The sequence below is a fragment of the Phallusia mammillata genome, chromosome 7 (genome assembly GCF_965637545.1).
Source record: "Phallusia mammillata chromosome 7, kaPhaMamm4.hap1.1, whole genome shotgun sequence".
NCBI lineage: Eukaryota > Metazoa > Chordata > Ascidiacea > Phlebobranchia > Ascidiidae > Phallusia > Phallusia mammillata.
Window position 1 is genome coordinate 4230720 of NC_137258.1, and position 66070 is coordinate 4296789.

A 66070-nucleotide genomic window follows, 5' to 3' on the forward strand; every position below is an offset into this window, starting at 1 on the left:
TGCCAAAACATAAAACTCCAAACATTGTTCCAAACAAATCTTTGTACATGTAAAACTACTTAAACAAAACTGCCAATGAACTTGTGTTCAGTAAATACAGTTTATTGTATACGTTAAAACATTTAATAGTCTGCAAAAAATGCATTCACCACATACGGATTACACAAATTTCGTAAACAAACTATAGTCCAATGTGAGTTATATCCATACTGATATATTAAATTCTTATGTATTCGATTTGCAGCTGATTTGCCATTTAACTTGGCCCGTTACTTGAGGGGCTTAAAGCGTTGGGTATTTTTTCGTTTCTTACATATGTCAGTCTAACAATACTACCAAAAATGCAAACGATTGAACAATGCAAAAATCTTATTTCGAAACTAAAGGACTAGTTTGTGTTTCCTTTTAAAATAACACTAAATTTTGCAGCCATGATTCCAACTAACGTCCAGAATTTGACTCTACTAGTCTACAATGTTAGTCAACTGCGCCTAGAACCTGTCAGCGAGCTACATGCTAGAGTACTTGGAAAACGATGCAGTTACGCCCACCATCAGACTATTTGCACCTTGATTTTATGACCTCTACGTTATTTGTCTTGGAAGCAACGACGACCACCTTTTGTTGGCGGCTCAAATATTCAGTGATTTAGATGACTCGAAGGTTTGAGAAGGTAGCTACTGTTTCACAGCTTATGAATGCGACAATACTGGCCTTACTTAATGAAATGCTTGTTTGAAACAAAGCCTTGGACACAGCTTCAGGCCTGCCTTTGCACTCTGTGTCATTATTTCTATATATTTTTTAATACATTTAAGTAGCTAGTTGTTGGTTCTGACCTAATGTCAAACAGCCCGAAACCGCTTTGTTCAAGACCAATTGTCTATTACTGAACGGCCTTCTCAAAAACTATTCGGGTTCGGGCCGGGATTCGGGCTTGTACTTTCGGGTTTGTGCTTCAATTTCAGGCCCGTTTACAACTCTGCTCCGACATGCAAACAATCGATTTCACGGAAATTGGCAAACTCTTACAAAATAGTGTTGGGTGTTTGTGTATTTATAAAAGCTTCAAACAATAATAATAACTAACCAACAAGGCATGCTATTAACGGATATTGATTTGCTTTGGTTTTATTTTCTAAAGAATGCGATTTGAGAACAGTGGTTATAGTTTCATTTTGTATCTAAAACCCGCGTTGCAAGACGGGTCAAGCTTTTCGGGTCGGTTTTCGAATTATAAGTAAATTTTCGGCATAAGTACATGTACACTGTTCAGAAACAAGTAATCTGATTCAGACCTCTGTACTTCAATTTTTTACACAAAGTTTAAACCACCAAAATTACTTCCAGTAAATGTTACCTCGTGTTTTTCCTGTTATTCAACCAAACACCAGTAATTGACAAAAAACAAAAAAGTCAAAAATTGCTCGATTATTTTAAGACCAGTAATGCAATGCCCTCATTTCTACCGTATCCTGCTTGTCAATAAGATCGAGTGCACACGTTAACTTTGCATCAACCCTTCCCGTTTAAGATACGGTTTCGAAAAGGCTGTTTTGCGGTACGACGACGTGCACGAGTTGCATTGTCTTGGCCGATATAACTCGTGACTCTATTGAACACAATGGATTTTTGCTGATCTTCAAAAACGGATTTCTCGGTCTGGCAGCCGCAGTAACTTACTCAATTGCTTCTATGGCCTTCAGATGGTTAACTTTTAAAGTTTTCCATTTAAAAAAAAGTGATATTACACATGCTCTTTTATTTAATTCTTAACCCCTTAACGCCGTATGTGACGAATTCGTCACACTGTGCCTTACACCAATTTTTACAGTGCGTTTGGTGTTTTTTGGGCGGAAAACGGTTGTCTCGAATTTGTCTCGTCCAACTTATTCATAAAACATCACATTTGACCACCTAGCCAGAAAAACTAAAATTTTATGTATTTCCGGATTTTGGTTTCCAACATTAGCAGAAAAATTTTTTTTTCATGAAACTCGCTGTCAAACTTTTTTAATTTTTATCAGTTATCTGAGAAGAAAAAATCGTGTGTACATACAAGATGAATGCCTATTCTACTGCGCAATTTTTTTCAAAAAATTTCAAAAGGTGTACAAAATATGGGGGGTGAATGTCGTGTACCGAATTCGTCCCATTCGTCATTTGCGTCACGAAAGTGCACGTAAATGGTCACGTGATCGCTAAAACATAAACACAATATTCTGGTCCTATACCAGTATTTATCAACTACATATTGTCATTTTGCACAATAATAAATAGTGGCATTGCAATGACAGCCAGTTACGTGTCAACCAATTACGTCATAACGGAAAATCTTCTGTATGACGTCATACTACCAAAACCCTAAAACATCGTAAAATCAAGTTTTTACGTTGTTTACCGAGAAATAATACACATTTTTGGTAGCAAAACATAGTTTAGATTGAGGCAAACACAAGCGGTTGATGTGGTTTCATTCTTACGTTGTTTACGTGCAAGTTTTTGCAACCGGTTGCGTAATACTTGGCCATTGAATGAATTATTTTTTTAATTTTATTTGCTGGCATCACCTCTTTAACGTCATAACCATCGTGCTTTGTCCTAAACCCGAGTGTTAATAACTGTGTTTTCACGAACAATTACACAGAGGTCTCCAACACAAGGTTTACCACCACGCGTTGTGTGGCTCGACTATCGAAACTTGTTACATTTAGTACACCTGTTCTAGAACAAATGTATTTACTTTGCATTTTTCGTAAAATTGCATATTCCAAAATATCAAAATTTCTGGCGTCTGGGACGTTTCGTTTCGCTTTCACTAGAGACGCACAAAAAGTAGGTTACGAGTATTGACAAGGCAATCTCAAAGTGGTTTTAAACGAAACAAAATTGACAAAAAACAACGGCATTTGAATTTTTTTATGACGTCATAGAAGTATATGACGTCATAAACCGATTTCGATATCGTCTTTGTCGATATAATTACGTAATAACACAAAACTTTTCATTGAAACCTAATAGTGTACGAATAACTACGAGATACATACGCGGAAATGTTTGCATTAGTTTAGTCTTAATGGACGAATGTGCCGAATTCGGTACAGCGGGCTAGCACCCCCCAAAATGCGATAAAAAAAATTTGGGGGTGCAAATATTTTTTCTTCTGCCCAAATGCTTTACAATACGCGTAACAAAGATTTTTTTCCCAAACTGATTTATATCGCCGTCGTTAAGGGGTTAAGCACAGTACAAGTGCCCAATTTGTCATTGAACGATTTCAATTATATTCAACTTAAACACCTTGATAAGATTTGTGATAATATATGTCGATTTACTATGGATTTAGTTTTTTGATTTAACAACTCACATATGCAACGACATTTATTTGATGTCTGGCATTATAACACCGCACGGCTCTTTTCATTGCACCCCTTACTGTTTTGTGCAAAACCAACTTATCGAAACCAACACTTCCTTCTATTCTATCTTTCGTACTCAAATAGTAGTAAGGCTGTCAACGCGTTTTATGCGACTCATCTTAAGATCCATCCTTACAACTTTGTTACATTACCGGAAAGGTAGGCCACTGTTTAAGTTTGACGCGTTCTGTTTTGTGCAAAATCTTTTTTCAAAACGTGTTACTAGCATGTAGTATAAAATAATACAGTACGACGACGAAAACATATATTTTTAACTTACATTGACAAAAAGTCCATCTAAGCTAATATGAAAATACTCTAATCAAGCAAGTAATGCTACCGCGGGAAAACGCACCACTTGAATCACCTCAATCGACATTTCAAAGTTCAAAGTTGACAAATCGACAAAGTTGATTAAGCCTGGTCCATTATATCGAGTGTTTGACCATATGTAACCGTCCCAGCCTGTAGGCATTACACTGACTTTAACACATCCTAAAGATCCTATTAAATGTTAAACACCAACCCTGACTGGGCCTACTTTTAGGTTAACTGTTTTACATTCACTTCTTGCTAAAAATCAATCGAAATTGCCTACACCATTTTCCGCTACAGTAACTTTATGGACCCCTATACCGTCCATTCGCGGCCTTCGCTCATTTCAACTCGGTGCGTTTTCACTCAGTGACGTCAAAAAGTCGATGTGCTCGACTGGTGGCGGGCAGATAACTAATCCCAAGCGACAGCATGATGAATCGCGTTTTAAGTCAAAAAGTGCCTTACTGACCTCAGTTACTCAACTTCGATTACCTTAGCGGGAACATTAGATCTGTTCTTTAAAATCGATTCTGCTCTGGGTTGAAACATTTTTAGGAGTGCGACTTTCATTTGCGGACCGCAAGATTTCTTTTCTCCTTTTTACGTACGTTCCCACCGCACCACCGTTGAGGGATCTTTGTTTTGCATATGTGCTTATTACAGATGTACTATCATCTATTTACTGTATTAACCAGGCAATTTTTCTGCAGTGAATGTGCGCTGTTGTAAACTAATAAGAAACAGCGATTTTTTTAAATATCGTTGTTTTTGGGTAGTTTTTATTAGCTACAAAACAAATAAAACTACACACCCCAAAAATAATATGAATTTTTTACGAAGAAATTTGCCTACAACCAGAAGCATGGTGCGAATGCTTAAAGATGTTACAGTACAGCACAGCACAGCACAGCACAGTACAATGTATCAACAAATGATACAAAAAAATGCAAAAGCAGTTATGGTTTTACTATAGATAACAAACATAACAGCACAAATGCCCAAATCTTGTTTTCAAACCTCGTTTCTGGTTTACTTAAACCTTACCGAAGGTCAGCATCTGATGACATTGCCCTACAAGGTTTCATGTTGGCCGTTCAAGGCACCATCCACCTTTTGACGTCATCAGGACTGCTGGATGATTTATGGTGTTTGCTCTTTCCGCAGTAATGGCTATTTAGTGATTTCGGGTAGATAGGTTTCCGAATGTAAAATATGACTGTTATTTACTAACTCCTAATGATCAACTCAATTAAAATCGTAACTGCAAGAGAATATGCATAAATTAAATACATCCTAGTCCAGACCTTACAACAATCGCTTTTGGCATCATTCATGTTTAGAGTTCCTAAGCGTAACGAACAACGTTTTTATAAAACATTTTGGGTTTGCTTCGTTTGGTGAAAGCAGTCTTGGCGACCCAGTTGCACTGCATCAATCATAAATCCTAAAATAATACTGCAACGTTGTCCACCGTGACCTTGTTGTACCAGTATTTAAGCTTAGGCTTACCGGCTAAAATAACAAAAAAGTGTTTTCGCGGGGTTCGAACCCAAGACGCTTCCGAGGCCGAATTCCGACCAGATTTTTTTAATGTCCATATATGGGTCAGCCGCCCTGGACCAAGTTCCGGACAATGTTAATGTGTTTTTTTCCCGCGTGTACAAAACCAGTGTGTCGATAGCGCTACCTAGCGACGCGAAATTCAAATCTATCGGTTCAGAAATCGATGTTTTTAATGCAAAACTTTTCCGAAAGTGTATTAATGCTGCAACTTATTATTCGCTGGAAATAAGTGTTTCTTAACATTTTGACTTCCTGAACCAATTTTATGCCGACTTTCGTTTCCATGGAAGCATCGTACACTCAAGTCGAGTGCTTCACGGTGGGCGATTAAACACAGTGACGATGAGTTGATCACTTGAAACGCTTTTCCATCGAAAGTGTCCACTTCACGCTTTGTTTTCTCGTTGTCACGAAAAAAACTTTCACGAGTCATTTGCTGGAAGCTGGGCCCGCCTAATGTCATTGTGTCTGCCTTATGATCAAGAAAATTCGGAAAGTTTTCTTGTAAGTTTATTTTTTATTATTGTTTTATGTTGATTTTTTTAGTAGCGGCAGTAAATAAGATCTAAGATCTTGGGAGAAAATTCATTGAAATTTAGTATGCGGTACGAATTAGATCCGCCTAGTAAAAATAATAGATTAGAGTTATGAGGAGCGGAAATAATCAGTTTCGTTTTAAATGGGCGTACAAAATAGCATTGGGTTTTAGAATACAACTAGCGGTGTTATTGTAATTAGCAAAGCATAGTACTATGGATATTACATGTGAATATTGCAATCACAATACCAATCTTGTCAGCTAAATTGCTTTTGTTCGTTTTTTTGACACAGATATTAAAGAGGATCAACGTTATTTCGCCACCCAAAATATGGACGGGTAAGCCCATACTATTTGCCACATTATGATGTAATGCATATGTTTGTAAAAGAAACTTGGTTAAAAAGGAGTTATTGGTTACCAATACATCCGTATGTGCACCCAGAGGCGTCTACTTGTTTAACCTATATGCACTAAATTGCGGCATTCATTGCAAATTATTCGTCTTGTGAAACTTAGCCTCCAAATGGCAGACACAAATTACCATTTAAAAAAATTATGGGTACTTTGTATTAAGGCAAGGGCCTAACATAAAGTCAAGTCGGAACCTCAAGGACAAACAGTTCACATTGGCCAAGCTCTTTAAACTCGAAAGTAAATACATACGGACCGCCCCACTCAAAAATCCAACGCCCCTCGCTTTTCAAGTGACGCGAGAAAAAGCGCCGACTCATAAAATCGAACGCTGAGCGGCGCACGTGTATTGTGACGTAACAAAGCGGTACGATTGTTACGTTTTCCCGCCTTGCCTGGCTTATGTTACCTTGTCAACCATACACAACAATGTTTCGAGTCAGTAGCTTCGTCAGGCTGTTGTGTGATTGCTGCCTTTTGTCAGGTTGTCAGATGTATGTGCCTACTGGTTTTAATAAAATAGGTGAATAGTTGAAAGCTCCAAGTTACCAAATGCATTTGTGACTGTTTTTTTTTTAACATGGTGTGCTTTTGTTAAGTATAATGTAATGCAGTATTAACTACGCGGAAATGTGTATAGTTAAAGATATATGTTAGAAAAGTCCCTTTAGAAAGGCATGCTTCATAAGGAATTATGTTAGTGAACGAAACGTGTTTAATACAGCTATATATTAAATAGACCCTCTGATTTATTGCCGAAAGGGGATATTCACAAGCATGGGTTCCTAAACATTCTTTGGAAGGCTAAGTTCGCTATATTTGGCCCTAATATATTTAAAGGTTTACTTTTCTTGCTACCATGGTTTATCAGGAAAATACTGAAGTTACGCAGTTAATATGTTAACAAAATTGCCATACAGTTTGGCTACCTTATCTTCTATATAGTCCCAAAATCCGCTTTAGGCCACAACAATAGGCGTTGCCATTATAAGATGGCATCTCCTTTCATCACACAAAAACTTGTGGCCAAGATGGATATAATTTATAGCTATATTGTATTGTGATAGCGATCAGAATTGTTTGCTATATATTAGCCACTGGGCCTTGGACAGCGTTACCAACTAAGCATTCAAGTGTTTGCTATGTCGCCTGTTTGTTTTTGCTTTATTTGTCAAAGCATTAACCTTGCATGGTGAAATACGTGGCGTGCGGTCTTTTGTAATGAGGTGTTGTAAACTGGCTTTGTCAAGTTTCGTTTTGAGACTTGGTACCCACAAAACATTAAAAAACACTATCAGTTGCTACGAAACAAGTTTTACTATATAAAGGGACCCTTATTCCATAAGCTAACGATTACATTGAATTTAACTGTCTCCAATTCATTGTAAGTAATTTAGTTTTTTCAACTAGTATTATGACCATATTTGTGTTAAACCTTTTACAAAGATTTTAACAAAAACCAAGTATAGTTCTAAATGTCAGTAAAGACCTGCCGTTTATCTTGTACAACTATCGAGTCCGTGCAAAAACTCTATGAATAGTTATTTGTACAAAAAAGCATACAGTAACTACAGCTTTTAGTGCACTTGCATTATTTTTTTGTGCGGCAATGTATCAATATAGTAAATCGATTTTTCCATGATGGGTGGAATTAAGCTTAGTTTTTTTGCAAAAAAAAAAAAACTTTTAAAGCCAAGAAAGTTAAAACGACAGCAGTTGATGGCAACTATAGATAATGCAACCTAGCATTAACGAATTTGATTCTTTTTTGTGACATACGAAAGTGCGTTTACAATTTAACCGATCTTTCTGTGGTCCATGAACCATAAACAACATATTGTTTTGCTGTCAGGTCGCACACGACTTACATGTCAGGACGTTTGGCGTCTGTTGTGTTTACATTGCAAGAAAACACGTTTAATAACTCGCTATGAGGTCGAAACAGTAGCTTTTGGGGCAGTGCTTATGGATTTCTTTTCTGACCCCCTTGCGATCATTGTAACGACACAAAGCCTGTGAATGGATAACGGTTGACGCCCCTTGCTCATTGTGTGCGAAACAAAGGTGGCGTTCTACAATTTTTCGCGACACGTTTTGTAACAATTGCGGTTTGTTTTTACTTGGATTTAAACCCCTTGCCAAACACGCGCAGTACAATATTCTGACCCCAATTCATTCCAGGACTTGTTACAAAACGTACGACTGAACAATTTTTGCATTAAAATGTTTTAAACTTGGTTTAATTAGCGTTTGTTTTTCTTTAGATATCGACAAGTGTAATTTAAAAATAAATTGAAAACCTAATTTTGTGCTCTCTTCTACATATGCAATTGTGCTGAATCATCGCACAACCGATGACTATGCAAAACGAACGTACCACTTCGGCTGGCTATCGACTGCCCATTGGTCAAACTTCTGGTGTCCATCGGGTCGCCCCAAGACCGCCAGTGACACAAGCAGCTGGTAAGAAGGGTGCACGAGAAGTGGAGAAGCTTGACGAAGTTTCGTTCAACAAAATTTGGCGTGAACAAATCCACAGCGAATGGAAGGGTGTACATGACTGGTAAGGAACTGCACATAGCGCTCTTGTGCTTGCTTGTGGGTTTATTTGCTGTTAAGTAAGTTTGCTAGCTGTTGAGATGCTTGGTTTTGGTATTACCTGCCTCTTTTATTTACATTTGCGCCCCATAAACGTTATGATTTTTAAGCTGACACCAAATGGGTTGCCTTGCAATGAAATGCCACAAAATAGTATTATAACATGCCATGAAATTAAAAAAAACGTTGCAACGAGACATGATCTTTTTCCTTGTTGCATTTGAGTTTCGAGGCTAGGTAGTGATGAATGTGGCTTATTTGAACATTTCAAGGTTTTTTGCCATTTGAATGGTTGTTATTGGATTTTCGCTTTCATGAAAACAGATCGATCTATTGATAGCTTGTATCTCCAAGTTTACATGAGTGATAGTTCGGAATGTTTTCACAACGTTTGTGATACCAATTCTTGGCCGCCGTTCTAATTTTGGTCTGGGCACGTTTTGAAACTACAAAGGACATCAAATTAAGACCAAAGTGATATAAAACGGCAGTGTTGCGCTGTAAAATGTATACACATTGAAAGCGCAACAATGGATCTATTGTTCCGCTACCAGTTCTCATAATTACTTTTCTTTGTGAAATAACAGAGATGCGTTATCTGGTTTAGAATGTTACATTGTTGTTTTTAATTAACTGTTGTTTGGTATTTTTGTACCACTCAACTAGCCTTAAAGTACAATTGGAAAGATATTTTATCGGCAAATTTTCAAAATAGGTACCAATCAACAAACCTACAGAAAGTTGACACTTAATTATTGCTTTATGTGCGAATCTACACGTTTTGCTTGTATGAATTTATAAAATATTTGCGCGATTTCGACAGCTAATCGTCGTGTCCTCGTTAGTATAGTGGTAAGTATCCCCGCCTGTCACGCGGGAGACCGGGGTTCGATTCCCCGACGGGGAGCTCAATTTTTTTCAATAATTTCCTGCTTTTAAGTTCGGCTTGAGGCGTCTATAACCTTTCGATAAACCATATTTTACGTTGATCAAGTTGTTTTGTTTTCGTCGTTTGTTTAGGGGTGTGAAATACACTTCTAAAAACAATATCTTGAACCATATTTTTGTTCCAGGAATTCTCAATGGGGTTTTATGAAGGACTTCGACCCTCGGGGCCGTCCGAAAACTCCTAAAACACTCCCTGAGAAAGAAGCGGTTTTCAGTGACACCCTGCCTGATACTCAAGGACACGTCTATGGAAGTCGCGTTAACACCGAAATGGGCGAACAAATGACTAAAATGGAATTCCTTTTTCACTCATCCAACCGTCGGTGTAGACTGGATACAGAGTTTGTCTGCTATTAGAAGTTTTTTATGCTCACCTTGTCTTCTGTTTTATTGACATGTTCTTTTTTACCTATAATTTTTCGCGTCTTTTGTAGTCTATCTACATGACCCAAATAATGGCAGCTTGCGTTTCAATTAGGGGGTTATAATTTGTTCTAAATTATTGCACATTTAGACACGTTTTGCAGTTTGCGTTTGACACCTTCAATCCATCTACATGTGTAGAATAGAATAACACTACGTTTGCTCGATATAGAATAACATAACTAGTTTTTTTTCCCTAGTTTTGACTTTCATTCAATTTGCATGCGCCGATTTATACGATTTTGAAATTGTAGCTACATTGTAATGTAACATACTCGTTGTGCAATTGCTTGTGTTTTGTATTGCGTGTGGTAATCAATGTACATGCAAAAATATATTTTAGTGTGGTTGAATGTTGCCAGTTCAAAATACTTGGAATACGGCATGTCTGGCATATTTACGCAACAGAGAGCTGACAGCAAATTGTTTCCAACATGAACTTGTTGTAAAGTCGCAGAGTAGTCAAACAAATGTTTTCCATTCACTTCAGATGCTGAAATGATAAAAGAAGCAGAATAGACGAGTAAAAAATACCTGGCCTACGATTGACCAAAATTTCTTTCAAATTAAACAAAACTGGTCTAAAAACTTGTTAAACTAAACTAGACTAAAAATGTTTGTAACGCAAACACATGCATAGGTCCACAGTTTTTGCAACAATTTTAAACGTTTGTAGTTTCTTTTTTTCCAAAACATCGCACAGTTAAACGCAACGCTTGGGGGCACTAAAGGGTGATTCCCACGCTTGTGACGTTGCACTCCACGAACCCGGAAGCATTTTACGTCACAAATAGTAGGCACACATGTCGCGAAGCTGGGCATTCCCAGTAGCAGTTCGGCTTCGTAAGAAAGACTTTTGGTTGTTGAAGAATTGTTGTAAATTTTAGTAAACAACTTGGTGCTATTGTGACTGTGTTCTAAACACGTTAACGTAAACATAAACATTATAATAGTTTAGAGTCGCTAAACTCGCTATGTTTAGATTTAGATCGTTTTATAAAGTATGCGAGGATTTCAAACAAATATTAGACAGATAACCAACACATTTTCCAAGTTGTAAAGATTGTGGACAATGTTATGTTACAATAGTATTAAAAAAGCTCGTTAAAAGGTATTTATTAAGTTTTTTCTGAAGTTCTTGGTAATTATATATGTATTTCATGTTAATAAAAAGGCTTGTGTGTAATTTTGGTAAATTTCTTAAAAGTCATGTTTGTTATGGGTTTTGTGATTAATATGTGAAAAACGTTAACAATATGGGTTGTATGTTCAGAAACAGATTTTAGCTACTTTACTAGCTTAGGAGTTTATGTTTTAATTGAATTTTCAAAAATGTCGAACCCAGCACCAGCTACTCAACCTGCTCAAGCACCAGCAGCAGCAGCACCTACAGTCAAGCAGGGCAGAGGAATTGTTAAGCAGGTAAGACTATTTCTGTACATATTTGTCACAAAGAGTTTTAATTGGTCCCATCCAAAGTTTCACCCAGTTTCACTCATTTTTTTGTGAGCTTCAGTCACAAAACGCTTCATAATATGGGTTTAGTCATGACCACCAATTGTATTGTATTAATTTTGAAACCGTGCATGAAAATGGTACATAGGAATATGAAAACACTACACTAGCGCCACGGAATCGGGAAACAGCTGCAAAAACCTCGCGGTTGAAAATACGCCAATGTCAAAAATTTTACAAAAAAGGACATAATATTGTCAGACGCAGCAGCCGCACCCTTAAAAAGACTACGTTATAAACCAGGGGTGGCCAACCTTCTACATACCATTCGCCAACTTTTTAACATACTGTGTTGGATGCGCCATAAATGTCTCGTAACCCCACCTTCTATGACTACTTCTTGTATATAGAGAGAAAGAGAAAGAAACAACTTTTGCATGAGAAGGATAGTAATAAGAAATAAGAACTATTAAGTAAAAAATAATTTTGATAAACTATATATATATATATATATATATATATAATTAATAGGGCTGGCTTACTTTATTTATTTATTAGTTTATTAATTTGATTTTCATGATTATCAAAAGAAGGCAATGCGCCCTTTCTAATCATGCAATGCGCCATGTTTGGCGCATGCGCCATAGGTTGGCCATCACTGTTATAAACAGTATCGAACGAAATTTAAAAATGAATAAAAAACAAAACAAAAACACACAAATTTATTTAACAAAAACACACAAATTTATTTTGTGCCTTCCACTGTTTTATGCTACATAATGTTTATTTCCGACTTGGTGATTGTTTCAGTGCAATCGTGTCGCTATGTGTTCTTTCACCAAGCGAAATAAACTCAACTTAAAAAAGACTTAGTTTAAGACTTGGAGTTTTACAATGAAGACATTTTCTAAACTAGTTCGTTCCATTGCAGGTACTTTCTGGAGATGCCTTGATTGTTCGAGGTCAACCCAAGGGTGGTCCACCACCTGAGAAGCAAATTAACTTGTCTAACATCATTGCCCCAAAAGTGGCTAAACGGAGCAATCCCAATTATCCAGATTCTGTTGAAACTAATGATGAGGTTTGGTTAATTTTTGATGCATACCTAAACCGAAGCAAGATTTTACTGTATTTGTTTAATTTCCATTTAACAATAATGTGCTTGTTTGAATGGGTTTTGGTTTAGGACTAAAACAACAGGTTTTGATGATGTGTTATCGTAGGCATTTGCATGGCAATCGAGAGAAAATTTGCGAAGAAAGGTGATTGGACATGAGATTTTCTTTCTTATTGAGCATGCAGTCAACAATGACAGATGCTATGGAACTGTTTTTCTGGGCACTAGTAAGATTATATTTGGTTTATATACCAAAATGGGTTTGTTTCCTTCCATTTGTAACTTTTTTTCTTGTTTCTAGGCACAAGCGGGCAAAATTTGGCTGAGATGCAAGTCAGTGAGGGCTGGGCTGAAGTAAGGAGGGTCAATGTGAGATCTGACAAGTATGTACCCCTTGTGTTTTTATATTTCAGGTATCATCATGTAACATATTCCTTACTTGTCTGTAGCACTGAGCATGCAAGACTTATTGAACTGGAGGATCAGGCAAAAGCTGCAGGCAAGGGAAAATGGCAAGAACCTCGACCTGCTGATGCAATTCGTGATGTAAAGTGGACAATTGACAATGTCAGGAATTTTGTTGATTCCCATCATGGAGAACCAATTCCAGGTACATTAGTTAACTCTTACACAACAACGAAATTTAGAGGAATTTTTCAATTTGGCGGTAAAAAACATTTGCAGTGTTTTTCTTGTTGTTGTTTATTGATGACTGCACCTTTCTGTTTACTTTTGTCTGCATATACAAAACTTAACTTACTATAAATAATAAAATCCTTGGGTTCAATATAATTATATAGGAGTACAATTGTATTTCGCCTGAATGGCATCATCATTTCCTTATTTAAGTACCTTACTACTTACTTATATATATGTACCTAGTTGGTTGTTGTCAACTGTCCTACCTCTGTAACACTTTAATAGCATATAAGTAATGTCAACAAAACCTACATTTTTCAGCTGTGATCGAGCATGTTAGAGATGGTGGAACCATGAGAGCTTTTCTGCCAAGTAATCACCTGATTACATTTATGCTCAGGTAATACTCTGACATCCTGTCACCAACAATGTTATGTGCTTTTATGACTTAGTTCCAGTTTTTAAACTACTTGCCCCAAATTAGTGATACGCTAACTTTTCGATACTTTATTATAATGGCCTCTTGGCAATTTTGGGGTTGTCCAAACTAAATACTTTGAAACCTTCTCTAACCTAATCCTCCTACAACAGTACAGACATCTTCAATTGAACTATTAATACTATATTTTCATTCAGGCTTGGGGCAAAATACACAAAACTGTAAACAAAAAAGAGGATGTATTTGAAACATTTTTATTTGTTTCATTCAACCTTTTACTAAAAAAATGTATATTTTTTTCTAACAGTGGGGTCAAGTGTCCAATGATTCGACGAGATCCTGAAGACCCGAAAAAGGAAGTTGCTGAACCATTTGCAGCTGAGGCAAAATTCTTTGTGGAGTCCAGGCTGCTTCAGCGTGATGTAAAGATTATATTGGAAGGTGTATCGAACCAAAACACCCTGTTGGCTACAGTGTTGCACCCAGTAAGTTTAACATTTCCACTAACGCAAATCAGCAAAAGTTTTATGTGTTGACAGAAGTTTTTTTTTTCTGTTGCTCTTTGTAAATCACTAAAATTTGATGATGTCAAGTTTAACACTTATTAAACAGGTCAGGGTAGGTAAAAGCTACAGGTGTTTTACTGGCTGAGGCAAAACATTCCATTTTAACATACATGTGCAACATTAAAACGTAAATGTTTCCAATTTTGACCTGTAGAAAACAATTTTGTTTGTACATATTGATCGAATATAAGAAGTGATAGACAATGTACGACCAATTTAGACTGTTTTGTTGGTTCATAATTGTGATCATTTAATTTTTTGTCTTTAAGTACCTATGCATAGGTTTATTTCCTTTAATAACTTAAAAGCAATATCCAGTTCTTCAGTATAATGTGGACTGGTATATTTTCTGATCACTAAACCTGACATCACTCACCTTTGCGTCACAGAACGGCATTATGACGGAGATCTTACTTCGTGAGGGATTTGCACGTTGTGTGGATTGGAGCATTACTTCCTATTCGCGGGGACCAGAAAAACTGCGAGCTCTTGAAAAGTATGTGCATGTCGTAACCTTGTCATACGTTCAATTTAATTTTAGCGCTACTATCTGTGTGTATTTTAGCATATTAAACAATAATTAAAATACCTTTAAAAACACACGCCCAACGCAAAGGTCGTGGCTTGAAACATCAAAATTAAAATCACACATTTCCACAACGCAAATTGCTTTACAGACAAGCCAAGGAGCGTAAAGTCCGTATCTGGAGAGATTACGTTTCGAAGACGTCCGATATCAACCCGGACGACAAGGAATTTACCGGGAAAGTAATTCAGATCGTGAACGCCGACGCTATCGCGATTAAAACAGCATCTGGTGAAGTAAAAACTATTCATTTGTCCAGCGTTCGACCTCCAAGGTAATTACGATGTTTTGGCCTTTTAGTTTTATAATCTGTAAGACAACTGTTCGCATTTAATTTTTTGAGTGATAAGCATTCAAAAAGCATTCAGCCTGATTTCCGTAAACTTCAAAAACACATCCGTATATAGTAGAGGATTTTTTAACTTATCTACAATGGCAAACTGCGCAGCCGAATCTTAAAAATGCTTCTACAATGTAAAAGCATTAATCCATCCAACAGAACTACTGTTTGTTGAAGGTAACAGGCTAAAAATCCATGACTCAGTTATTTTATAGATGCCACTACTGGGCATAAACTACAGAGGAAACTGGCTCACCATGGCCGCACTGATGAGTCCTTATAGGTCAAATAGGTGGTCTATTTGAACCGCTTTTAAACTCATTTTTTCACCACATTTAAGGTATGACGACGTAACGTTTAAGATGGACAAGGACTCCGCCCCGGAACAAGGAAAAGGCAAAGGGCGCCCTCTATACGATGTCCCATACATGTTCGAGGCTCGGGAGTTTTTGCGAAAGAAACTTATTGGCAAGAAGGTTAGTTTGAATAAATCGACAGTCATTCTCACCTATTATATTTTTAAAGTGATATGGTATCACGATATTTTCCCGTAATATTCTGATATTTTATCGTGATATTATTTGTCATGATGTTTTCCTCTGATATTTCTTCACAATGTTTCACCACGATTTTTTTCGATTTTTTACTATGATATATTTTCGTGAAACGTGGAATTCTTTCACAGGTGAATGTGAGTCTTGATTACATGAAACCGTCAAGTGCTGCGACTGAAACTTTGGCAGCTTTTCCCGAAAGAACTTGTGCAACGGTCCGTAGTGCTGGAATGTAAGTTTTATTTATCACTCTTCAGCATTTAAAGAAAATAACTCTAAATATACTATGCAGCTAAAACATTTTGTTTGTAATTGTGATTTACCTCAAAAAATTACCATTATGTCCAGTGCGTCAGGAACACTAAAAAAATCATAAAAATGAGCTTAAATATGAACGTAAATCAGAAAATAATTGAGATGAACATAAATTCATAACTCAGCCCTGAAGCGTCTATGCACACCAGCGATCACGGCACACTCCTATATAAATCACAGTGAATGCTCGGTGAGCGGCTGATTCGGTATGGTACCTTTAATGGGCCTGGCGTACTGTGATCTGTCAGAAAATAGGTACAGTTTATGACAAATATCTGGAAACAACATTACATTTAATAGTGTAAGTTTTCAATAATGCAACAGAAAATATATTAAATTATCAATAGTATATCAAAAAAAAAAATTTGTAAGCATTTTGCTGTGTTGCTTGTTTTGCATTAAAATTTGCATATTTGCTTTTAGAAACATCGCCGAAGCGTTGGTGAGCAAGGGTCTCGTCAAAGTTGTACGTCACAGACAAGATGATGACCAGCGTTCTGCGCATTACGACGATCTACTTGCTGCAGAACAGAGGTAAGTTGAACAGCTAGCTATATCTGATTATGCCAGCTTTGCTATCCTAATAGTACCTGGCACAAGTGGGTCATGCTTGGCACTGTATTGCGCTTTTAATGCTTATGCCCTCCGCCGAAAATTCAATATGATGCTGAACGCAAGATCATTTTTTAGCATTATATGGTTGCAAGTAAAAAGTCTTAGTCTTAGGCCTCCTAAGCTAAGCCACTATAAACACATTTTTTAAAACTGCCTCGTTTTATGTTTTTCACGAGGTCAAAATCAATTTTTCAGATTTAAACAAAGGTAAATGCGCTTGCTGATTTATTGTTACCACTTACTGAAACGTTTCATATCTCAACCATTACCTCAAAATTTTTGGTGCTGGGTCAAACATCTACAGCATTTTCCCATTTCTTTTATTTAATATATATTTTTGTGGGAATAAACTGGAGACAAAGTTGCCCTACTCGTTGTCCTCAAAGTTCCATGCACAAGTTTATCAGAACTTAAACACTTCTGTTTGATATAGAGCTATTAAAACCGGCAAGGGCGTGAACAGTAAGAAGGAACCTCCCATCCACCGCGTTGCTGACGTATCTGGTGACGTCACCAAATCGAAGCAGTTTCTCCCCTTTTTGCAAAGAGCCGGAAAGTGAGTTCAGTATTCATAATAAATTTAGTTGATTGTTTAACAGATGGTTTGTAAGTTAGCAAAATCACAATATCAAATAAGCAACGTGATCACCTTTGTTTCGAATTATTTTCTAATTATAAAAAAGAAAAAAGAAGAAATAAATTGTAAACACTAAAATTTGGGAATTACTTTTTGCCTCTAAGTTATTGTAAGGTAAAAAAAAACTTATAAAAATAAAAAAACTTAACGATAAAAAAACTTATTTTTGATCTAATTTCTAAACATTAGCTAATATTATTTAGAACCTTTAGAATTTAAGTATTTTAAGCCCTTCGTTGTTTCACGGGTTGCTTTTACTTTCGTTTGGTCAAAAATAAATTCAAACCGAACGAAAATCCAATCTCAATGTAACAGGTCGGAAGCAGTGGTGGAATACGTCTTCGGTGGATCACGACTCAAGCTCTACATTCCAAGAGAAACTTGTCTCATCACCTTCCTATTGGCAGGTTGGTTTGTCACGTGATCTGTTTGTCCATTTCAATCTATCGGATAAGTGGTTATCAAAATTGGGTGCTCGAATCGGATCTAGGGTTGCGTGAAAAATTATTTTTTTTTTAGTTTTTTAACTAATGCTCTGCTCACAACTCCAATTTGCCCATTTTTTTTGTGGTTAACCTAGATGTGCGATTACCGGGATTTTCGTTAGATTTTCGTTGAGTTTTTGTGGCAAAAAACAGAATTAGCGATAAACCGCAACCGTCTGGTACTTACAATGTAAAAGATATCAACAGCGCAACACTGTGGTATCTATTGCACTTACAGCATGCAATGAAAATTTCTCGTATACGTCCCTTTTTAGTATTGATGTTTCTCTCCACAGCTCATAGAGCTACTGATGTTAAAACGCATCAAAATGAGCCATATGTTTTTTTTTACAATCTTTTCGATATAAACCATATTGAAGTGTTATTTTAAGCAGGTTTTGGGCAATTGCTAAACCAGTGTGACTAAAAAAGTAGAAAGTTTGTCTACTTATTTTACGTAACCGGGTTATTTATTCCCTTTAGGCATCGATTGTCCGCGCAGAGCAAGGAACGGAGCTCAAGGTTTGATGGAGGGCGATCCTTTTGCTGAGGAAGCGCTGCTATTGACCAAGGAGTATTGTATGCACAGAGAGGTAGGATTGGCATTATAAAATCGCTGCAATAGAACCTGAAATTTTGATAAGGCTGTTTGTAGTAAATGTTTCGACGTAGAGGTTTAAAAAGCAGCAATGTTTTATACTGACTGCTGATTCGTTTTGTTATTCTAGGTATTTCGTTTCGTGGTTACAACCCTAAACAATGTAGTTTTTGATATTCGGCTTGTATCTTTCCTTTAGGAATATTTAAGATGTTGAATTGTGTATCGTAAGTTACCTTCAAAACTATAAGTCAAGAGCAGTTGTGGTTGGTCATAATGAAACTATATAAACCTGGACTCAAAAATCGCGGATCTCGTTGGTTTTATTTGTTCGTGACAAAGGCGAAAAAAACAAAATAACAACTACTAGCAATTATATTTTCGTGCGGAACACAAGCATTTATGACATACACGCACGAAAATGTATCTTCAGCAACACAATATTTCATTGCCTAAAGTGTTTCTTTGCTTTCCAAAAACCTCAATCCTTCTATCTTCCGCACCATCCCGTGTATAACGTCATATTCGTCACAAGCGTCATTGTGACGTCATATTTCGGTCTCCTTGTGGTTCAGTAGTCCTTCGAGGCTTCGCATGCGAATCGGTATCTTCCTTTTTGGCGGATCAACCAATCTGACACTCCTGCGTCGTTGCGTGGCAACACCTGTAGTTTGAAGTTGTTACTAGGTGGCGCTATGTGCAAAATATCACTTTTTATACCTGTGCTAAAATCCACATCACCTACACCCGCAATGTCTCCATCAACACTTGGGTAGCTCATGAAAGACGACTTCTTCAAGTTGTCACACGACCTATGGTGAACCCGACACATGGTAACGTCTTGTTGATTGTTGCTGTGGTTACCGTTGCCAGGCCTCTGTTCGATATAGCTGCGCCGTTGCATGGCAACCTGCTGGCATGACGACGCGATGTTGCTAAGCAATTGCTTAGGAACCGGGGATACCCCTGAACCGCGACCGGGCAGAGTCTGCACCCCATAGTTGTCGACAGGTGGCGCTCTCGGCCGATTGTTTCTCGTCGTTTGAAACTTTAGCTCCTCTGGAGGTGGCGGGAGGACTTGCACTGGGTTTTCCGATATTGGGGCGAAAACCGGTTTTGCTGCGTACGACAACGACGGTTTCCACGACAACGGAACGCTGATGTCAGTGCTCGGGGTCCTTGCTGGCGTTGTATTAGCGGATGTTGAACTAAAAGACATTTCATTTTAAGTTAAAAACACATGCTGTATATTGCTTGGCTTTATCGTAAAGTTTACATCACTACTTGCGTGTGTGATGCACATATATCACTTACCAAGTTATGTTCGCTGCATTAAGTGCGGAATTTTGCAACAGCGTGTCCAGTCGTTTCTGTGCGTTCCGGTCCAGTACGTTTGCATCAATCCGTGTGTCACGTGGTAAGCTTTGGTCTGAATCTGCATCAAGTGACCAACAATGCGTTAAATTTCAAAAAAGAGTTAACAAAACAAGTTGTTCTTTACATTTTACAATATAGCTTCTGTGTCTTAAGGAAGAGTTTGGTATATAAAGGTATTCTGTGTTTTATGAAATGACAAAATTAAGAGTCCGTTATTTAACAAATTTGTCGTTCAACTGGTGTAATGCTAAACAAAATACTAGTTGTTTCAAGAACTTGTATTTTTGGTGACGTTTCGCCCACCAAAACGGTAGGGCTTCTTCAGAGCAATGAATGTTTTTTTGCGAGCACACAAGCGCAGCGGAATTTAAAAGTCCTTCACAAGAAAGCGTGGTGAATGTGTTCATGATGTCCGTTTGCTATATTCATTTTACTTACCTACTGACTTGTGTCTCCTGCTTCCTCGGTTTTGGTTGTAGTTTCTGTGACGTAACTTGTAGAAAATGATGAGTAACGCTGCTGCTAAGAGTGTAATGCCCACAAAACAACCCACTATGATCTTCGTGGTTTCCATTACCTTAAAAAAGTGAAAATAACTTTTGTGACCTTTATAGCTTAAATGGGAACCTACTGCAGATTGGCAACAAAATTTAATAGTAAGGGCGCGTGGTTTTGATAACACTGAATAATTTATCATTGAGGTTATTATTAACGGGGTCACAATTAGTGGGACAACTGGTCGTTGTGAGGTGTTTTTTTCACAAATAATGTCTTTTCACTGAAGCCTTTTTCCTCCACCAAAAAGAAAACATTTACCAACTATATTGGTTGTTTTAAAAAAACCAACCTGGTCCGCTGTATCTTGGGAACTGGTTATGACTGGTTGTTTGAAAATTGGTACAATCGACTTGGTCTCTTCATTTATGCTGGTTGTCTTTGTAGTAGTGGTTTGTGTTCGGGATGGTGTGAAATAAGCCGGTCTTGGAGTGTATGTAAACTACAAATTTACAAAGCGTAAGTTTTTTGGCATTGTTTTATCAAATGATAGTACTGTTAGATTTCCTTTAATTTTACACTTGTTTATCACATTATTCGACATTTTTAATTTTGAAAAAGTAAAATTTGAAATTATTTGCCTTTCGCTCACCCATTTATTGGTATTTGTTGCTACTGTTGGAGGTGGGTTTTGGTTCCTCGATTTTATGACCGTGGTCTCGGTGGTTAGCACTGACGTAAACATTCTGACGTCATTAGATTGCGTCACATTAAGAAAAATAGTTGTCTCTGCAACGTCAGTACCGTTCCGCGTCACTGCACATCGGTAAATCCCCGTATCTTTCATTGTGACGTAAGTAAAGTTAAGGGATCCTGAAATAAAATGAAATTATGAGTAACGGTATTTCTTATAGAATCCATAACCAACCCATCAGTTGGTAAATGTAATGAACTGCATCATTTTTTAATGCCTAATGCTACCAACGTTTTATTAATAGCTGTTGTGGTTATGACTACAAAGTCACAATTCATTACGTTCTATCATATAACACGTCTAAAACAATCACGTCACAGCCAATCAAAGCAAACACCTTTGCCGCCAAACATTGCTCACGCGATTGCCATGACAACGATCGGTTTTGGATCAATAAATAATTATCTGCGTATTTGCCCACAAATTTGCATCACCGTGAGCAAATGGGGCAGCATGGCAATGGCTTAAAATCTCGCAATCAATAAACACTTGGCGTGACGCAAGATCGATTGACGTCATTTGTTGTGGTTTTGGGGAAAAACAAACGTGACAAAGCGTTCGTACAGTGCAACTTTATTTTCGTATCCGGCATTTCGTATTTGAATCTAGAGATATGCTGTTTTGAAAATTATGTTGCAAATTAATGTTAATAACAAGAAAGAGACATGCCAATATATTTGTAAAAAACGTAACCTTTCGACATTCTTTATGTCGTTCTTGTCAGTATCTTTAAAACCGTGAATTGTGTATCTAGTGTCAATGGCATTGATTTCCGACAAGTGTTATTTAAATTTAAATAGATAACAAAAAAAAAACGGTTGGTAGAAGTAAACTGAGGGACTAAAGTTACTTTTGGGAGTAAAAAAATCCGTTATCTCACCATTTCCAAGCGGTTTAATTCGCACTTCAAACCTCCCATGTCTGATTGGACTTCCGTCTGGTCTGTACCATTTCACTTGTACTTGCTTCGCTTTGCGTTTGACCGACGGCGCAGTGGGACATGGAATCTTCACTGAATCGCCCACTGAAACGTTCATACTTGCTGCTGAAGCTGTGAACAAAAATCAACACTTTGGGTTCTTACTGATTCAAATTTATCAGAAAATTGTGATTGAAAGTGTCTCAGCCATCATATTAAAGTTACAAATACATAAAAAATTTATGAACGTTTTTTATGTATTCCTTAACATGAAAAGTGCGAAAATATTGGTTACTGGTGTGCAGTAAGATTAAAATATTCAGCTTTTGAATTAGGTTGCGTTTAAAATGCAAAATACATAGTCTTAATTGTTAAAAAAACACAGCTTGTCTTCGGATAGAGGGACGCCCAGTGCAAAACAAAATTTGAACAATATTCTGAAACAAAATTGATTGCTTCTTTATCTTTTTCGCGTGGCACAACATCAGAAAACTCTTGATCAATATGTGGTGCGATTTTCCACCCCTTCATCTTCAGGCGCCAAAGGAAAACACTTCAATCATAGTGACAGTACAAACACGGTCGACCACAGCGCCTGATCTTGTCCATCGATTCGCGATCAGCTCTAATGCAATTCTCGCGTTGCCTACGTTTTCTGGCAACAACGCTTACTCTCACACCGTTTGACCACTTACCGGCGTTAACGATGCGCGCGGCGCATGGCGGGTTTTGAACCCGTGTGAAGTTAACCAGAGGCATACGCCTGTACATCAGTGGGTATTTGCATCGCCCGCAACCCTCCCCTGAGCAAATGTTGCTTGCTTCAAGATATCTGTTGAGATAAAAACACTGTTAAATTTATGAACACCATACACGGTTTTTGATCACATAACCTCCTTCCTTGTTTGTTTCTGTATTACAAAACCACCGAAAATTCAATGCCTTTCTCACATTTAGATAATAAACTGAAAATTAAAAAACACAAGAAAAACCTGAAACACGAACTCAAATGTAAGTCTTTGGATTGTCTATTTGTAGGCAGATTTTTTGCTTTTCATAAATATTTCTGTAAAATTTGGTGTTAGTGAGCTAGAAAAAAGCAGTCCTGGTGGCCCCCAAAAAACACTAGCGCGATCTAGGCCAATCATCATCGATTTTCACATAAACGTCATTGATCTTGCAATACATTTGTTTATCGATCGGTGTACCTTCTCAAATATTTTCCAGACAAACGTATAGAATGCATGGTTGTCTGCTTGTATAACACCATCAATACCTTGCAAATTGAAGTAGGTCGCAGTTGCAAAACCATGGGTTTCCCTCAAATTGCATTCTTCTGCTGTTCGGTAGCAAATCAGGATAAATCGTTGTCAAGTTGTTTGATGCAAGGCTGAGGCTCTATAAAACGAACAAAGAATGCCCGTCCATCATTAATGCAACCATTAACTCTTACACACACACACACCCAAAAAACTTTTACATACACCCCTCTTACATGTATTTTTGAAACAAAAACTATTCAAACCTTAAAAAAATAAAATCGATTATTGTCATATAGTGTCTGTCGAAGCAAGATATTGGTCTTTATAGACACTATTTTTGTTAGTGTTCTGTGTAGCACCGTATTGAAAACACCGTTTGAAACTATCAGGGGGTAATTAAAGTTTGACCATAAACCAATGTAAATACTGTAGCTGTGACTGTTCCAAAAATCATTTTGAAGAGCATGTTTGCAATTGGTTGGGGTATTCTTAATAGACGGCATTGTTTAGAACTTGTGTAGGACCGTAAGCATCTCTTGGATAGCCTTTACAAGTGGTGGATACTGTTACACACGCCAGGTGTAATTTCGTACTTCACGCGTAAATTATTCAAGGTTTAATGGAAATTTGGGCTTTGTTCCAACTTTTGTGGTGGATCCGAAGGTGGCATACCGAACTTAAAGAATTGATAAAGAACACAGATAAAGAATTAAAGCATCATCTTTGCAAAATGCGAGTTCGGATATGGCCCGTTTGTGTTTAACTGGAGGCAACTGCTCAGGCCCATATAGCGTTTACTGAAGTATTTAATAGTTCATGAATAATAAATGCAAATCCAAGGAAGGTTTTTGTTTTGCTATGATATGATCAATTATAGTGGACTGTAATAAAAATAACAATATTTTCTCTTTCTTGACTCTACGCCTTTAACAAAGTCTGACTGATAACTTTTTTTGAATTTACTTGATATTTTTGTTTATGTTTGCCACCAACCATTTATTCTATGGAAGCTGTTTATAGTTTAGTTCAGCCTGTTTGAAAAATAAAACATATAGTGGTTATATACAAGTGGTCATACATGTATACTAGTCATACATATAAAATAGCCGTTCCCCACTTTGTCGCCATCGCCAAAAGTTTTTTAAAAGTTGCTCTGCATCGCCATTTTTTCAATGCAAATTACAACGCTCTTGTTGGTTTAATCATCCGACCATTACAATCGTAATCTCATAGAATCAATACGTGACAAATGTTTTAACCGAAATACTGGCTTGTATACTTATGAATGATGGAAACGTTTCGAAATCCTGATTGATTTACTTCACTTCTGAAACTTGTCTTGAAAAAATTAACTTGGAATCTTAACAAATCTTTTAAGATATCGGGACGTAACTATTGGTCCTTCAAAGACCAGGTATCCATCTTAATTTCAAATTAGCATCTCTGTTATTGGCCTAAATGCCAGTACATTTGACCGTTGCGTGGCGTCATTGTCCAGAATTGTTTGTCAATAGTATAAAACTTACATCAAGTGACGTAAGATCACTGAAAGCTTTTTCCTCGATGGTTCTGACGTCACAATAAGCGAGCGAGAGTTGAACGAGTCGTTCCATTCCGGTAAACGAACCGGCTCGCACCCGCTGTATCTTGTTCGACGAAAGATCGAGAACTTGTAAATTCACTAGCGACCTCATTGAAGGGATTTCCCGCAACTGACACGAATTCATTCGCAGTTTCTAGAAAGAAGTTTTCAAAAGATACACCGTTGGTACTTAACAGATGAAATGGACAAAGTTTGACCAAAAATATAAAAACATCAAGCCAATAAATGATAATTAAGCCGCTGACTGTGCACGCTTTTTCTATTCTAAAATGTTTCATCAGTGCAGCTGGTGTCAAGACTTAGGTGCATTGACTAGTGTAACCACATTATGACACACCAAGCACTTTTTTTAAATTGATGAAGTATGTATGACATTTTATCCTGAAGTGTCGTTTACTGTCAAGTCATGTCGTCACCTGCACTGATGAGACAAAGTAGGTGAAAATAGTGTGAACAGTCTGCAGTTCAGCCGAAAACTCAATTCCCCAATAAACCAACGCAAAGTATTGTAAGTGTTGATGTTTTTTTAATTGGGGTTTGTAAGATTTACTTTGTTGGTTTCTCCCTTTTCGGAAACAAGTATCCGGTCCGGTAAAACCATAATGTAAAAAGACGTTTTACAAATCTTTGGCATGAATACCTTAAATAAAATGCAGGGACCCTAATACGTTTCTACAATTTTGCACTGTTTATTTTCAAACTTCCTCTACAGGCTTTTGCACTCAAACTTTGGCTTACTTCGTTGTGTGGTTAAGGGCGGATGGAAACTTTTATGCAGGGGATTAAATCCCATGACAAACAAAACCAATAATATAGGCTCTGTTAAATAAAACAAAAATAGATGTCTTTACTTACCCTGCTACGCAACAAAAGCAATCCTAAAATTTAACATCAATCTTTTTATGTAGGTGCAAAAGTTTGCGAAAAGAATTTGTTTTCTTTGTCATAACCAATTCATCAAAATTACTAGATATTCTTTCAGAGTTACGCGCAATAAACAACCGGAGTATTGTTTTTGCCCTCTTAAAACAAAATGTGGATCGCCTAAGGTGTTTTTATCCATTAACCAAACATTTTTTTTAGTAACAAGCACTTTTTCCTATCTTATATCCTTGCATTTAATGCTACATTGGAATAGAATTGCCACAGCTTAATTACGCATTCAGGAAATGGGACGTCCTCGGCAAAGAGGCAATTATCCCTTTGTGGCGATTTCTTCAATTGCTGCGTTGCACAAGCGGTGCAGTAGTGGGATAGCGGTCGATAAACGTGCACTAGCTATTCATGAAACATTGTGGTAAATCGATCCCAATTAAAGGCTTCAATCGCGCGGATCGACAACCATGGGTTGTGATTTTAACAGTTTTATTTGTCTTTAGAGTTTAATTTTTTGCCAAGTCTATTTCAATGATAGAGAACCTATGTTGCAAGTATATAGTGCATGTAAGCATGCAGTACATTAACGGGCATATTTTTTTAGGCTAAAACTAACAAAACTCTTGTTTCTATAAATTATTTTCTAATTTTTTACTATTAAATGTGATGACGAGAATCTTTTAGTCACCAATAAGATCAAAATGAGCCTCTAGCACACCTTAATCTCATAGTGATGCCAAAAAATATGTAATATCTCAAAAACTGATATTTTATTGTACACTTAACATTCGTGGAATTACTGAGTTTGCACGGTTTTATGTTTTTTTTTGCAACAACGCCCAATGTAAGAAACACCTATGGGGCCTAAATAATATATAGAACTGTCTGCTAACTTGTGTGTAGTCAAACCTCATTTGTCGGTTGTGTAGACAACATTTTGTTAATTGGTTCTCATCCAAGCAATAATTGCAACGTCGGTTTATCTGCATAGTATGAGATTTGGTTCAGGCTTTTCAACCTCACCGTTTACCTTTTTACAGTTTTACATAAAAAGGTTTGTCATGTCTGTGGGCGGAATGTTGGATGGATATAACTGGTTGATTCTGTTTGGTCTAGGGTTTTGTTTGATGTGAAAAAAGCAATTATTAGCTTGCTACTGCAGGAGTTGATTTTACACTTTGTGGTAATGTGTAAGATAACCTTCGTACCGTCTGTTGAATTTTACCGTACGCCCAGGTTAAGAAGCGCTCGTTTGGCCTTTAGTTTGTTTAATCGGTTGAAAAAAACGAACGTTCAATTGTGTTCTTCAAGCAACGTAACTGAGACAAAGTTTGTTAAATAACTTTTACAACATTTTTCACATACCTCTAGTTTTTGCAAGCCGCTGAACGCTTGGTTCGAAACATAAGTTAATTCCCTTAGTTCCCCGATGTCTAAAGTTCTTAACGTTCTTCGCCCTTCAATGAAGTCGTACGCAAGTAGTTGTGTGATCGGGTTGTTGCGAAGCGACAGATATTCGAGATTTCCAAGCCTTGCCAAAGCCACACGCGGCACTCCAGTGATTCTGTTGCCAGATAAATCCAATCTTCGTAGCTTTTTCAAGTCCGAAAACGAGCTGCTCTGTAAAGTTGTATAGTTTGATATAGTGAATTGTTGTAAGGTTCGGTTGTATGGGCTGCCATTTTGTGACAATACCCATACACTGCAAGTCGTGGTTTCAAAGGTTTCATTAGGCGTTATGTTTTGTACGACAAAATATGCCAAGTCCATTAAAATATGGCTACCTCATAAATTTGTTCTGTAAATGGACTGTTTTGCTGCAACGACTTTTAGTACTCGCCAATTTTTGAACCAAAATTTTAACATGATTATTCTGGCCTGTATTGTACTAACAATCAACATGCTTGATTTATTATACGTTTTGGTTTAGTCACATCAATCTTGACACTAACGAACATATCCGTATGTGATGTTCATAAACCACTATTATTTGAAGAATTTAACAATACCACCCTACAAGACCACTTGTGCTTGTTACACACAGCTAAAAATTGATTAGTAACAAGACATGTCCAATCCGATTTACAAACTTTCATCGATCTTCTCAAACAACACGATTGATTGGAATTAATTATTTTCGTGTTTTACGAATTAACCCTGAAGACCTCCTAATCCCTCGATCTTTAGATCTTTTTTCACAACATGTCGTGAGGTCGCCACTATGTCCCTATAGGTCTTGTTTTTCGGTCAAAGGGTTAAGTTTAATTTGAAGCTTTGTTTTTTTTGTGTGTGTGATTAGATTTGGGGCTTTCAATCCAGACAGTTTAAATAATAGCCGGTTTTCATCGGGTCCAAGTGACTTATTTTACTAAATAAACAACGAATTGCATATTTTGGCACATTGCACGTACGATTTCTGTGACTTGTTTTAAGTCACGTACATATTTATTTGAACCACCGAGGGGAAAGCTATCATTTCCTTTTGTTAATCCCATTCAGTCAAGAAACATAATCAATGTTACAAACATTAGAATCTTATTCTCTGTATCATAATCACATACTCTCGCATACAAAAAAAAAACACAAACAATAGTTCTCGCTTACGGGGACTTCCACGATGACGTTGTTGCTCAAGTCGAGCGTGACGAGGTTGGGAATTTGCTTGAAGACATTTCGTCGCAATTCACGAATGTTGTTATTTCCTAATGTAAGTCGCTGTGTAGATGTTGGAAACAGCGGCGGTAATGTCCGAAGTCCATATCCCTCACAATTTACCTGTGAAGGCAAACAACAATAATATTGTGGTATAATTATTGGTATTTGACTGTAGATTTAAATGCAGAAAACGGTTATTTGTGGTATTCTGTGATAAACCTTTTTAGGCTCTTTTTTGTTGAGGTGGCTTTTCTATTCTCTTGCGTGTTTAAATACACCATTAACTAAGCAAGCGTTTTTGAACGTTATATGGATGCTTCGTAACCATTTACAGATTAAACAGTAACAAGCTGAAATAATATGGCATGTTTTAGGATGCTCACAGCCTTATCTTTCACAGACTAATGTTTTAGTCCATGTACTCAAGGTAAAGAAAGCACGTTCAGTCAGTTTGAAACCTAGCGATGATGATTAAATCAGCAATTATTTAAACTAATAAACGTCTAAACAAAGTATACTTTTTTCACCATTCAAATGTTTATTTTAGTTTGCTAAGCAAAATATGAACAACTTAATGTGGGCTTTAAAACATGCGGATTGTTAGCTTGTTATAAGGTTAATACGACTGGACGTGTTGAACAAACGGAGGTTTTAATTAACGCTGTTTTGTCCAACCGTGTTCGATAATCTGATCGATTTTATTTTAATTCTTTAACCAATGGTACTATGTCAGACATGTTGCCGGAATATATGTACAAAACAAAATCCCCAATTCCAAGTGAAAAAATTAATTTGTTTTAACTCCTGGCTGACTTTAGTTTAATTTAGAGCTTGCGTTTTGCACGCATGGAAAAAATATTCTCGCAACATTATTAAGATGCGCAATATTCCAGTAATGCATATTTTTATTGCCAAATTCCGCTTCATGAACGCTGTCGTTATGCCGCAGACGTTGGGTGTGCCACAGGGTTCTTCTTTATTACCCTTACGCTGAAGACGGAGGTAATTGCAGCATTACGACAACGCCAGTTTCCAATTGGCTCACATCAATAATTCACTTGCTCGATTTAACGTTCTTGCAAAAGTTCCCCTGCGTGACTCAGGTGGGCTTCTGCACCCGCAAATTGAAACTTGTCAAACATTAGTCCCTTTAATGTTCCCGCATACCTGCTTCGAGGCGTCTGCGGCGGAGGCCAAGTTGAGGCCATCTCGCTAAAACCGTTGGGTCTCTTTATGCGTTGACGCGCATCGTAAAGTATATGCATTGGATATCGTTTATTTTTGAATTGTTTAAACTACAAAGTCTTACCTAGGTACTACAAGACATAATATTGTTGTTCTTGTCGCTTTTGTACTTTGCGTTATCACGCAGTTTAGTTTCAAAGTAGTCACACCTATGCTTGATACGCGAGCCAACCAAAATCGCTTTATTTTAAGCAAACAAAGTTGCTTTTGAATAAACTATTCCTCACAGTGTTGAATGACAAAAGTACCTAGTTCCACAACCGTTAATTTTGTTCAGGTGGTAAAAAAAAACATTTTCAATAATAACTTGAAGAAATTATGATACCCTAGGCCTATTATAGGAATGGCTTTGATTCAAAGATAAGTGTTTCGTGGTCACTGGTCTGCATAGACTATAAACAAACTTGAAGAAATATTGACTTTGCAATTCTGTTAAGTTGCAGCCATCTGGGTACTTCTCACTCTAGCCGAATCTTAGTAACATCCTTTAACATATTAAACAACACAGAAATATATCTTACCGTGTCATCGTAACATTTGCAATCGGTCGGGCACTTGATTGACTGTGCTTCCACTTGTACACAATTATCCAAATAGAAACACCAATACGTTGCCATGGATACTATCAGTAGGCGTCGGAATCTGTTAAGCCCTCTCTTTTCTGCTCGGTCTCGATTTTGAACTGGTGCATGTTCTCTCGTCTTCGATCGCCAAGCTTTTTTCTTCGAGGCGGCCATGTTCTCTCGAGCGTAAAAGGCACGTGATTTTGTCGTGTGCTCTGATTGGCTGTTGCGTCCGTTTGTTGAAATGGTTGCAATGTTCAAAAAATTGACGGAAGCAAATTATTTCATGTTTCGAAAAAGATGACTTTGACGTGGCGTTCGTTCTGTGGATGATTTATACTTGCCACTAGATGTTATGTCAGTCTTTTTGACATAGATTAGTTTTTTTGCGTTTTTTTACAGTGGGTATTAAACTTCTTTTGATAACCTTAAAGCATCTGCAGAAATACAAAATAATGTTCCAAAAGTACACCTTAGGTTTGTGCATAATGAAACTGAATGCCTCAAATTACCACTAAAATGCACTTCATTGTAAAAACTCTGTCCACTAAGAAATTTACAACGCCGTTAGTCGTCGCAAGGGAGCGCGTATTTTTACATCCTCCTCCAGACGCACGCATGGATTTATTTAACAATGTATTATTCATGACGTGAAGCGTTAGGAAAGCTCTGCCAATTGCCACCGTCGCATGCTTAAGCCATGACGTCAATTTTGTTTACCTACCCTAGATGGTAGTAGAACTAAACAAAACAGTTACAACAGCGTTCAATGTTAATGTAAACTCTTGTTTATTTGATATTATCAATGGTTACCAAGCTGTAAATACACAAAGCAGATGGTAAAATAACAATTTTCGGTTTCTGATTTTTGTCATTGCACGCCTATTAATGTCTTACTTAAAAGTTTATTAAAAGAGATATTTCACGTTTTCAAGGAGTTGTAATGGTAATAAGTCCCGTTCTTACAAAAAGGTAAAAAAATCACCCGTTTATATGCTGTATATACCTACAATCGCTATGACACATCGAATTTTTCGGGCAATTGAAACTAAATTCAGCGCATTTTTTCTGATAAGGAGATCTAACCTTAATCTCCATGTATCTCATCAATGATCTCGCGTTTAATTTCTACGAACCAACGCTATGTATATTCCGAGATCGGCGTTTGGAGAGTTAAGTGGCGCGCAAAGACTGGAAGATATCAATTATTTATCTCGATCAATGCACCACAATAAACAAGCTACCTCCAGGCACCATTTGCGCGCAGTGGTGACGAACTACGCTATTCCATTTCGCAGTGGGATTCCAAGGAAAGAGCAATTATGCGACTGGACAAACATTATAATCCCGTTATAATGCCCTGTGGTCGATTTTTTGAACTCTGTGTTCGCACATGGTATAATACCTTTGATTACGATTTTACTTTGAAAACTGAAAAAAATAGTTTTATTTCCGTTTGGTGAATTTCCAAATTAGTTTCTAAAGCATTTTGTTGAGTCTAAAACGTTTCATATACGACTATCAGTGTAAGATTTATAAGGAATGTAATGGTTCAACTTAATTTAAACATAGAGATTTAATTTATTTTACAACGTTTCGTCAAGTGCTCATGCTGTCAACAATAATGCAATTCGATCAGTTGCACCCATTTAGATCAAGTTAAAAAAGTTATTGTGCTGTAAAGGCGCTAATGCAAACAGATAGCAGTTTTAATCTAAATTTCCCATTTCTACACCTCAAATTTCAAACTTGCTATTGCACAACGGTATAAATTACGTCACCAGGTTACGTCACCGTAGCGAAAACAAAACAGATGAATATTTCTCTGTTTCCTGTTGCGCGGTTGTTTACATCCGGGACTGGGTAAATAATTTAGACTCAGTTTCCCCATAAGCCTCTACAATCATTCTTGCCGTAAAAGCGTCTTCCATCGACCAACACAAATGCCAACCAGTGCCATTCTGCAACCAATCTACATCTTAAACACTTATCATGACTCATCAAATAGTCCAGGGACTCGTTTTTGTCTTTTACATTTTTTAGAACGCTTTATCGGGGCTAGTCAGTGCCAAAAGTAGATATAAAGCAGATAAATGTTGTTTGCCTTTATGTATATTTCATTTCTAAGGCACAATCGACAATGGACATTGTATGTACATTACAGTACAAAAACTTAAAATTCATTACCAACATTTTAAATTGTCATGAATTGCAACTCACATAATGAAAGTTTTATGTGTATAATCCAAAACGTTTAATCGTCTGTTAGCTAATAGCGATTATATGGTAGCCTATTAACATAACCATACCACACGCCTTTTCTTTTCAAACTTGGACAATTTCAAGTTTTCAACTAATTATTCTTTTTAAATAGTCTCAAATCAATCTGTTCTTTACTACATATCAGAACACAAGCATTGCTTTATATCAAATTTTACGCGCATGTACAGCTTACGTTATAGATTCATCTTTCTTTGTCTACCATGGCATACTCTTCTCTGCCATTCAACTTTCCCATATCTTTATTGGTTAGCCAAAGATATTGATCGCCTTTGCAAAGCCCCTCTGGATTTCAGACGGCTGAAAAATAACTCAACTCCTCTCTGCTTGCTCTGCATATTATGCTTGAAGACATACATTTCTAAGTTAAACAACGTTAGAACTATGTTTATGTTGCTGCTCGCAACAATGAACGCATTTGTTGCAATGGATAAAGATTATGCTAGACTATCTGAAGACTTAAGTGCAAAAAGTTGCATTGTATTGTGTTGTACACGCGCATATTTCTAGCCATTCAAACAAGCCATTTACTCTGTGTATTTTCAGACTTTTAGTCTTGCAGTATTAGAAATCTGTAGCCATCACAGGGCAGAATGTTTCAAAATTTCAATTTTAAATTACCGTTTCTCTACCCAACCAGGCCAAACAGTTGGCGATTTTTTGTACCAAAACTACCCTACAAAAGTCTTGCACTCTCAGCAAATAATGTGCACTGCTAAAACAAAACCTTACTGAATTACTAATCGCATCACTAGTTAATTTACTAAAGGCCGCATCACTAGTTAATAAAAAACAAATATAGCCACCGGTGCGTATGTTTACTTGCGCATGTATAAGATAAAAATATTGTATCCCCCTGCGCTAATTTTAAACCAGTTTCAAAATCTGTATACCTGACCAAAACTACTTTATCGATGTAATTTCTGCAATACATGTATTATGTTACACGTCTGCGCATTCACATAAATAACAGCCATGGCCGTAAATGTGTAGACCTGTTCTAGGTGCAACGTGATTGCAACTGTACGGTTAACTTTCTGTTGCTGTTCAAACCAATAAGATTTACTTGAAAAAACACCTTTTTCTGTCACAAAAGAGTTAATTTAGTGGCATACAAAAACAATGCACAAAAGTCAAAAAAAAAACTTTCCTGATGTGCAGCCTACCTTTAAACCAACCACCTAATACCTGTGGTGGCGACCCTCACACTTTATGACCCGAGCAAGCACTCAAGGCCGAAAAAAAAACACTTGTCTTGTAAATCTCGGCTCGTCTTCGATTAATCAATTCCTAAACGTGGCCATGATCGTCAACCGTAGTCCGCCGCAAAACGAAATCCTTCTACTCGATGTGGTAACCATGGCCTCACTCGAGTAGATCTTTTCCTTGTAAGAAGCACTGTCGCTGTGATTTCCATAGGGAAATGGTGTGACCGGGCCCGCCAAAAAAATCGTTAAACCCCTACTGGCCTTTGGCAGATGATTTGGCAAGGTTGTGATGCGCTTTTGTGTTCACTTGCTCCTCGCTGTCTGCAAGTGCAACGAACACTCACTGTGTGTTGATTGACTCGGAGCGCGAAGTCAAAAATCTCCGATCAGTACAAATGTTATCTGGTGCAACGCAATGGATTTAAGATTGATATTTAACCCAAAATCCCACGACGGCCTATGTAAGAAAAGGTCAGCAATGACCTATATATGTTAGGTCCCTACGGTGAATCCAAAAACATAATAAAGGTTAATTTAAATTTGTTGGTTTATTTTGGTATTTAAAAACGCTGTAATAGATCTCCACCAAACAGTTTTTTGTCCCAAAACAAATTATTGCTCCACGAAAACACGTTAATCACTACATTCTTTCTAGTAGTATATGTGTCAAGTATCTTTGTCTTTATAAAATAATTTTAAAGGGTGCATTTTATACTCAAAAAGTGCCAAAACTTGTTGCCTGTGCATTATTCAATTTTCCTCAGAAGCAATATTTAGTATTTGTTTTGCTTGTTACGAAATTTTAAGTGAAGCATTTTGTACAGTGATAAGTTCCAGACCTACAAATTGTGTTTATCTAAAAGTGTAGATCATTCTTTTTCCGTCCAAGTGTCTGTTGACTAAATGAAACCACTTAGTATAACCATTGACAAATTACCCTTCGCTGTTATCGCCTTTTACCGCGCGCAAAAGTTGGTGTTAAACTAAGAAAAGCTGTTAGACCAGACGTTATAATTGACTTCGAAATGTAATGAAACTAAATACTCTTTTCGAGTTTCTATCTTTTGCATATTTGTATTCACACTTGTCATTGACTTTAATGTTAGGTTTACTTCGTTTAAAAGCGTACAATCAGACCTTCTTTAGCAGTGCAAACTGATAACTAACGCAAAACGGTAATAGTTATTGGTCTACTTCAAATGTAAGACGCTGTGAATAGTTTTGCTTAAGTGATATTTACAAAGATCATGGGAAATTTTGGTCGATGCTTTTACTAAGAACAGATGAGAAGTTACGTCCGAACTGAAACAATTTGTTCAGCTCTTTGCCATTCTAGTTATCTCTATCAGCTTCTCCTGTGCTAACTGGGTCTTGCTTTTCAATCAACCACCTCTAAAAGCCTGCACCAAATGGCTTACTCCCAACTCTACCATGCGTGGTTAAAAAAACAACACAAAAAGTAGAGATTCAGACTTAATTTCAACTAAATTGGAAGGGTAGCGACCCAATTGACTCCCCTATCGATTAGGTTGTAGCCTTGTCGAAGGGACACAAGTATTCAAATCCTATTAGAGGGTTTAGTCCAGATTTACTGTCTAAATAGCAAGAGTGATGTCTCACCAATGCCTTGTACTATCTACTTTCCCTTTCGTTACACATGTTAAACATCATGAAAATTCAATTTAGAATCAATAACATCAAAACTTACCCAAAAGTAATCCTGTAACTTGTTTGGCAAGCGCACGCGCACAAAGTAAAAATCTAAACCCATGCACAACTACCCCCCCCTCAATCGTTCTGACGTCACGCTTTGGGTGGGGGGGGGGGAGGTCGAAGTAGTTTGGCGAACCATTAACTTTCAGTAATGCTGTGACGTTGATTCGCTGTGACTGTTAAATAATTAAGAGACTTGGCAAAAATCTTGCGCTGGCTTTTTAGGTGCCTTAAAAACACCGCAAACGCGATCAGTTGTTATCTTACCATATAAAGGTCTGATCCAAATGTTAATTCCAAGAAAAAAACACTACATACATCAGTCACGTATCGCAAAGTAGGGTTACGTGTCTTTTTATGATACGTTGCATTCGTGCGCTAACTTTGCATTGAATATATTTGTTCATTATGTACTTTAAATCAACAAGCTTAAACTAAGTGCAAATTAGAATTATAAATGAACTTATTCCTTAAGTGCACTACCATAAAAACCACATACGTTATTGTCTATCTTCTAAATTTCCATTCCCTAGATGTACTAATTTTCTACTTATTACCAACATTTATAACCGTAACACACTTAAACTGCAAGGTTCTGACTTAAATCGTAAGACAAAAGCAAAACAAAACCTGACAACATACTCGACTCCGTTTCGCACCGGTAGTTGTACGTCTCTGACTCACTTCAACGTTTCGCGGGGGTTGGGCTACGTTAAGCCTGTTGTCAGCGTATCGACCAAACAGAGTTTAAATAAACTTAATTTCGCGCCAATTCGATTGGCATTGAGCGGTTTTGGGGACCCTTGCGGACAAATAAATTGTGCGAGCAAAACTTTGGTTTTATTAAAAGCTGAACGCTGCTATTGCCGAAAAAACAAGCTTCCAAAAATCCTAAACGGAGCAAGAACGACGCAAAATTGAAAGCACGGGAGTCAATGCGTTACAGTGTTTGGTACGGTTTTGTTTTATAGTTATTGCCTTTACACATCGTGCAATTGTCAAATTGTTGTGTATATTTTAATAAAACGATTCTCAAAAGTAACTTAAGAGTGAAAACTACAGAGTAAACGCTATGAGAATAAATAAACTATTTTTTTAAATTGACATAGCTTAAAACGCAATCAAGTGATTTGAAAAAAGTTACATTCACGTTGCATCAACACTACATAAGTACGCCTTTCTCGCATTTCGCAACAACACAAAATTGTCTACAATATTTCTCAGCAATGGCACATTCCTATTTCAAAACACTCTGCCAAACCTAGCACTCAAACACCACTATTGGCCCTGTGAGAACGTCGAAATATCAATAAACGTCGAGTTGTTTCATCTCTTCATGGTACAAAGCGCCTTGCGGGATCATCCACAACAAATCAATCGATCGCCATTTTCCGATTGCAATCAACAAACCACTAAATAGTTACCAACGCACAAAATACCCACATATCATAAAATGACGTTTCGTGATGTCATAGCACCTAATTTTTTGCGAGTGCCTTATCTTTATTTTGCGCGACGCTTTATATCTATTGAATGTTGTGGCGCAAAGTTTCGTTGCACCTCATTTCCACTGTATACATTATGCATGAAAACATGGTAAAATCCAATTCAGGAGTGTGGCGGAATTTTCGGTCTCCGTGGTCTCACAACCGCCTCACGACATTAAAAAACATTTTGTATTTCAACGTGTTTCCTTGTTTTACGTTTACAAGAATTTCGCGAATGGTTTTAATAGGAAATATATTAAATTTGACCAAGGAAGGTTGAGAACCACTGGTTGTTTGGAGGCGCTTGCTTATTTAGTTCGATAGGGTTGCCTATAAATTTTCGCCTTTACTACTTAGTCGACGAATAAAAAAAAAACACTCCATCCCTGTTAGTTGTTAACTTATGCAGTAAAAATAAAGATATGACAGTTTTGAATTTGCATTTTCACCTTTTTTGCTTACGCGATGTTAGGGTGTATAATTTCTGGATAAAGCTACGCTGGCTTCTCTTATAAAATGCACACTTTACTCTTTGATCAATTTGCTACAAGTTAACTTCATAAAGGACCAATTTAAACTGGAATTTACCAGTGACCCAATATAAATGAATTTCTAATTTTTTCACACAATGTTTTGACAATTTCCTGGTGATCACTATATTGACATTTATCCTTCCCTACGTTTTTCGTAGCGTTAAACTGAAAACACTATTAAAACAGCAAATGCTCTTTAAACGAATTGTCTCATGGGTATTTACATGTCAAAAATGGCCACAAATCCTTCACAGTCTTAAATCCCATTGAAGACAAATCACTGAAGTAAATCCGGTTACATAATCATTACGCGCTGCGACGTAATTGTCGTGTGACGTCACATCACCGGTCGATGTTAATTGCGAAATGGTCTGTTTGACGACAAATGCAGGTACAAAAAACGTGGATGATGCCGTTAATGCCACAGGAGTCGGCAGCCTTTTTTGGTCTGCGGACCGATTTTGAAACTGAAATTTTGTCGCGGACCGGCCCAAAAAATAACTGCAAATATTTAGCAATGAAAACTGTAAATCTTTAAATTAGTAAATTAGTTTATCGTCCCCGGCATACATTGGCAAAATATGTTGTTTGAAAATTGCACTGCCTGGTAACGAACTCCTCGCGGACCGGCGGTTGCCGACCACTGCCGTTACAGACTTGCATTTAACAGTGTACATGACTTATTACAATGCGAGCAAAAAAAAAAAAAAACGAGACAAACGACATCTCTACAAAAAATTATTTTCTACTAGCAGAAATAAAATATGTAAAAGGGTATCATTAATTTTTAGTTTTTGTACGGTGTGCGTTTATTTGCCGGTTGTAGTGTTTTAATGTTAACTATTATCGAACCGTGTAGCACAATTCGTTTGAGGACCTTGGCTTGGATAAAACCATCAAACCAAAAAGGTTACTTAGCCTACTAAAACATTTAACTGTGCACATTGCAATTAGAACCATCAATCTTCAAAGTGTTTGAGTGAAAGTTTATGCTGTGAATATTCGCAACCATCTTATCACTGGTGTTTACCTTTTAGGTGATGGTTGAAGTTGAAACGATTGACCGGGCCGGCAACTTTATTGGTTGGCTGTTCGTCGACGGAGTCAATATGTCCCAAATGTTGTTGGAGAACGGATTATCACGTCTTCACTTCACAGCTGAACGCAGCAGCTACTACAAGTCTTTACTTACAGCCGAACAAACTGCCAAGGAAAAGGGCTTAAACGTAAGATATGTAATGTTATGTTAAGTGTTTAGTAGTCTTGTGGGCCTCTTCCACGTGTAAGGTTCTTCTTTACTCTCTATCTTTCGTTTTATTTCTCTTTTAAAGTATGTTGTAAAAAGTATTCCATTTGTAAAGCATAAGTTGAAAGCGTGTGCCAATCTTTCTGTGGTGATGAATCCTTGTTATAATTTCTTCGAGGCTACGTACTAGTGATGGGACGGGTACCCGGTACTCGGTACTCGGTATCGATGGTATCGAACGATTTCAGTGGTATCGATACTCGTACTCGGTATCGAAATATTTTGTCTCAGTTTTCGATACCAACGTGCGAGTACCGAAGGCCGATTTACACTATAAGAACACTGAAAACTTTGTGCCAATATATGCTTCGGACAGCACAAATTTGGGAAAAAGTTCCGCCAGGTTAGGTATTTTTTTCGCTATCGTATGGAGATTACTTTTTTCTGCATGTGTGTGTGCACGCCTGTACGCCGGCCATGGCAGATAAATTAGCAGGTGATATGCAACTAAGTACAACACTGTACTTAAGTACTCGGTAATCGTACTCGGTACTCGGTATCGAAGGTATATACATGTGGTACTCGTACTCGGTATCGGTACTCGCTTTAAAACCTGGTATCGTCCCATCACTACTACGTACCCTTGATACAATTTATCTTAAGCTCTTTTTACCCAACAATGTTGTTATACCAAAAAAACAGAGAAAATTAAGTTCTCGATTTAACTTCTTTTGAAAACTTTTTCGAAACTTTACAATAATTAAATATTTTTGCACCTACCTACCCCGGAAAACGACCCTGGGTACCTCTTGGGGTTTGCAAACCCTGTTTGAAACTATTATGTTATGTTTATTGCAATAAAACCTTCCAAGATCGACCAACATTTATCTCCCACTGAGTAAAAAACGGGATAAATAAGTGAGGCATGCATTGAAGCCCGGCCGTTTTTATTTGCAGATGTGGGAAAATTACGAAGAGCCAAAGCAGGAAGAAAAAGTGGAAGAACCAACAGAGAGAAAAGCAAACTACAAGAATATATTTGTCACCGAAGTAACCCCACAACTGCATCTCTACTGCCAGCATGTGGACAACGGGACTCAACTTGATCTTCTAACTGAGAAGGTACATGTCAGAAAAATTGCGCATCACTTGTTAGGCATATCATAAAACGCTGTGTAAGGACTTTTTAAGGGAAACACCAATGTAAGCAATACAAACTCCGATGGACAAAACCGGTTGTTACTGGACAAATTCCTAAGTTAACAAATGAAAACAGTTATATTTCTTTCAAAGTAGACAGCAAACAAAGTTAAGATAATGTAAGATCGGGGCTTGTATCACTTTACAGGTCACATTCTAAGAACTTATGTGTCTATTCTCAAAACACAAGCAAAATGTGATTTTTTTATTTTTTTAAATTCCTCCTACGTTGGGAACCACTGGACTTTTTTTAAGACACATCACTCGGACGTGTGTCTATTCTCAAAACACAAGCAAAATGTGATTTTTTTATTTTTTTAAATTCCTCCTACGTTGGGAACCACTGGACTTTTTTTAAGACACATCACTCGGACGTAAAAATTACCTAAAAGAACATATACCATCGCAAGCAACTCCTTTTTTTAAGCACTTAATGTTTAGGCTTGCATTTTTAACAAAAAACACATATTTTTATTTGCTTGATTTTTACAGATTAACTTTAAACTGTAGCGAAGGTGACAAAAATGCTGATACTGCAATAATGCCAATAACCCATCACCTTTGCATGTTCCAAGACTAAACCTAACATAGCGATGTGCGTGTACACCCACGTGGTTTTCTTACTTCATGTGTTATTTATGACGTTACAGATGCGTAGTTTTCTGATTTCGGATCCTCCTCTGGCGGGCGCCTACAAGCCTCGGCGTGGTGAATTCTGTGTAGCGAAGTTTGGTGAAGACGGACAGTGGTACAGGGCACGGGTGGAGAAAGTCGAACAACACAACGACAAAGTTCACGTTCATTACATCGACTTTGGCAACGTAAGTACCAACTCTAAAACCAAAACGGTCCAAGCAAAACACTTTTGGTCAATCTTTACACCATGTAATGCATTTTATTATTATTTTGCTGTAAACTTTTGACGGCTTTCGCTAATATTTGATACAGTCAAACTTCGATACTATGCCACCTTGATATTATGCCACCCTCGCTACTATACCACTTTTGATCGTCAGCAACTAAATTCAATAGAAAATATATTTACTATGCCACCCCTTACCCTTGATACTATGACACATGAGAGGACAGTATTACTGTATTAACGGTCTGGTTGCAGATTAAAAGTTGGGCCTTCTGACAATTTTCGGTTTGAGCTCATGATAAAACAGAGAAAAAATGAAAAACAAATCGTTGAGTAAACAAACGTGGTCATGTTAAGAGGTTTCACGGCTTTGCAACGAGTTATGTAAACGCTGTTCCGTGCTTGTGTCACGACAAAACTAACAGATCTTGTTTGTTCTATGCACGATCTATCCGTTTTTTGTAATAAATTATACTGTATACTATACCTTATACTATATACCGTAATAAATTACAATCGTACAACACAACGTGGCACTACAGTACATTGTCACGTCACAAGGCTATTTTTACAACCGACCCTCGGTATTATGCCACCCTCGATACTATGCCACTTTCTCTCGGTCCCAAAGGGTGGCATAGTATCGAAGTTTGACTGTATTTTCTACTGAACAAAACGCCAAGTTGGCATAGAATCAGTCGCAAACTTGTTACTGTCGACGGTTCAAATCCCACGGCAAGATCTTACCCTTCCACGTGGAAATGCTTGAAAGACTGACTGGTTTTAATAACGCCTCATGTTAAACATGTGCTATGATTAACAAATCCCAAAATTGTTTAGTAACTGTGAACACCTTGCAGTTGTTTGACTTTGAATATATTGATTTATTTTTTATCGTAATATCGTGTGCTATTTTGTTGTAGAAAGAAGTGGTGCCGATGAATCGAGTGAGTTCACTCCCTGCTGAGTATAACACTCACATTTTACTCCCTCAAGCTCACGAGTACGCACTGGCGTTGATCCGAGTTCCTGAAGATGTAAGTAACGAATCAAGTCGCATTTGTTTACAATGTATGGTAGGGATGGGCCGGGGCAAACTATTTTCGATGCTCGGTACTCGGCCGAGCAGTTGCGCAAACTGACCAGAGCATTAAATTTGCATATTCCTGTCCTGCTAACGTACGAAACTAGTGTTCGGGTATCTATGAACAAAAATGACTTGCGTTACATGGCTGAAAACGCGTATTTCTGGGGCCTGTGTAGCTTAATACCCCGCTGATTACGTGAGGGACCTAGAAAAGTTCCAAAACTAGCATAGAATTGGAAATGTTCGTGACGTCACAATGCTGAGCCGCCGAGCATCGAGCATTAACGTGAGATGTTCGGTGGTCGACCATACAGAACGTTCGCAGTTTTGACCCATCCCTAATGTTAAAGGTGTTAACTTAGTACGCAAAAAGTTTAGTACTGTGGTTAGTGTGACACCACACAATGTGAAACTCTCTGAGGTAATTGCGTGGGGAATAAAACGGGTTGGATATCATTGCTCTAACTCAGCGATTTTCAACCTGTGTTAAGTAAAATTTCGTCAGGTGTTTTGCGAATAATTTTCAAGAGAACAAATACTTCCATGGAACCTCAGTCAAAAAGTTACATCATGATTTGCTTCATTTATGGTGGTGCAATAATTAGAATCGTTGTGTAATAATGAATATGTAATTACGCGGGCCTGTTGCTTGCAATGCAGAAGTAGTTGAGCTTATTTTATTGCACCATTATAAAATTTCGTTTGGTGTTTCGCAAGATTATTTCAATGCAACATTTTGTTCAAACACAATGGAAACAGAAAATTTCTAATCACTGTGGAAACAGAAAACGTTTTTCAAACTCTTAAATTAACTCATAATCCTTGTAGGCTGATTCAGCTGCTGATGCATTCCGGGCTCTCTGCTCAATGGTGGGAAATTCTCAGTTCCAATTGAACGTCGAATACAAAGATGGAGGAAGCGATTTTGTGACACTCACTAGTGCTGTAAGAAAATAACCAACGTTTTTATGCAGTTTGTCAATCCATGTTAGCTATAGTTTGGAATTCTAACGATGCTTGATGCATCGTATATTGAGACTACAGCTTCTGATACTATTTTCTTTTTTGACCTAAATAGTTATATTTTTTGAAAATAAATATTCGTTTTGTAATGTTCGCAGGATAGATTTTTTGAGACGATGTTTTTGAGTTATATTTTTCACATGGTTTTGCTTGTTATGGCACCGAAATATCACATTTAAAGGTCGACCAATAACAATACACAATTAAGACGTCCGGTGGGTCAAATATTTTTTGTTAATTTCAACGAACAATTACATGTTAATGTTTTTCGCTACACACCGCTGCCAAAACGCTAAGCTGGGGGTGCTTGCACTGCAATAAAATGTTTCATAATTTCATAAATACGCCCAAACATGCCAAAAAGGTAATATCAAAATTTTGTAAGAGCCTCGCAGGACATTATACTTCTCATTTTAAAGGCGGATATGTCCTCAGGCCTACTTAAACTAGCCTCGTTATATTGTTTCAGGATGGTGAAACGGACGTGGGACGTTCCTTGGTCAGCGAAGGATTCTGTACTGTGGCGAAAAGAGGCGAAAAACGTCTTCAGAAGATGCTGAGCGAATATTACGGCGAGCAGGAGAAGGCCAAGAAACAACACGTAAGTTTTAGAACAAATGCTGTATTGAGTTTTGAAGTGTAAATATTCAAGACAAAGAGTATCGGGATGTGCAGAATTTACTCTTTTTTGTATTAAAGTTTTTCTCTTATTTTTGTAAAATTTATTTGTTACATGTTATATATATTTATTTGTAATTTATCATATATATATATATATTTATTTATTTACTGAAGTTGTTGTGAAAATATCTTACTGGGTTGAGATTAAAAAAAACAGTGGTTTACACGTTTTTTTTAAAAAAATATTTTTTCACGAAATCAAGATATTTTTAACAATTGAAACTCATGTACGGTATATCCAACATTTGATCAAAAAAGCCAAAGAAATGGCCTTTAAATGATACAGATGCCATGATAACAACATTGCTAATGTTGTGCAACAATTTCGTCATCTTTCTAACAAAATCTTTTTTTCAATATCGCCATTAGGCCACGTTGAGGCCTCTCATAAACCTTATGTCCCCTCATAAAACTTACGTCTGCGAAATCTGTTTTCCAGTTGAACTTGTGGAGATACGGTGACATTACAGAGGATGACGCGTCCGAGTTCGGCTACAAAAAGAACTAAATCTCCTACCCCTTATACATAGAGTGGATGTTTTAATTAAATGCGTCATAACAGAAAAATATGGTGTTTTGTTGTGGTTTGTTCTATTGGTGTGTCTACGGTTTATCATTTGTGTGTATTTATCTTGTTACCGCGCCAACACTGCAGTGCCTATTTTCATGTACTAATTTAGCATCCTTATTTGAAAAGGTTTGCGCCTTAGTCTAATGCAGTGCGCTTTGCAGTCGGTTGCTAAGGCTACTTGGTAACAGCAGCCTTCGAACGCGCGACAAATTTTCTGATAGCCGTCAAATCTTAAAAGTAAATCACTTGCCTTAAACGTCGCGTCAGTTCCACATTTGCATGAAATACGTGTTGCACAAACTATTTAAATCGCGATTTTTGTTGATCATTTCTATTAATCCATTCTTGTTTGCTATTTCGTGGCCTAACTTAAGAGGTCATGTTAACTGTTTGTCAGTTAATCTTGTCCAAAAGGTAACCTTTTTTATAAAAACACCTCGAAAATTCGGGTGTTTTGTGTGCATTTAAATTAACGCATAGCTCTGTTAATGGCAGAATGTTTTTTCCTCAGTTCAAACGCCAAACGGCCTTACACGTTTGTGCGCCATGTGTTTCCAAATCAAACTCTCGCTCTTGTGTCGTGTTGACCTTTTTCATGTTGGTCTTGCGACGAACAACATGACTTGTGTTTTTTTCTGAATGGCGTGAATACATTTTAAGATGGGTGAAAGAATCGAAGTTGTGTTTTAGGGCTGGTTTAGGTATAAGACTAATATAATTATTTACAATGAAGAAAACCGTTTCCAGCTTGTCACGGTACCTGTTGTTGTTTTTCAAAATTCCGTCCGTTAGATGAGGTACATCAGGCTCATCATTTGAGCGAAAAAAGAAAAAACCTGACCATAATATATTGTAGTTTTGCTCTGCACAGACCGCGATGTCGAAAATTAGTTTGATTTGCTTATTGTACCAATCCTATCCCATCTATGGTTTATAAGCAAGCTGTTGTATGTTTTCACTAACACGTATTAACTTACCAATAAAATTCATGTTTCAAGCTATAGGGGTGCCATCATATAAAGCAGAGTTACCTATACTTTGAAAGCCGTAAAAATGTATTAGGCCTTACTGGCGGAAAAAAGGAAAAACGCAAAATACTTACATAAGCCTACACTTCGTGTTGGAAATCCTTACAATTGATGCCCATGATTTACTTTTGACAGTTAAAATATAATGAAATGTCGTAACAGATTTGATTTAATGAGTATAAAGAACTTTGTTTAAGGCTTGTAATCGCACAAAAGTGTTGAAAGAGTCACATTACCCCTTCTCAGAGAACAAACAATTTTTTGCATAGAAATCAAAATATTTAGTTCAGTAAAGCGTGAAATCAGCTGACGTATATAAACAAAAGTCTTTCCTTGTTTCATTCAGTTTGCATTGGCGCTTCGTGGTGCCTATTACAGTTAGAACTTAGAACGACTGTCTGTCGCGAGTTTGATTGTTAAAATGATCGCAAGGTTAGGTTGTACAAAGTTGTAACACTTAGGGCCATTGGCTTGGATTATTACGAAATGGAAAATGAAGTTGAACCCAATCCAAAATCCATTTTAACTTTGGAAAAGGACAAAGTTTCGGTCGAAAATGGAGTGAATTCAAACGGTGTTGATCTGTTTTGTGCCACTCAAATGCAGTTAGAATTGGACAAACTTCGAAGGGTAACGTACATTGCTTATTTCCTAATTTATATGACTGGCTTCTTTAATGATTCACAGTATCTTCCAAAAACGTTAATTGCATAATTTGATGACTGCTCTATTAGAAACAGTATCTGAGTTTTTACAACTATGTACCAAAATAGAGTAAAATTGTTGAATGTTGCTGCTATATTAAAATTATACCTAACTTGTCAAAGTAAAAACTTACATATCATTTGCTGAAACTGTAGTAAATAAACTTTTTGTCTAGTGTTGAAGTATTTTAAGTGACCTTATGTTTTAAAGGAATTACGGGACAAAAATGCAGAGTGTCAACGTCTTCAAGACAGTCATATCAAGGTGGAAGCTGAGATTGAAGATTTGACTGCAAGTTTATTTGAAGAGGCCAACAAAATGGTTTATGATGCAAATGTGAAGCGACACAGAGCGGAAAAACAGTTGGCTGAAGCAAAAGGAAATGTAAGAAACGCATATAGATCTGTACACAAACAATATCTGTTCACCTACTGTTTTGACACCGCTATTTATTTTGATGCAGTGTTTTCCAATATTTTAATGTTCCAATAACAATCCACACTTTGCAGGTTAAAAACACAACAATTGTTAAATTACATTGCAGCCTTAACATGGGTAAGACCGTGTTTTTTTTCGCAGTACACTTGGTAATCTTTTATTTATTCCACAGCACAATTGTTAAAAAACGCACAATAATACATCCATGTTTGTTTAACATTCAATGTTTGTATGGTAATTTAACTTAGTGTATACCATTCTTCTGTCATGGCAGCCAAAACCATTCAATGTTCAATCTGATTTTTTTTTTAATTTGCAGATTGACGCATTGCAAACAGAGGTTGATGCTCTTAAGTCTCTTGTCCTTACGTCAACACCGAGCAATCCAAACAGATTGTCCCACCCACAACTTATTGAGAAGAAGGAAAATAAACTAAGTAAGTCACCTTGCATCATAAATATATATACAATGCTGGTGACATATCTAACAACCTACTAATATTTTGTTGACAATTATAAAGATACTAGTTTGACTTTGAAATGCAGATTTGAAAAACTCATAACTTTCAAATAAAATGAATTAATAGTTTGTACATTATGCCAGAATGCAACAAGTCAAATGAATAGCTATTGGTGTTAATGAAATACCCAATCTTGTCTGAGTACTTAATATTTCTGATGGGAGGATGATGCTTTCATATTAACACCAGAATAAAGAAGACTTGTGTATTTTTTTCCATCGGACAATTGATATGCCAAAATGTTACTAACAAATAATGTAGTACAATACTTGTTTAATAAAATTTATTTTATTATGGGTCCCCTTCCCTGAAGGGGACACATATTGATTTTAATGTTTTTTGTTTTTTTCTTTTTTTTTCTTTCATTTTTCTTCTCCCCAAAGTTTGTCCGACTCGTTTTTCCATCAAATCCTTGATGGATTTGGATAAAATTTACACAGATGGTAGATGTAGTTATGTAGATGTGCATCCCACTTTGTTTTTGTTCATAACCCCAGTATTTACCCAGCTAGCCCCCTAAAATGGGTATTTTTTCCCCGAAGTTTGTCTGACTCGTTTTTCCATCAAATGTTTGATGGATTTGGCTGAAATTTACACAGATGGTAGATGCAGTTATGTAGATGTGCATCCCACTTTGTTTTTGTTGATAACCCCAGTATTTACCCCGCTAGCCCCCTAACATGGGTATTTTCCCCCGAAGTTTGTCCGACTCGTTTTTCTATCAAATGTTTGATGGTTTAGCTGAAATTTACACAGACGGTAGATGTAGTTATGTAGATGTGCATCCCACTTTGTTTGTCCGGATAACCCTAGTATTTCCCCACTAGCTCCCTAAAAGGGGTGAGTTTGTCAACAATGTCAGAATTGGCTAAAATTTGGATAGCTTGTAAAGTATGCCAATTATCGTTATTGCGCCATTGCTGTTCGGGGGTTGTAAACAGCCCTTTGACGTCAGAAACATTAACAGTTGTTGATCAAAACACCTCTAGTGGTTGAAATTTTAAACGTTGGCAGATTGGACTGAAATTTTACACTACTATTGATTGAGTCATTGTGGTTTCCTTCTTTTAAGTTTGTGTGTATTGAACCTCAATTAGTTATCCCACTTACTCATTTTTATCTATTGAAATGCATTATCTACAACTTTGCATGTGTGGGGACCCATGAGTTTTTGCTTGCAGAAACAACCAAGGTTATAAAAGACGATAATGTTTCAAAATATGCTATAGTGTATGTGCAAGGGCAATATGTGCTAAGCCACCCTTCTAGTTTTTACATGTTTTTAGTGTCACCACTTAGGCGACATAAAAGAAACAGTAGTCTTGTGGAAACTGAAAAGGTCAAGGAAACTGACACATCATCTTGCAGCACCAGCATTCACGAATTTGCTATAGCTGATGACCAAACTGCTGTTAACGTCACCAACATGAATAAAGAGGTATTAACAAATGTCACTCCAAGTAACAAATATCCAATAGTTGAATGGTTATCACTTTCAGCTCATACAATCACTCTAATGACAAGCTATTGTTTGCTATTGTTTAACGAATGAAATTAGATTTGTGGTTTTGCATTTCAAATGTCATTGATTTTTGTTGTTGAAATTATTCTTTTTAAATAAAGCACTGTGATGACATATGTTTGAAACATTTAAATTCTGCTTAAAAATTGCCAAAAACATGCTCATACAAGCATTAACTCATATTTTTCTCTGAAGACTGTTTAAAACCTTTGCATATTGTTTCTTAATTTGATTTTAAGTTGTGCAATTTCACAATATTTCTTAGCCTTTAAAATAATATGTTATGATGTTTTTTCCTAATACATTGTTTGGGGTCTTTGGTGTGTACTTTTTTTCTAAACTTAAGTGTGTGTGGACAGATTGACCGGTGTCTGTTCAATGAGATTGAGAAATGGCACAGAGAGCTTCACAATTCCCCGGAGAAATCCACGCCAGATGGGAGATGTAATTGCTCAAGGGGCATTGAGGACACTGATGGAAAGACACTGTCTGATTGCCTTGCTATCACCCAATCTTCATTCATGGGTCGTGTGTACCAAGAAGATATCGCCCTGTGCTTGATGTTCCAAAATGACTCACTGTCGCAAAATGTCTCCAAATGCATTCATAACAACTCCCTATCAGTGGAGCTAATTTCGAATCCAGTTGTGCTACAGTAAGTGATTATTTATTATAGTTGTTTAAATGCCTAACTGGGAGATGTTTTTAATGTCGTCATGCCTGCAAGTAAACAGTTGATATTTTGGTAGCTAAGGTTGTTTGGAAAGGGCACTGGTCTCTAGTGTGTTTTTCTTTTTGTTGTAAATGGCAACATATGGTGGTACAGTTTTCTTTCAACATATTCATGGATTTCTCAATTCTGTATGTTTCCAGTAACTCCTAAATGCTTGGATATGCTACCATTTTTTGCATGTTTAACCAACACTAAACAACAGCATACCCATTAAGCTTTTTAAAATCTCGTAATATACAGAAAAGGCAACATATAAGATGAATGCTTTATAACAGTTCTTGATTTTAATAGTCTTCTGAAATGATGAGTTAAAACCACTTATAGCTGAAGTCAGAAGCGGGAAAGTTAAAGCAAAAATATAGTGAACAGAACTGTTAATAATATTGAAACATAATCTGTTTTTGTATATTTCGGCTAAATATGCTTTTATGTTTTCTAAATTGAAAAAAAAGGTAATTTTAGGTTCAGAAGTTTCGGTTGGAACTTTTTGTGTCACTATTAAAAACACTGTAAACCTAACCAATAGTTTTTAATTACATATTTAAATTTATTTCACTCTTATAAATTTTAGCTCATTTGGTTCATCTATTAAAAAGGTGTATGCTTAGAAGTTTTATATTTCTTCAAACAAATGTGTGCATGCATAAGCACAAAATCTGGTGATTCATTTGAATATCGCGTATTGCACAGCAGCAGCATATTAAAGCATTTCCTGTCGTCAATCGTAGACGCAGACACATTTGTGTTTTGCGTCATACTTAGTTTTGTCATCACGACATCGATTTGAGAATTCATTTGTCATTTAGGTCTCACCATTTGTATATTTGTTTACAAATTGGCAGATTTATGCCATTGTTTCAGCCTTGGTTTGTTTTAGGTTTTCTTTTTAACTATATATGTCTTTTCCTTGTCTTTTAATTCTGTCTATTTTTCCTGTTTGACCAAAAAACTGTGGTTCAAGTTTCTTAAATTTTAACATGATAGATAATTATAAGAATCTGTGCATATTATTTTTCACTCTGTGCTTATTTTTTTCAAATCATTAATGCCTAATGTCGTTTGTCAGGTTTTCTGTAGGCACATATGTGAAATGTAAGGAAATTGTAGTAGGCGAGCATAGTTATATATACCATCATACATGAATTATATTCAAGGATCTTTTGACCGTGTTTAGTAAAAAACAGTTTTCAATGAGTATATTTTAGCATTTACCAATGTACTTTTTGAGGTTATCATTAAAACAACAACTCCAATATATCATACCAAGTTTTATGGCTGGTTGACAACCTAGAAAGGCAGTAGCATCTTCCAGTATACTCGTATACTTAATAATATTGATGAACACCCTTAGTTTAAAGTGCTTTATATAATTTCTACATGGTTAGTTAAGAAAGGTTAATAATCATGATGGACATTTGGACAATGTATAGCCTTGCATTGTCATCACAGTATGTGGTCATCTGCTGCAACAACTGTTATCACTTGTATTGTAGTGTTGACATAGCAAAATGATAGATATGTACTCATGTTGTAAAGAAACTATGTCATCACCTTATTTGCTGCCAATGGGCACCCCAGGTCAAAATAGTGACAATAGAACATTGTGGTCTCTTTTTTAATGTACCTGCCCAGGCATTATATTGGTTTCCTTGATTTCCTTTGGGTTTTGTTTCCTGTTTTGGGCACAGGAAAAACATCTGTTGTGATCTAGTGTATGTGTCATGTACTGAGGGAAAATGATCTTGATTATATTAGTTTTTATCTTTTGGTTGTAAATAATGTATATTGTTCAAAATATGCAAGGCAAAGTCCAATTTTTTTGTTTTGACAATAATGATGTAGTTTATGTAGTTTATTTGTGGCAATTTTCCAAAATAGTGGCAACATTTATTCCTACTTAGTCAATGAAAATAAACAAGCGACCACCGCATGACATTAAAAATTGTAACCATTGCTGGACGTTCATTAGTATACATTTTACGAAATGTTATTCTGCAGCAAAAACAGTCAGAGATAAAAAGGTTAGGAAATACCGCACTATGACCAAGTGTATTGGGATTCATTTCTGTGAACTTGTCCATTTTCACAACTGGCTACATTTTATCTAACACAAACATCGTTTGAGTTTAATCATCATTGCAATACAAGAAAGAATTTCCCATTTTCCAAGAACTCAAATCAGTTCCTAAGCTGTCAAAATTTTTGTTTTAATGAGCTTTTTAGGTTCAATTGTTGTTTTATAATGCAGGAAATGCCAATTGTCTGGATTGGTGACGCAATGCAGGCACCGACTACGACTTGACGAATCTGACCAGTACTTTCCTATTTCACAGTCCTGCAGAAATAGGGTAAGTGCTTCTAAATGATTTACATTCACCCTTAAGCATCTTTTGTGTGTCTGAATAGTGTTAAAATACTACACTTCGAATACAGCTTCTTTATCTAACTAAGTATTTTTTGTGAGTAAGTTAATATATTAATATTTTTTTTCTTTTCGTGTACTTGTTTTTAAAAGGGTGTCATAATGTGTGATTTCAAGTAGATGAGTTAAGAATAAATTTTTAAGTTATGTCAATCCAACATGTTATAAATCTTTGCCTTTATTATCTGCATTTACTGACTAACGAATACTGACTTAAGATCGACTTTTCAAGCAGCCAGCCTCTTAAGATCTTTAATATAAATTAAGAAAAAAACAATCTGTACTATTATGGGTCTCCTTCCCTGAAGGGGATACATATATATTGATTTTACTCAAATTGTTTGTTTGTTTTTTCTTTTTTTTTCTTTCTTTTTTTTCTTCCCAAAGTTCGTCCGACTCGTTTTTCCATCAAAGGTTTGATGGATTTGGCTGAAATTTACACAGATGGTAGATATAGTTATGTAGATGTGCATCCCACTTTGTTTTTGTTGATAACCCCAGTATTTACCCCGCTAGCCTCCTAAAATGGGTGTTTTTTACCCAAAGTTTGTCCGACTCGTTTTTCCATCAAATGTTTGATGGATTTGGGTGAAATTTACACAGATGGTAGATATAGTTATGTAGATGTGCATCCCACTTTGTTTTTGTTGATAACCCAAGTATTTACCCCGCTAGCCCCCTAAAATGGGTATTTTTTCCCCGAAGTTTGTCCGACGCGTTTTTCCATCAAATGTTTGATGGATTTGGCTGAAATTTACACAGATGGTAGATATAGTTATGTAGATGTGCATCCCACTTTGTTTTTGTTGATAACCCCAGTATTTACCCCGCTAGCCCCCTAAAATGGGTGTTTTTTACCCAAAGTTTGTCCGACTCGTTTTTCCATCAAATGTTTGATGGATTTGGCTGAAATTTACACAGATGGTAGATATATTCATGTAGATGTGCATACCACTTTTTTTTTGTTGATAACCCCAATATTTACCCCGCTAGCCCCCTAAAATGGGTGAGTTTTTAAACAGTGTCAGAATTGGCTGAAATTTGGACAGCTTGTATAGTATGCCATTTATAGGTGTCGATTGTTGTGTTCAACCCTGTAGTCCTAACATTTACCCCACAAGCAAGTGTAAAACATATTTGTATGTTACTGGGCACCACAAACAAAAGATTTCTGTGGCGCAATAGTGTTACAAGGGCAACCAGTTGTATGTTGCTCGTTGGTGGGTTGCTTGGTGGACGTTTTTGTGCCATGGCAGTTAAGGGCTTGTTAACAGCCCTATGACGTCAGAAACATTAACGGTTGTTGCTCAAAACACCTCTAGTGTTCGAAATTTTAAACATTGGCGGATTTAGCTGAAATTTTGCAGTACTATTGATTGAGTCATTGTGGTTTTTATATAATTTTTAGTTTGTGTGTCGAACCCAATTAGTTACCCTACTAGCCCCCTAAAATGGGTCAGTTTTTTAAAACGATAAATAGGACATACTTTAAACAATATCTGGGTTGAATCTAATTTTATAGTTTGTATTCTACATAGTATTATTATTTAAGCCCAGTGCCGATCACTGTGTTTTACCTTACAACGCCCGACTTTCTCATGGTTATCTCTTGAATTGCATTATTTTCAACTTTGCATGTGTGGGGACCCATGAGTTTTTGCCTGCAGAAACGACTAAGGTTATAAAAGACGATGGCTAATATGGGACCCAATACAAAATAAGCATAGGAAATATATTAATGTTTCAAAATAGGTTATAGTGTAAATGCAACAACAAAATGTGCTAAGTCACCCTTCTAGTTTAACAAATGATAGCTCGTTTTAGCCCTTGTTTTCCTGTTTAACTAACCTCTGAAACCATCCTACCACTGCCCTTAATTTTGGACATCTTACTGTTTTTCAATAAACTTCACAATTCCTTTGTTAGTAAACAGTCCAGATCAAAATTTGCGTACAAGGCTATATAAGCACCATTAGCTATTATACTGCTTTAATAGCATGTGTGGGTGGCTTAAGCTGTAGATGTAAGCCAGCTTTCTATCACACAGCTTACAGTATTGACATCATTGGCAAGATTATGTGATTGCAATTAAGACTTGCCAAGCATAGCCCTTACACCAGCGTAAAACATTTTAATTGATACCTCTTGTGATAAATCTAAAAATATGACAGCTGATCCTTCCAGGAATTCAAACATTTTCTCTTCCTTTACAAAGTGACACTGTGTGTGTGTGTGTGCTACTGCTTTATATATATATTGCAGTGTGTTTATTTCTTGACATGTCCAACATTTGTTTTTTTGCTGCAATATCCTGTATTTTCGTCCGCAGCTATGTTTTTTACAGAAAAAACTAAATACTTTTAAGACAGAAAAAACTAAATATTTGTTCATACTTTTTATGTGTTACATTATCCTATTTATTACTATTTAATAAATTTTTTGTTCAACTGTGTCAATTTAGTTGGCATTACATGATGTTTTAAGATTAAAAAGGATCCTATGGGTCATATAGGAAGGAAAGGGTCAACTGTTTAATCCTTAGATATATTTTTAACTGTTATGTTTACATGTGGTATATTTAAGTACATCCTCTCGTTTCAGCTAACCACCGTTTGTGATTTCCTTACCTACATCCGATACGTCAGACAAGGGCTTGTCAAACAAACTGGTAAGCATTGCCATTGAACCTACAAAAAACAGTTCATCAATCGTAAAGTTAGCATTGAGTATTTTGTTGTAAGTGCTACAATTTTCAAGTATGCTGACTTTTAGTTGAAACTTTCCACTTTTAGTTGAACAAATTTACTGGGAGATTATCAGGCTGCGAATGGAAATGACATTTGCAAGGCTGGGCTTCTTCCGTGAACAGACATAACCATCACCGCATCTCATCAACTGCACCATGTTCAACTTTTCTTCAACAAGTGTCAATTACCACCTAGGTGTTGCTTAATCAACTTGTCTTCCACAGAAAACATTTTGGCATAACAAAACTTTTCTGATGCTTGAAATAGATTGATTGCCATAGTAACTGAAATGGGGAACATTAATATTGCTGGGAATAGCAATTGTTACATCATAGTTTGTTACAAACCAAAAACGGTCACTTTTTAAAGTTGCAGCAACACTTTCCCTTTAAGAAAACAATATTTTGTTAAATATGTGATTATTTCAACAACTTGAATAGCAAATACACAGAAGTATAGATTTGCTAGACAAATATAGTGCTAAAAAGGTGCATTTTCTGACATTTTTAATAGTTTTGCATATTTATGTCGTTAAGAAAACCCTTTTTCTGCTTTATAAAATGCTTTTTGCAATCCAGCTTTGTTTGTTTGTAACCTTCATCTCAGGAACATACTGCCAGAGCTTGCTGCTTATTGGCTGTATTATCTGTTGTTATGGCAACTGTTAGATTGGCATGTGATGAGATTTCTGCTATCAATGGCACAAGTTGTACATGCTAACGCAACAATCATTTTTCACATATCAGATATACCTGTTTTTTTGTAAACTCAAGTGTTTTTGTTGCCCTTTTCTGTAGTCCTAGTGCAATTCTACATATCAGTGTCGTCATGTCCTTGTACTTTACACACATGCACCATTACCTTACTGCACAAGCACACATCATTTGCACTGTACATATGTACATTAGCCTTCTACTCTTATGTAGTGAATTCTGGTTTACATACATGTTACTGAGATATAAACTTACTTTTGGAACTGTATTCCATAAAGTTAGAAAAATATAAACTTATTCATGTATGTTTTACAAAACCTTTTTTGCATATGTATTCCCAAAAGAAAATAATCAAAGAGCACCTGTGCCAAATTCGTTTATGTTTGGCATTCTTTAGGCTTGTACTTGTCTAATAGCCCCACATTGTTCCAGTTTCAAGAAAGTTGAAAAATTCTGTTTGCTGGAAACTAACCTAAAATGTTGCTGATGGCAAATAGTGGCAATATTACTATAATGGTTTACATTGATTTCACCTTAAACAACAAATTAAGCTGTTTTGTTATCCAAGTATTTTACCAACAGTGACACAAGTTCAATCGGTCTTGGACCTTCTGTGACTTGTGCCAAGGGCTCTATGGGGGAAGAAAAAAAACTAGATTAAAAATTTTCCAAGGATTTATTTGCGCTAATGCAATTCATAAAACAGACATAGTGCTAATATGTTTTTTGTAACATATATATCCTTGCATCATCTTTATACTTAAGCAGCTTTGTTTAGTGTTATTTGTTACCCTTGTCTTTACAGCAATATCAGGTGATTTTTCTTTCAAATTTTTGTTGGATATGGAAAACATTCAGTGTAATTCCCTAAAAATGAGTTTTTGTGGCCACTACAATATTTCATTTGCATCTATACTGTTCCCATCTTAAGTCTGTGTCACTTGTCTTAAAATATGTTCCTTTTCTTTTCGTACTAGTTTCTGTTCTTATGTGTTACTGCGGGTTGGAACCAGTACTGGCAAAATTTTAACTTGCAAGTCTTTCAAATGCTCTTAATTCACCTGATGTTTGAAAATATTTCATTGTTACTGAAATTGACGTTACTGATTGATGTTAAGTTACTTACATAAATGTTACTCCAATTTGAATTCAGTAAATGAAGATTACAAAATTTTAAGGAAATGTTGAATGTTTTCCCAACTAAATACTTGCAAGTCGAACTTTGCCATTATTGTCTCTTTTGTTAAGCAGTATTGTTGCTGCTCTCCATATATATCATATTTACAGTGTTATGTTAAACTTTGAAATTTCTCTGAAACTGCCACCTAAATGCATGGAATGTGAATTTTCATTGGCTTGCATACACAATATTTTTCTTGTTACTCCCATGTTTTCCTCAAACACATGAAGAAATAGCATTACTTGTGCTTGTTGTTGTATTTTGGTACTGTATTATGCAAAGACAGGTTGGATTAAATGAAGGATATAAAATCAAAAGTGAAAAGGATTTTTTTTCAAAACCACGTTTTGAGTCTTTCTGAAACACGTGGAGGTATTTTTCTTCAGACAAAGGCCATAGTTTTCAGCAGATATGGGTATATAATCCGCTAAACGGCCGTGTGAAAACGGGTTCTGTTGTGAAGCAAGAGCGTATACGCTGCCATTAATGCCACAGTGTTGCAAGTCTTGTTTCTAGTTTCATAAAACCGTTTCATGGAGACCAATTGCAGTACAAAACACCACAAACAAAAGTTGTTTGTAGAGTTGAAAAATAACAGTAATTTGTATCAAATATGCTTCAGCAGATGTAGTTTTGCTGCGGAGGCCCAACACGTCACTGCTTAGCGGAAGCATTGCACTTTAGGTGGCTGTGAAAAGATTTTTTTGTGTAAGTACCTTTGCATCCTGATAAAAAAGAAAAAAATAAGCCCTGATAAGTATCGCATCCTCTCCTTGGGCATAGGAAGGCGCAGAGTGCGGGGCGAGAAAGGTCCAACGCTTAACCTTTTCTTGCTCGAAAAGCCCCTTGCGGAATGCAGTTCCTTACACAATAAGTTAGATGGCACCATTGAGCGGGTAAGGTTCAAAACAAGAGCGTTGCGCTCTATTTTCTTTTTAAATATTCCCTTTTTCATAACAACCAACGAAAAAAGATGCGATCTTTTCAATCTAACGGACGTCACCTGTGACAGAGCTGGGGACGAGCCGACATTCGGTGAGTCCAAACAACCAAAACGAACTCCATTCGAGCCCTAAAACTTCTGCAATTTTAATAGATACTCCCGACTTCCGTTTGTGGGATTCGTGCGTGAAAGTACATTGCAATGCAATCACGTGGTCGCAACGTTTGCCACGGTTGGGAAACCAACCCACGATAAGCAGTTCGCGCATCACAAGACTGCTGGACGGGACAAAGTCGCTCGAATCGACCTGTCACGTCGCTCGTCTTGCTCCTCCCACTCCTCTTCTGGGGAAAGGTGAGCACGAGGTTGCTGGAAGTCGATGCCTTTGGTCAAAACCATTTTTTAATGTGTTTGTGGTGAGCCCACAATGGCAGTTCACCAAGCAATCCACAAAGTCACAAACGAGTAACATACAACTGCATGCCCTTGTGACACTATTGAGCAACAGAAATCTTTCGTTTGTAGTGTCCAGTAACATACAAATACGTTTTACACTTATGGGGCTTGTGGGGTAAATGTTAGGGCTACAGGGTTGAACATGCATCAATCACGTGGTCTTCCGAGATTAATCAGCAACCATATGTTCTTTTCTCGAGATTGCTTTTTGTAATTTATATTTTTTCCCCTTTTGGACGACCCTATTAACCTTATATACTAGGGTTATCAACAAAAACAAAGTGGGATGCACCCCAAAACGTGGAATTTTTGAAACGGCTATACTTGCTTGTATTTCATTTCGGAGTTATATGCTTTGTTGTTTGGTGCAATATAAGGTATTTCAAAGAATTTTGTACCTTAAAAAAAGATTTACCCATTTTCACCCCTTAAACCCCAAAATATTCGTTTCTGTCTAACGCTGGTTTGTTAAATGCGTTTGGTCAACAAAAAGTGCTTTAAATTTATTTAAATTTGCTTAGATGTTAGTTATTGTTCCGAATTAGATCCTCCTGAAGTTTGACCCCAAACGACCCAGCGGTTCACCCACAGGCCCCCAAAATGAAAAAACGGCTGTGCTGACCCAAGTACATAATCTGAGGGTTTCATGCTTTGTTGGTTGGTGCAATGTAAGCTATTCTAAACAATTTTGTAACTTTTTATTGGATTCACCCATTTTTACTCCTTAAACCCCAAAACAATAAGTTTTAGGCCAGAAATACAAGCCCTGTTAAACAATTGTTTGCAGTAGGTTATTCGTTTAGTATTTAAAAATTTGCCTTAATCGGCCAAATAGGTACTTTTGCAGCCAATAATATGTGTACACTGTCAGTCAGATAGAAGTATCAACTCTAGGGATGTTCAAAGTAAAATAACGAATCCTTTGGATTCGAATCCAGTTAGATTCGAATTCATTTTTGCCGTTTATATAGGGTAATTGGAAGCGATTTAAATGTGCTCTCACCGTTGGTAAAAATGTAAACACATGTGTTACGCTTTTACGTCGACGCCCGGTCATTGTACCAGTTCCAAAGACGGCAAGTGGATCAAATCAGTGAGCGCTATACAACGTTATGACGCCAATTCACGAGTCGCTATAACAACACCATAACGACGGTTGTGCGTTGAAGGCATAAATAACGATTAGCGCACTTGTTACCCATCTGATCACGTGATTATGCTTATGCCATTGAATGACAAACCGTCGATTTTTTGCAACGGGGTCATGGCGTTAGGCAGCGATTGGAAGCATTGGATTGTCTGTTAATATCGCAAAATCAGTGATGGAATCCCATAACATATGACGTTTGCATCATTTTTTCACCCCATACAAACATAAGAATGCAGTTAGTACACGCTGCAAAGTTCACATTTTGTGTTGCAAACCCGCTAAAGTTTAACTGGAATTTAAAATCACCCAGCTGTCCCAGCTTTACATCACCAAACGTTTTAACTTTGCTAGGGTGCCTGTTTTTGCAGTTGTTTTAGGTTAACAAACGTTATATATTAGTACACTAGGGAGTCTATGTCAGTCCTCATCAACAAATCAAACTACTACAGCATGCTTACAACATAGTTAATTCTACTGAAAGCAATAATAATCACTAAATAAAATTGTAAAAGTTTTTTTTAGCCTTATGCTAATTTTTCAGGCTTAGTGGATTTTGGGTCATTTAGTTTCAATGCAGTTGTGCAAAGTTTTTTCCGAGGGTTTTTCTTTGTTTTGGTTGGTTCTTTTTTTACATTATATGTGAAAAATATGTTCTATAATGTATTAAACCGGTCTACTTTAGTTGTCAAGACTAATGATTGCTCAGTCAAAAATAATATAAGAATTGGATTCGATATTCTAGATTCGCATTAATTATTCTAGAATACCCAATTACTCAAAAAAAAAATTTTTCTTTTTTTTTTAAGTTTTTATCATCCCTACTCAACTCTCAAGGTAGTAATTCACTTGGCAGGTGAATGCAGCGGGAGTCCTCAGCTTGAAGTCTGGACGGACGTTTTACGAGACAGTGGTGTTGGTGATTAGAAATCAGCTGTTTTTGCGCAGTATTATGCCTGTTCTTATTTACTTTTTTTGTAATTATATGACAATAATGATGCAAAAAGAATACGGACAAAACTTGTTTGATGATTTCTTGTCATCTCAGGAGGAACGCCGCCTCTGCTTGTGACAGATCGCTGAAGGACTATCTATATTGCCGGGTATGCTTTGGAAAAAACAGCTACAGTAATATGGGCTATTCTAGAAGTATGGCAAATATAATCTGCAAAAACATTGGCACCTACATTTCATTGGGTCCCTATCTTTTTCCTGGCACTTTATAACATAATTGTTTCTGCAAGCATAATCTAATGGGTCCCCACACATATGCATATATATGGCTCAATACAACTATGGAACAGCTTCTAAACATGCATTTAAATCTGTTTCAGGTAACTGTGGCGACTTATGATTAAACAAGAGTTCAAAATAGTGAGATGTTTATCACAGTGTGTATGCCTATAAGTAAACTATTCTCATAAAATTAGACAACGACAAGCATTTAACCTTTTGACAAAACATAATAATCATTAAATGCTTTTAGTACTGCATGCTGTAACCCTACTGGTGACTGAGAGCATGTAGTGGATACATATCACTGCATTGCATCATGTAGCCACTGTTACGGCCAATAAAACATCGGAAGCGACAAGCGAGTTTATTAACAATATGTGTTTTGCATAATTGCAAATAAAACTGATTTAAGGTAACCAGTGGTAAATTTGTTATGCTTTGTCACAGCTTAGGTACATTTATTCAGACATTAAAAGATTAGCATTGTTCTGAATACAAAGCATATTAAATTAAGATTTAAAAAGAAATCTATCAGGTAAGGAAATAGGCAGGCTAAATACAGCAAAGACATCAGCTTAGCCAACCTGCAGTCCTGTCAGAAACAGTGTTTTGCAAACAACAGGAAATGTTTTTACACAATGAATTGTTTGCAGTAGAATTTGTATTTTACTTTGTAACAAAGGGAGACTATAGCAACTATTTTAGTTCAACACCAGTAAGGGACTGCAGTTTCACAATCCAAATTGTTTAACTTCCCTTCAGTTGCATATATTGGCGAATTTAAATATTTGTTGACAAAAACTAGCAGGAAACAATTGAGACATAGACAACAATGCAAAAACTGCTATGTTGGCAGATTTAAAAAAGTGCATTTTTTGCAAATGTTGACAAAAATGAGGCAACATAGACATTGCTTGAGAGAAGTCGAAATGGTTCATATCAAACGTTAGACAACGGCTTATGAATTAAAGTGCCAGTAAAAATCCTTTGATTTCGTTTATGTCAGAAATCAAAGCTATTCTGCTGAGTGTTTGATCTTGTTTCAACAAAATGACTAATAAATTGTCATATTTCTCAATAGGTTTTGTTCTTCTGAGTTTGATTGTATGTTCTAGGTTAGTATTACATTGTTTATAATTTACAATTTGGAATAGTGTGTGTTATGATATTTCTGCATGTCCGTTAACTTAACTTACTTTTTAGTGGGGTAATGGAGCTACAAAAACAAAACAATAAATTACTAGCAAAGAGATCTGCAAAGTTTGGATATAAATCAAGTGAGTTTCAATAAGATTAACATAGTTAAAATGTGACATAGCGCAATCATGTTTTTGTAATTAATATATTGCTCAAAGTCAATATGGAACAATTTCTAAACAAGCATTTAAATCTGTTTCAGTTAACTGTGGAGACTTATGGTAAGTTTATTTTCAGGTGTTGGTTATAATAATTAAACAAGAGTTCAAAATAATGCGATGTTTATCACAGTGTGTGTCATGAAGTAAACAATTCTTTTAAAAGTAGACAGGCCTTTGACTTTAGACAAAACATACTGATCATTAAACGCTTTTAGTACTGCATGCTGTAACCCTTTGGGTGACTGTGAGCATGTACTGGATACATATCACTGCATTGCATCATGCAGCCACTGTTACGGCCAATAAAACATCAAAGGCAAGTTTATTATGTTTTTTGCAATGCTACTCAATTATTCTGACCTTATCCTTCTTTTAGAAATACCTTTCATGCATGGATGTTTGAGGAAACTAACGAACGTTTATTCTAATTGCAGTAATTATACATGTTTTGATGCTGGTTGTGTATTTGCGCACAATTAACAGACAAGGTAATCCATGGTAAATTTGTGATGCTCTGTCACAGTTTTAGCACTTTTATTCATGCATTTAAACATTAGCATTTTTTCCCAAACAAAGCATGTTAAATTAGGTTCAAAAAGAAAACTTTTAGGTAAGAAAAACAGGCAGGCTAAATAGTGCAAAGACCTCAGCTAAGCAAACCTGCAGTCCTGCCAGAAACAATAGAGTTTTGCAAACAAAAGGAAATGTTTTTTACACATTGATTAATTTGTAGTACTCAAAGTACTGTATTGATTTTACTACACAAAGAATAGAGACTGTAGCAACTCTTTTAGTTCACCACCAGGAAGGAACTACAGTTTCCAAAATCCAAATAACTTTAAATTCCAATACAACTGAAAGTATAATCTATTTGCTGTTTAATCACACACACCATTGACCAAATTTGCAATTTATTTATATATATTTTCCGTAATTAATTGGGTCCTAACTGTACACAGCAATTACCAATGTAATTGTTTCTACACAGTGAATGACACAAACCTTTCAAAGGTCTGCAAATACAAAACGTCTAAACCAGGGTTATTCAACGGGGGCGATATCGCCCCCCAGGGGGCGATTTCGTCTACCGAGGGGGCGATGGTGACAATTTTGGAAGTTGGGGGGCGATTTGACTTCAAAAGGGGGCGATTTCAACATTACGGATTGTATAAATATGTACCATAACTGTGAGACTCAGCTAACTTTGACTTAGAAGCAGATATAATTCGTCTTGCAAACAAACACCAGGGACAATGGACACATCAAATTAAACATGCTGCTATTTACATACATTGTGATCTCGAAACCAAGGTTAGGCATTTAATTAGCCACAGGGGACACTTTATTGTGGCTATGTATGGTGACAGGCCATACTTTTACAACGGTATCAAACTGTACCTCAAACTTTTTTCGCTTTATTCACTACCTATGGGCCTAAAAGCGCTTCCCAAACCGCAAAGTATTTGCATCATTTAGGATTCACCTCTGCCGAGTAATGCCCTACTGTTTTTAACAAAAGAAAGCGATTGTTTGCGCACACTCGTAATATTGTTTTGTCTATGATTTAACAAATTGTTCTCAGATGCGTTTGAATTGCGTAAAATGGACCTTGCATGTTGCAATTAAATTAGGTGTTGACTGAAGCTTTCGTTGTGCTAGATTTAACCGCCCACATCTGCTCAAAAGGCAGAAATTTTATACAAATAACAATCTCATAGGGGGGCGATTAGGAGCCAGTGCCTTGGAAAGGGGGCGATTGAGCTAAAAAGGTTGAAGACCCCTGTTCTAAACAAAGGTTAACTTCTTTACCATGTGTAAATACTTTGCATGTATCTTATTGTGATGACTTGGGAGTAGCTACATTCTATTTCTTCAAGTTATCTGCAATGTCACTTCATAAAACTGCTACATACTTTATTTAAATCTCAGATCACTGTCATCATAAACATTCACATCATAGTCACCAGAAAATTTTCACTGCTTAACACATCTATAGATACTGCATTCAATAAAAATTTATTGCAAATATCTTTTCTTATCTTATTGTTAAGAATTTTATTGCAAACTCAACAATGAATATAATTTTATTCTATATTAATTAAATTCTATATTAATGCTATGTGTTGTATATAGAAATTCAAAGATTTCTGAGCAGAACTACATGAACATATTTGAAAGTTCACTGTGTTTTTTTAATGTTGCACTTATTTTTAGATTAGTAGGAATGATCAACCTAAACTTTACAATTTCTTGTTCATATTCTCTTCAGTTTATTATTGTAGTGAAAACAAACAGGAAAAAGTACTCAAATAAGAAATAAATCTTTAGGTTTAACCTCATAAAAGTGAAACTGTAGGAGAGTTAACTTAACGTCATTATACTATTTATGCCAGTGGTGTCTGGTATCAACTTTGGTCATACAAAAGTGCAGCCTGTGGTCAAACCATATTAATTGCATTTGGCCCATGAGTGACAAAGGTTGCACATTCTTATTATGCTAGGGTACCATAACTGCGTTACCAAATTTCCTGACAGTTTTAATCAATACCTTTGAATTTATGTCACAATGCATTGTATGGCATGTTGTTACACATTACCAACCCAAACAGTGCCGTTTTAAAACAAAGATAACATTACTACCATAGAGATAAAAAGCGCAGTTGTGATTCTAAATAAGTTAAAAAAAAGTTTTAAGCTGACAAGTTCTGGTGTTAACAGAGTATGCTTTTTAGACGCCGTATTTCGCATGAATGTATGCGGTAGGGTGCATCGTGCATCAAAATTAGCAGTCAGCACGGACAACAGCAATAACGAAAACCTTAAGTCAGGCTGCAAGGCGTCAAAATTTCAGACATGCCCGGGAAACTCCGGACGACTGGTAACCCTATATTATGCATAATGGTCAAAAACTTGCTGCAATGATTCTCTTGTAAACAACCAATTCTGTTGTTAGTCAACTGAACTACACTGTCTGGTGACACAAACCATAAAATCAAGCATAATGGGTAATTTAACTACTTGAATTCTTCATAGGTCATAATTTTGTCAAAAAAAGTTTTTTAAGTCAAAACTTGTCAAAATTTTCAATTTGTAGCTCAAAATTTTTCGTCTTTTAGTTCAGAAAATAATCGCTCTAGTTATAAGATAACTTCCAAATTTATTTAACGACAAATCTAAGGTTTTAAATAGAGTTGTTTTTTGAAGAGCTACGGTGGTTTTAATCTCCGTCAGTTTTTTCGTTGTGTGTATCACTTCCCCGAATCTTGTTCAATGTCAAAACGACAGACGAATAAAATATGATCAGCAAACCGATTAAACTTGTAAGGGTTGGCGAATAACCTAGAAACACTAATTGCAGAATTAGAGCAAAAATAATTTGCGTCGATAGTACGACTGCGACACGTCCAGCCTTTTCCTTTTGTAGAGAAATGATCATAAACATTTGTCCCAATACACCCACAAAGGCAATCAGCAATATCAGCAGCAGGTCGTCCAGGCATGGAATTTGCAGGATTCCTTTGCTAGCCGGTAAAGCAAGACTGTAAATGACTCCAACCCATGAGTAATGCAACATTGTGATGCTGAAATGGATTTCTGAACCCAGGTAGCGAACAACAACGATGGCCACTGTGGTACCAAGTGCTGTAGCAAATGACAGCAGTATTCCAATTACCAGATTTCCTGTTGATTCCGACGCCTTTGGAAAAGGAACGAAGGACGAGCAACAAGTACCAAGCCGACAAAAGTAAGGATGGAAAGCAGAGCTTCGCCTACGGAGCACCGTTCTGCAGTAAAATGGATACATTGAAATATTGCTAAGTATCATAAGTGGTAGTCACTCACACAGTGCAAAAACATGTGTCCTATGGGTGACCTAATAGCATATCGTGCACTACAAATCAAACACAAATAACTTTACTCACCTTTGAGGCAGATGCAGGCAAATAAACCGACCAGAGTTATATAAGAGTTCATCACAGATACCGCATCACCGAGTGGAATAAATTTGATACTTGAGAAGAAAAAACAGTTTGCCACGACGGCGATCAACCCTCGAACAATTAAAATAAAGTTAGTTTTTGAATCGTCCTGAAAGAGTTGTTTCTTTTTGTAGGTAAGCAGCGGTAAAAGGACAATAAATTGCAAAACTGATCTCGCAAGTTGAACTTGATCGGCTCCAGCATCTTTTAGGTATTTGAATAACAATCCACCAAGCGCCCAGCTAAATGCTGCCAACAGAGAAAAAGTGAAACCCATGACCTTGCTGCATTTTTCAGGACTTTTTTCTTCTCGATCTGGATAGTCCATAATTAAAAAGAAAATCTGTGTACAAGAGTGACCTTGTCGGTTAAAACTGATCTTGTATCAACATATTGCTGATCTTTGGTTGGTGTGTATTTTTTTACCCTAAAAGAAAACATTAGCTGTAAAAATACACTACAACTTTATATCACTGCGAAGTTTTTTTTTCGTGTTTTCTGTGATGCTACAAGCTGTCTATGGATCAAATTTGCATAACTAGCTAAAATCCTGCAATTAACTTTCGTTTTTCTGAAATACCCATTCAGACCTATAAGGACTGCGAGCCCGCGCAATAGGGCTCGTTTTGACAAAATAAAGAAAAAGTTTGAGAACCACTGTATTAGAACAATTAATACTTGCTCTATTATTTGAAAATATTATTTGAACAAACCTTTGGGCTAGTTTGTGACGA

The 66070-nt window shown here is 36.6% G+C and overlaps 4 protein-coding genes and 1 non-coding gene across 6 annotated transcripts; 4 read left to right on the top strand and 1 right to left on the bottom strand.

Annotated features, from left to right (window-relative positions):
- The first annotated feature begins 8492 nt into the window (after positions 1-8492).
- On the top strand, positions 8493-10574 carry LOC145238372 (ciliary microtubule inner protein 5-like). The gene is made up of 2 exons (XM_080101516.1): positions 8493-8815; positions 9924-10574. Exons 1-2 carry the CDS (start codon positions 8607-8609, stop codon positions 10153-10155), a joined length of 441 nt encoding a protein of 146 aa, XP_079957642.1. The 5' UTR covers positions 8493-8606; the 3' UTR covers positions 10156-10574.
- On the top strand, positions 9686-9757 carry Trnad-guc (transfer RNA aspartic acid (anticodon GUC)). The gene has a single exon. It is a non-coding gene; the product is annotated as a tRNA-Asp (tRNA).
- A 900-nt stretch (positions 10575-11474) lies between the features above and the next one.
- LOC145237927 (staphylococcal nuclease domain-containing protein 1-like) lies at positions 11475-44880 on the top strand. The gene is made up of 22 exons (XM_080100927.1): positions 11475-11643; positions 12608-12757; positions 12900-13020; positions 13095-13176; positions 13243-13403; positions 13754-13832; positions 14179-14356; positions 14827-14933; positions 15115-15297; positions 15704-15839; positions 16049-16149; positions 16656-16766; positions 17281-17403; positions 17800-17891; positions 18453-18562; positions 38575-38763; positions 39741-39905; positions 40634-40804; positions 41769-41882; positions 42761-42877; positions 43425-43556; positions 44076-44880. Exons 1-22 carry the CDS (start codon positions 11554-11556, stop codon positions 44142-44144), a joined length of 2781 nt encoding a protein of 926 aa, XP_079957053.1. The 5' UTR covers positions 11475-11553; the 3' UTR covers positions 44145-44880.
- On the bottom strand, positions 18873-30772 carry LOC145237930 (leucine-rich repeat-containing protein 4-like). 2 transcript variants are annotated; one of them, XM_080100929.1, is made up of 13 exons: positions 30275-30772; positions 28458-28628; positions 27219-27473; positions 24901-25110; positions 23389-23510; positions 22808-22944; positions 22074-22244; positions 21092-21312; positions 20792-20941; positions 20383-20521; positions 19882-20002; positions 19288-19775; positions 18873-19231 (listed from the first exon to the last, which is right to left on the bottom strand). In XM_080100929.1, exons 1-13 carry the CDS (start codon positions 30488-30490, stop codon positions 19116-19118), a joined length of 2517 nt encoding a protein of 838 aa, XP_079957055.1. In that variant the 5' UTR covers positions 30491-30772; the 3' UTR covers positions 18873-19115. The 2 variants fall into 2 exon arrangements, with proteins under 2 accessions (XP_079957055.1, XP_079957054.1); XM_080100928.1 differs by having other exon boundaries at positions 18873-19775.
- Positions 44881-45581: 701 nt separating the features above from the next.
- LOC145238479 (guanine nucleotide exchange factor for Rab-3A-like) lies at positions 45582-56463 on the top strand. The gene is made up of 8 exons (XM_080101674.1): positions 45582-45865; positions 46151-46324; positions 46698-46815; positions 48186-48337; positions 48781-49076; positions 51403-51502; positions 54178-54244; positions 54369-56463. Exons 1-8 carry the CDS (start codon positions 45722-45724, stop codon positions 54449-54451), a joined length of 1134 nt encoding a protein of 377 aa, XP_079957800.1. The 5' UTR covers positions 45582-45721; the 3' UTR covers positions 54452-56463.
- The last annotated feature ends 9607 nt before the right edge of the window (positions 56464-66070 follow it).

What these genes read in the sequence shown, in the direction of transcription:
- LOC145238372 (XM_080101516.1), top strand. Translation starts at nt 8,607, where the DNA reads ATGACTATGCAAAACGAACGTACCACTTCGGCTGGCTATCGACTGCCC. An exon ending in TGGAAGGGTGTACATGACTG is followed by an intron (nt 8,816 to 9,923) that starts GTAAGGAACTGC and finishes TTTTTGTTCCAG; the next exon opens with GAATTCTCAATGGGGTTTTA.
- LOC145237927 (XM_080100927.1), top strand. Translation starts at nt 11,554, where the DNA reads ATGTCGAACCCAGCACCAGCTACTCAACCTGCTCAAGCACCAGCAGCA. An exon ending in AGTATTGTATGCACAGAGAG is followed by an intron (nt 18,563 to 38,574) that starts GTAGGATTGGCA and finishes TTTACCTTTTAG; the next exon opens with GTGATGGTTGAAGTTGAAAC. An exon ending in AGAAGGCCAAGAAACAACAC is followed by an intron (nt 43,557 to 44,075) that starts GTAAGTTTTAGA and finishes TCTGTTTTCCAG; the next exon opens with TTGAACTTGTGGAGATACGG.
- LOC145237930 (XM_080100928.1), bottom strand. Translation starts at nt 30,490, where the DNA reads ATGGCCGCCTCGAAGAAAAAAGCTTGGCGATCGAAGACGAGAGAACAT. An exon ending in GCGGCTTGCAAAAACTAGAG is followed by an intron (nt 25,111 to 27,218) that starts GTATGTGAAAAA and finishes ACTTCTTTCTAG; the next exon opens with AAACTGCGAATGAATTCGTG. An exon ending in CCCAAGATACAGCGGACCAG is followed by an intron (nt 20,522 to 20,791) that starts GTTGGTTTTTTT and finishes CACTTTTTTAAG; the next exon opens with GTAATGGAAACCACGAAGAT.
- LOC145238479 (XM_080101674.1), top strand. Translation starts at nt 45,722, where the DNA reads ATGGAAAATGAAGTTGAACCCAATCCAAAATCCATTTTAACTTTGGAA. An exon ending in AATTGGACAAACTTCGAAGG is followed by an intron (nt 45,866 to 46,150) that starts GTAACGTACATT and finishes TATGTTTTAAAG; the next exon opens with GAATTACGGGACAAAAATGC. An exon ending in GAAGAAGGAAAATAAACTAA is followed by an intron (nt 46,816 to 48,185) that starts GTAAGTCACCTT and finishes ACATGTTTTTAG; the next exon opens with TGTCACCACTTAGGCGACAT.